The sequence below is a fragment of the Somniosus microcephalus genome, unplaced genomic scaffold (assembly GCF_052327205.1).
Source record: "Somniosus microcephalus isolate GS21.2 unplaced genomic scaffold, FLI_Smic_1.0 unresolved_chr9, whole genome shotgun sequence".
Lineage (NCBI taxonomy): Eukaryota > Metazoa > Chordata > Chondrichthyes > Squaliformes > Somniosidae > Somniosus > Somniosus microcephalus.
Genome location: NW_028225187.1, coordinates 20,731,567 through 20,800,239, shown reverse-complemented (window position 1 = coordinate 20,800,239; position 68,673 = coordinate 20,731,567). Strand labels below are relative to the sequence as shown.

Here is a 68,673-nt window from a genome sequence, read left to right as displayed (position 1 = left end):
CCAGGCCCACACTCCCCGGTGCCAGTACTGAGGGAGCGCTGCACTGTCGGAGGTAGAAGTATATGCTCTCGGACTCGAGCCCCATAATCCAGGCCCACACTCCCTTGTGCCAGTACTGGGAACGCTGCACTGTCGGAGGTAGTTGTATATACTCTAGGACTCGAGCCCCATATTCCAAGCCAACACTCCCCGGTGCCAGTACTGAGGGAGCGCTTCACTGTCGGAGGTAGATGTATATACTCTAGGACTTGAGCTCCATAATCCAGGCCCACACTCCCGGGAGCCTGTACTGAGGGAGTGCTGCACTGTCGGAGGTAGATGTATATACTCTAGGACTTGAGCTCCATAATCCAGGCCCACACTCCCTGGTGCCAGTAATGAGGGAGCACTGCACTGTCGGAGGTAGATGGATATACTCTAGGACTCGAGCCCCATAATCCAGGCCCACACTCCCTCGTGCCAGTACTCAGGGAGCGCTGCACTGTCTGAGGTAGATGTATATACTCTAGGGGTTGAGCCCCATAATCCAGGCCCACACTCCCCAGTGCCAGTACTGAGGGAGCGCTGCACTGTCGAAGGTAGGTGTATATACTCTAGGACTCGAGCCCAATAATCCAGGCCTACACTCCCCGGTGCCAGTACTGAGGGAGCGCTGCACTGTCGGAGGTAGATGTGTATACTCTAGGACTCGAGCCCCATAATCCAGGCAACACTCCCCGGTGCCAGTACTGAGGGAGTGCTGCACTGTCGGAGGTAGATGTGTATACTCTAGGACTCGAGCTCCATAATCCAGGCCCACACTCCCCGGTGCCAGTGCTGAGGGAGCCTCCGCTGCACTGTCGGAGGTAGATGTAAGTACTCTAGGACTGGAGCCCCATAATCCAGGCCCACACTCCCCGGTGCCAGTACTGAGAGAGCGCTGCACTGTCGGAGGTAGATGTATATACTCAAGGGCTCGAGCCCCATAATCCAGGCCCACACTCCCTGGTGCCAGTAATGAGGGAGCACTGCACTGTCGGAGGTAGATGTATATACTCTTGGACTCGAGCCCCATAATCCAGGCCCACACTCCCCGGTGCCAGTACTGAGGGAGCGCTGCACTGTCGGAGGTAGATGTGTATATTCTAGGACTCGAGCTCCATAATCCAGGCCCACACTCCCCGGTGCCAGTCCTGAGGGAACGCTGCACTGTCGGAGGTAGATGTATGTACTCTAGGACTCGAGCCCCATAATCCAGGCCCACACTCCCCGGTGCCAGTACTGAGGGAGCGCTGCACTGTCGGAGGTAGATGTATATACTCTAGGACTCGAGTCCCATATTCCAGGCCCACACTCCCCGATGCCAGTACTGAGGGAGCGCTGCACTGTCGGAGGCAGATGTATATACTCTAGGACTGCAGGCCCACACTCCCTGGTGCCAGTACTGAGGGGGCGCTGCACTGTTGGAGGTAGATGTATATGCTCTCGGACTCAAGCTCCATAATCCAGGCCCACACTCCCCGGTGCCAGTACTGAGGGAGCGCTGCACTGTCGGAGGCAGATGTATATACTCTAGGACTGCAGGCCCACACTCCCTGGTGCCAGTACTGAGGGAGCGCTGCACTGTTGGAGGTAGATGTATATGCTCTAGGACTTGAGCTCCATAATCCAGGCCCACACTCCCCGGAGCGAGTACTGAGGGAGTGCTGCACTGTCGGAGGTAGATGTATATACTCTAGGACTGGAGCCCCATAATCCAGGCCCAGACTCCCCGGTGCCAGTACTGAGGGAGCGCTGCACTGTCGGAGGTAGATGTATATACTCTAGGACTCGAGCCCCATAATCCAGGCCCACACTCCCCAGTGCCAGTACTGAGGGAGCGCTGCACTGTCACAGGTAGATATATATACTCTAGGACTCGAGCCCCATAATCCAGGCCCACACTCCCCGGTGCCAGTACTGAGGGAGCACTGCACTGTCGGAGGTAGATGTATATACTCTAGGACTCGAGCCCCAAAATCCAGGCCCACACTCCCCGGTGCCAGTACTGAGGGAGCGCTGCACTGTCGGAGGTAGATGTATATACTCCAGGACTCGAGCCCGATAATCCAGTCAACACTCCCCGGTGCCAGTACTGAGGGAGTGCTGCACTGTCGGAGGTAGATGTATATACTCTGGGACTCGAGCCCCATAATCCAGGCCCACACTCCCCGGTGCCAGTACTGAGGGAGCGCTGCACTATTGGAGGTAGATGTATATACTCTAGGACTCGAGCCCCATAATCCCGGCTACACTCCCCGGTGCCAGTACTGAGGGAGCGCTGCACTGTCGGAGGTAGATGTATATATTCTAGGACTCGAGCTCCATAATCCAGGCCCACACTCCCCGGTGCCAGTACTGAGGGAACGCTGCACTGTCGGAGGTAGATGTATATACTCTAGGACTCGAGCCCCATAAACCAGGCCCACACTCCCCGGTGCCAGTACTGAGGGAGCGCTGCACTGTCGGAGGTAGATGTATATATTCTAGGACTCGAGCTCCATAATCCAGGCCCACACTCCCCGGTGCCAGTACTGAGGGAGCGCTGCACTATTGGAGGTAGATGTATATACTCTAGGACTCGAGCCCCATAATCCCGGCTACACTCCCCGGTGCCAGTGCTGAGGGAGCGCTGCTCTGTCGGAGGTCGATGTATGTACTCTGGGACTGGAGCCCCATAATCCAGGCCCACACTCCCGGGTGCCAGTACTGAGGGAGCGCTGCACTGTCGGAGGTAGATGTATATACTCAAGGACTCGAGCCCCATCATCCAGGCCCACACTCCCTGGTGCCAATAATGAGGGAGCAATGCACTGTCGGAGGTAGATGTATATACGCTTGGACTCGAGCCCCATAATCCAGGCCCACACTCCCCGGTGCCAGTACTGAGGGAGCGCTGCACTGTCGGAGGTAGATGGATATACTCTAGGAATCGAGCCCCATAATCCAGGCCCACACTCCCCGGTGCCAGTACTGAGGGAGCGCCGCACTGTCGGAGGTAGATGTATATACTCTAGGACTCGAGCCCCATAATCCAGGCCCACACTCCCTGGTGCCAGTAATGAGGGAGCACTGCACTGTCGGAGGTAGATGGATATACTCTAGGACTCGAGCCCCATAATCCAGGCCCACACTCCCTCGTGCCAGTACTCAGGGAGCGCTGCACTGTCTGAGGTAGATGTATATACTCTAGGGGTTGAGCCCCATAATCCAGGCCCACACTCCCCAGTGCCAGTACTGAGGGAGCGCTGCACTGTCGAAGGTAGATGTATATACGCTAGGACTCGAGCTCCATAATCCAGGCCCACACTCCCCAGTGCCAGTACTGAGGGAGCGCTGCACTGTCGGAGGTAGATGTATATACTCTAGGACTCGAGCTCCATAATCCAGGCCCACACTCCCCAGTGCCAGTACTGTGGGAGCGCTGCACTGTCGGAGGTAGATGTATATACTCTAGGACTCGAGCTCCATAATCCAGGCCCACACTCCCCGGTGCCAGTACTGAGGGAGCGCTGCACTGTCGGAGATAGATGTACATACTCTAGGACTCGAGCTCCATAATCCAGGCCCGCACTCCCCGGTGCCAGTACTGAGGGAGTGCTGCACTGTCGGAGGTTGATGTATATACTCTAGGACTGGAGCCCCATAATCCAGGCCTACACTCCCCGGTGACAGTACTGAGGGAGCGCTGCACTGTCGGAGGTAGATGTATATACTCTAGGACTCGAGCCCCATAATTCAGGCCCACACTCCCCGGTGCCAGTACTGAGGGAGCGCTGCACTGTCGGAGGTAGATGTATATACTCTCGGACTCGAGCCCCGTAATCCAGGGCCACACTCCCCGGTGCCATACTGAGGGAGTGCTGCACTGTCGGAGGTAGATGTATATACTCTAGGACTCGAGCCCCATAATCCAGGCCCACACTCCCCGGTGCCAGTACTGAGGGAGCGCTGCACTGTCGGAGGTAGATGTATATACTCTAGGACTCGAGCCCCATAATCCAGGCCCACACTCCCCGGTGCCAGTACAGAGGGAGCGCTGCACTGTCGGAGGTCGGTGTATATACTCTAGGACTCGAGCTCCATAATCCAGGCCCACACTCATCCATCTGTTCAAATCCCTCCATGGCCCCTCGCCCCCCTCCCTATCTCTCTAATCTCCTCCAGCCCCTACAACCCTCCGAGGTCTCTGCGCTCCTCCAATTCTGCCCTCTCGAGTATCCCCGATTTCCTTCGCTCCACCATTGGCGGCCGTGCCTTCAGCTGCCTGGGGCCCTGAGCTCTGGAATTCCCTCCCTAAACCTCTCCGCCTCTCTCTCCTCCTTTAAGACGCTCCTTAAAACCGACCTCTTTGACCCAGCGTTTGGTCACCTGTCCTAATATCTCCACATGTGGCTCGGTGTCAGATAGTGTTTGATAATCGCTCCTGTGAAGCGCCTTGGGACATTAAAGGCGCGGGATAAATGTTGATCATTCGAAACATAGACACATAGAAGATAGGAGCAGGAGTAGGCCATTCGGCCCCTCGAGCCTGCTCCACCATTCAATGCGATCATGGCTGATCATCCAAACTCAGTACCCTGTCCCTGCCTTCTCCCCATATCCCTTGATCCCTTTAGCCTCAAGAAATATATCCAACTCCTTCTTGAATATATTTAATGAATTGGCCTCTACTGCCTTCTGTGGTAGAGAATTCCACAGGTTCACCACTCTCTGGGTGAAGAAATTCCTCCTCATCTCTGTCCTAAATGGCTTACCCCTTATCCTTAGACTGTGACCCCTGGTTCTGGACTCCCCGACCATCGGGAACATCCTTCCTGCATCTAGTCTGTCCAGTCCTGTTAGAATTTTATAAGCTTCATTGAGACCCCTCTCATTCTTCTAAACTCTAGCGAATATAAGCCCAATCGACCCAATCTCTCCTCATACGTCATTCCTGCCATCCCAGGTATCAGCCTGGTGAATCTTCGCTGCGCTCCCTCCATGGCAAGAACATCCTTCCTCAGATAAGGCGACCAAAACTGCACACAATACTCGAGGTGTGGCCTCACCAAGGCCCTGTACAACTGCAGCAAGACATCATTGTTCCTGTTTGAAAGTTCCTCACCTCTCGTCCTCACTCCACGGTGGACTGTCCATGTGCCGCTTGCTCCTTGTTGTCTAGCTCCTTCTGCTGGGCCCCGTCGACCCTTACCCGGAGCTGGCCCGTCCCCAGAGCGCCTGCCGGCTTGGAGCCGCCCCTCATGGAGAGGCTGCGGGAGATCTTGCGCACGATACGGTGGAGCTGGCTGTCCTTGGGCCGGTAGTCGCGGGCCAGCTCGGCGGCCGAGATCTCGATGTTGCCCGTGTACCAGAAGACCCAGCCGATCAGGCTGAGGAACACCACGATGGCCCCGGTGTAGATCAGCATGTCGCCGTAGTCCCGGCCTGCCCGCTGCAGGTCTGCGAAGATCCCCACCAGCAGTGCCACCAGTCCCACCACATCCAGGACCACCGCCAACCAGAGGGCGTAGGTGCAACGGCCCAACCCCGGCAAGGCCATCTCCGCCGACTCAACAGTCTGGCTCTCTCTCGCTCTCCTTCCCGATCTCGTTCACGCTCTAGCTCTCTCTCTCTCTATCACTGTCTCTCTCTCTTTATCTCTCCTTCACGCACTTGATCGCTCCGTCTCTCCCTTTATCTCTCCGTCTCTTTCTCAGCTCTCCAATTTCTCCCTTGGCACCTCATTTATCTTCCCTTTGCCGCTCGCTCTCTCTCTCTCTCTTCCTGTCTCTCGCCTCTTTCTCTCTGTCTCTCTCTCTCCACCTCTCTCTCTCTCTCTCACTCTCAATCTCTCTCCACCTCTCTCTTTCTCTCCTCTCTCTTTCTCTCTCTGTCTCTGTCTCTCTGTCTCTGTCTCTCTGTCTCTCTCTCTGTCTCAATCTTTCTCTCTCTGTATCTCTCTCGCTTCTCGCTCTGTCTCTCTCTGTCTCTCCTCCTCTCTCTGTCTCGCTCTCTCTGTCTCTCTCTCTGCCTCTCTCTCTCTCTCGAAGGGAGCTTACGACACGGAGGCACACCCTTCACCTGTGCACTCTGGCCCACTCGCAAACCTGTTCAACCGGTTTATCAATCTACAGGAAATGCAGCTAAGGCCAGGACAGAATAAAAGGCGGGAGGGGTGGGCGGAGATAGCCGCAGGTAACTCTTTCCCTGCCACAGGTGAGTGGCAACCAGTCCCATCGTCCCCAGCCTGTGTTCGACAGCCAGAAGCAGGAATGTACAAAACCCACCGTCTAAGAGGTTGCAAGTAAAAGACAGATTGACATGCATTTCTATAGCGCCTTTCACGACCACCGGACACTTTACAGCCAATCAAGTACTTTTTGAAGTGTGGTCACTGTTGTAATGTAGGAAAAGTGGCAGCCAGTTGACGCACAGCAAGCTCCCACGAACAGCAATGTGATAATGAGCAGATCATCTGTGTTTTAGTGATGTTGGTTGAGGGATAAATATTGGCCCCAGGACACCGGGGAGAACTCCCCCCTGCTCTTCTTCCAATAGTGACGGTGCAGCGCTCCCACAGTACTGGCACCGGGGAGTGTGGGCCTGGATTATGGGGCTCAAGTCCTAGAGTATATACATCTACCTCCGACAGTGCAGCGCTCCCTCAGTACTGGCACCGGGGAGTGTGGGCCTGGATTACGGGGCTCGAGTCCTAGAGTATATACATCTACCTCCGACAGTGCAGCACTCCCTCAGTACTGGCACCGGGGAGTGCGGGCCTGGATTATGGGGCTCGAGTCCGAGAGTATATACATCTACCTCCGACAGTGCAGCGCTCCCTCAGTACTGGCACCGGGGAGTGTGGGCCTGGATTACGGGGCTCGAGTCCTAGAGTATATACATCTACCTCCGACAGTGCAGCACTCCCTCAGTACTGGCACCGGGGAGTGTGGGCCTGGATTATGGGGCTCGAGTCCTAGAGTATATACATCTACCTCCGACAGTGCAGCACTCCCTCAGTACTGGCACCGGGGAGTGTGGGCCTGGATTATGGGGCTCGAGTCCTAGAGTATATACATCTACCTCCGACAGTGCAGCGCTCCCTCAGTACTGGCACCGGGGAGTGTGGGCCTGGATTATGGGGCTCGAGTCCTAGAGTATATACATCTACCTCCGACAGTGCAGCACTCCCTCAGTACTGGCACCGGGGAGTGTGGGCCTGGATTATGGGGCTCGAGTCCTAGAGTATATACATCTACCTCCGGCAGTGCAGCGCTCCCTCAGTACTGGCACCGGGGAGTGTGGGCCTGGATTATGGGGCTCGAGTCCTAGAGTATATACATCTACCTCCGGCAGTGCAGCGCTCCCTCAGTACTGGCACCGGGGAGTGTGGGCCTGGATTATGGGGCTCCAGTCCTAGAGTATATACATCTACCTCCGACAGTGCAACGCTCCCTCAGTACTGGCACCGGGGAGTGTGGGCCTGCATTATGGGGCTCGAGTCCTAGAGTATATACATCTACCTCCAAAAGTGCAGCGCTCCCTCAGTACTGGCACCGGGGAGTGTGGGCCTGGATTATGGGGCTCGAGTTCCAGAGTATATACATCTACCTCCGACAGTGCAGCGCTCCCTCAGTACTGGCCCCGGGGAGTGTGGGCCTGGATTATGGGGCTCAAGTCCTAGAGTATATACATCTACCTCTGACAGTGCATCGCTCCCTCACTACTGGCACCGGGGAGTGTGGGCCTGGATTATGGTGCTCGAGGGTCTGAATGGGCCTCCTCCTGTTACTGTGTAACAGGCTCGAGGGGCTGAATGGGCCTCCTCCTGTTCCTGTGTAACATGCTCGATGGGCTGAATGGGCCTCCTCCTGTTCCTGTGTAACAGCCTCGAGGGGGCTGAATGGGCCTCCTCCTGTTCCTGTGTAACAGGCTCGAGGGGGCTGAATGGGCCTCCTCCTGTTCCTGTGTAACAGGCTCAAGGGGGCTGAATGGGCCTCTTCCTGTTGCTGTGTAACAGGCTCGAGGGGGCTGAATTGGCCTCCTCCTGTTCCTATGTAACAGTCTCGAGGGGCTGAATGGGCCTCTTCCTGTTGCTGTGTAACAGGCTCGAGGGGCTGAATGGGCCTCCTCCTGTTCCTGTGTAACAGGCTCGAGGGGGCTGAATGGGCCTCCTCCTGTTCCTGTGTAACAGGTGATGTGCCTCAATTATTCCGAGACTCGAAGTTAGCAGAACAAAAGTAAGGCTTTTATTAACTCAGAACATAACACGTAAAATAGAGAGATGTCTACCTTCAGGAGGCTGAACCCGACTGAAGTTAGATTACAAAGGAGCCAGGTATGGGCGGAGCCCTGCACACAACCAGTTCCAGCACATTCCAATACATAATACATGAGGACTGGGGGAAGGGAAAAGACACAGGAAGCAGGCAGTTACAAGACACAGAAAACAGGCAGTGATGAATGGAATATATTTCATCACAACAGGCTCAAGGGGGCTGAATGGGCCTCCTCCTGTTCCTGTGTAACAGGCTTGAGGTGCTGAATGGGCCTCCTCCTGTTCCTATGTAACAGTCTCGAGGGGCTGAATGGGCCTCTTCCTGTTGCTGTGTAACAGGCTCGAGGGGCTGAATGGGCCTCCTCCTGCTCCTGTGTAACAGGCTCGAGGGGCTGAATGGGCCTCCTCCTGCTCCTGTGTAACAGGCTCGAGGGGGCTGAATGGGCCTCCTCCTGTTCCTGTGTAACAGGATCGAGGGGGTTGAATGGGCCTCCTCCTGTTCCTGTGTAACAGGCTCGAGGGGGCTGAATGGGCCTCCTCCTGTTCCTGTGTAACAGGCTCGAGGGGGCTGAATGGGCCTCCTCCTGTTCCTGTGTATCAGGCTCGAGGGGGCTGAATGGGCCTCCTCCTGTTCCCATGTGAGAATGTGACTGATTCTGATGGAGAATTGAAGGGGTTACTGGAGTTGATGCGGCATACTGGGACACGCACTCACTTTCCGGAGATTGGGAGCAGGTGACAGAGATAGGGAGGGGGCGAGAGCCATGGAGGGATAGGAACAGGAGGATGAGAATTGTAGGGCTGGAGGAGGTTACAGAGATAGGAAGGGAGCGAGGGCCATGGAGGGATTTGAAAAGGAGGATGAGAATTGTAGTGGCTGGAGGAGGTTACAGAGATAGGGAGGGGTCGAGAGGCCATGAAGGGATTTGAACAGGAGGATGAGAGTTGTAGGGCTGGAGGAGGTTACAGAGATAGGGAGGGGGCAAGGGGCCATGGAGGGATTTGAACAGGAGGATGAGAATTGTAGGGCTGGAGGAGGTTACAGAGACAGGGAGGGGGCAAGGGCCATGGAGGGATTTGAACAGGAGGATGAGAATTGTAGGGGCTGGAGGAGGTTACAGAGATAAGGAGGAGCGAGGGCCATGGAGGGATTTGAACAGGAGGATGAGAATTGTAGGGGCTGGAGGAGGTTACAGAGATAGGGAGGGGGCGAGGACCATGGAGGGATTTGAACAGGAGGATGAGAATTGTAGGGGCTGGAGGAGGTTACACAGATAGGGAGGGGGCGAGGGCCATGGCAGGATTTGAACAGGAGGATGAGAATTGTAGGGCTGGAGGAGGTTACAGAGATAGGGAGGGGGCAAGGACCATGGAGGGAATTGAACAGGAGGATGAGAATTGTAGGGGCTGGAGGTGGTTACAGAGATAGGGATGGGGTGAGGGCCATGGAGGGATTTGAACAGGAGGATGAGAATTGTAGGGCTGGAGGAGGTTACAGAGATAGGGAGGGGGTGAGGGCCATTGAGGGATTTGAACAGGAGGATGAGAATTGTAGGAGCTGGAGGAGGTTACAGAGATAGGGAGGGGGCGAGGGCCATGGAGGGATTTGAACAGGAGCATGAGAATTGTATGGGCTGGAGGAGGTTACAGAGATAGGGAGTGGGCGAGGGGCCATGGAGGGATTTGAACAGGAGGATGAGAATTGTAGGGGCTGGAGGAGGTTACAGAGATAGGGAGGGGGCGAGGGGCCATGGAGGGATTTGAACAGGAGGATGAGAATTGTAGGGCTGGAGGAGGTTACAGAGATAGGGAGGGGGCGAGGGCCATGGAGGGATTTGAACAGGAGGATGAGAATTGTAGGGCTGGAGGAGGTTACAGAGATAGGGAGGGGGCGATGGCCATGGAGGGATTTGAACAGGAGGATGAGAATTGTAGGGCTGGAGGAGGTTACAGAGATAGGGAGGGGGCGAGGGGCCATGGAGGGATTTGAACAGGAGGATGAGAATTGTAGGGACTGGAGGAGGTTACAGAGATAGGGAGGGGGCGAGGGACATGGAGGGATTTGAACAGGAGGATGAGAATTGTAGGGGCTGGAGGAGGTTACAGAGATAGGGAGGGGGCGAGGGGCCATGGAGGGATTTGAACAGGAGGATGAGAATTGTAGGGACTGGAGGAGGTTACAGAGATAGGGAGGGGGGCGAGGGCCATGGGGGGATTTGAACAGGAGGATGAGAATTGTAGGGGCTGGAGGAGGGTACAGAGATAGGGAGGGGGGCGAGGGGCCATGGAGGGATTTGAACAGGAGGATGAGAATTGTAGGGGCTGGAGGAGGTTACAGAGATAGGGAGGGAGCGAGGGCCATGGAGGGATTTGAACAGGAGGATGAGAATTGTAGGGGCTGGAGGAGGTTACAGAGAGAGGGAGGGGGTGAGGGGCCATGGAGGGGTTTGAACAGGAGGATGAGAATTGTAGGGGCTGGAGGAGGTTACAGAGATAGGGAGGGGGCGAGGGCCATGGAGGGATTTGAACAGGAGGATGAGAATTGTAGGGGCTGGAGGAGGTTACAGAGATAGGGAGGGGGCGAGGGGCCATGGAGGGATTTGAACAGGAGGATGAGAATTGTAGGGACTGGAGGAGGTTACAGAGATAGGGAGGGGGCGAGGGCCATGGAGGGATTTGAACAGGAGGATGAGAATTGTAGGGCTGGAGGAGGTTACAGAGATAGGGAGGGGGCGAGGGGCCATGGAGGGATTTGAACAGGAGGATGAGAATTGTAGGGGCTGGAGGAGGTTACAGAGATAGGGAGGGGGTCAGCACAGGGGGTGTTGGGTGAACTGGTCTCGGTGCGAGTTAGGACACGGGGTGAGCAGGAGTTCGGATGACCTCATGTTTACGTAGGGTGGAATGTGGGAGGCCAGCCAGGAGTGTATTGGAATAGTCAAGTCTAGAGGGGACAAAGGCAGGGATGAGGGTTTCAGCAGCGGATGAGCTGAGGCAAGGACGGAGACGGGCGATGTTACGGAGGTGGAAATAAGTGGTTTGGGTGATGGAGCTGATATTTGGCGGAAACATTTTAATGATCTTTATACCTGGAACACCCCAAGTGTCTTTGGACCTGCATGGTTTAAAAAAAAAAATTCAGCTCTAAATCCAAACCTTTAAAAAAGAAACCCAGATAATTCATAATAAAGTCAAATCTTATTTTTAAATTACAATAATATTGAAATGAACATTCCGGAACCACAGGCGTGTAGGAGGGTTTCCCCACCGGACTCTTATGGGCGACGCACCAGCGGCGTGGGACCGCCGTCCGCGTAAATCCTTCCCCCGCTCCCTTCCGGTGAGAGGCAGCGACCGGAAGTGCCTTTGTGCATCTTTTGGAGGCCGGGGTGAAAGGTCAGGGCTGTGACCGGAAGTTAGTGCCAGAAGCTTGCAAGAGGTGAGAAAGGCTTCAAAAAACAGGTAATAAAACCCCAGAGGGAGCAGAATGAGTGAATGCACCAGCATGAATGCAGCAAAAGATCAACTGGGGGCCACTGAGGGCAATAATCTGAGATTAGTATCACTCTCTATATTGATAGAGCTGAAAATATCTCAATAGGTATTAACTGGGGCAGTGAATGAGAGAGGGGAACAAGCAGTGATCAATATTCATCTGTGTATATTAATATATCTGCAGATATATCAACTGGGACAGTGAGGGGAATAATCAGGCCAATAAAGCAGCAGAATCAATCAATCAATATCAACATATCAACTGGGGCACTGAGGGAAATAATCAGGGATTAATATTACTGTAAAATTATTAATGTGTCTCTAAATATATTAACTGGGGCAGTGAGGGGAATAATCAGGGATTAATATTACTCATAATTACTGTATCTAAATATATTAACTGGGGCAGTGAGGGGAATAATCAGGGATTAATATTACTCATAATTACTGTATCTGTAAATATGTTAACTGGGGCAGTGAGGGGAATAATCAGGGATTAATATTCATTGATATATTAATATATGCAAATATATTAAATGACAGGGGAATAATCAGGGATTAATATTACTCAAGTTATTAATATATCTCAATATCTATTAACTGGGGACTGATGGCAATAATCAGGGATTAATATTCATTGATATATTAATATATCTGTAAATATATTAACGGGGAGTGAGGGGAATAATCAGGGATTAATATTCATTGATATATTAATATATCTGTAAATATATTAACTGACAGTGAGGGGAATAATTAGGGATTAATATTCATTGATATATTAATATATCTGTAAATATATTAACTGACTGAGGGGAATAATCAGGGATTAATATTCATTGATATATTAATATATCTGTAAATATATTAACTGACAGTGAGGGGAATAATCAGGGATTAATATTCATTGATATATTAATATATCTGTAAATATATTAACGGGGAGTGAGGGGAATAATCAGGGATTAATATTCATTGATATATTAATATATCTGCAAATATATTAACTGACAGTGAGGGGAATAATCAGGGACTAATATTCATCGATCGATATATTAATATATCTGTAAATATATTAACTGGGGGACTGAGGGGAATAGTCGGATTAATATTCATCGATATATTAATATATCTGTAAATATATTAACTGACAGTGAGGGGAATAATCAGGGACTAATATTCATCGATCGATATATTAATATATCTGTAAATATATTAACTGGGGGACTGAGGGGAATAGTCAGGGATTAATATTACTCTAACATTAATAATATATCTGTAAATATATTAACTGGCAGTGAGAGGAATAATCAGGGATTAATATTACTCTAATATTATTCATAGATCTTAATATCTGAATATTTATTAACTGGGGGACTGAGGGGAATAATCAGGGACTAATATTCATCGATATATTAATATCTAAATATATTAACTGACTGAGGAGAATAATCAGATTAATATTCATCGAGATATTAATATATCTGTAAATATATTAACTGACAGTGAGGGGAATAATCGGATTAATATTCATCGATATTAATATATCTGTAAATATATTAACTGAGGGGAATAATCAGGGATTAATATTCATCAATATATTAATATAACTAAATATATTAACTGGGGCAGTGAGGGGAATAATCAGGGATTAATATTCATCAATATATTAATATATCAATATATTAACTGGCAGTGAGAGGAATAATCGGATTAATATTCATCGATATATTAATATATCTGTAAATATATTAACTGGCAGTGAGAGGAATAATCAGGGATTAATATTACTCTATATATTAAATCTGTAAATATATTAACTAGGGGACTGAGGGGAATAATCAGGGAATAATATTCTATATATATTAATATATCTGTAAATATATCACTGGCAGTGAGGGGAATAATCAGGGATAAATATTACTCTAACATTATTAATATATCTCAATATCTGAATATCTATTAACTGGGGGACTGAGGGGAATAATCAGGGATTAAAATTCATCGATATATTAATATAATCTGTAAATATATTAACTTTGGCAGTGAGGGGAATAATCAGGGATTAATATTACTCTATATATTAAATCTGTAAATATATTAACTGGGGGACTGGGGAATAATCAGGGAATAATTATTCTATATGTATTAATATATCTGTAAATATATCACTGGGACAGTGAGGGGAATAATCAGGGATTAATATTCATCGATATATTAATATATCTGTAAATATATTAACTGACAGTGAGGGGAATAATCAGGGATTAATATTCATCGATATTAATATATCTGTAAATATATTAACTGGGGGAGTGAGGGGAATAATCGGATTAATATTCATCGATATATTAATATATCTGTAAATATATTAACTGGGGGAGTGAGGGGAATAATCAGGGATTAATATTCATCGATATTAATATATCTGTAAATATATTAACTGACTGAGGGGAATAATCAGGGATTAATATTCATCGATATATTAATATATCTGTAAATATATTAACTGGGGGAGTGAGGGGAATAATCAGGGATTAATATTCATCGATATTAATATATCTGTAAATATATTAACTGGGGGAGTGAGGGGAATAATCAGGGATTAATATTCATCGATATTAATATATCTGTAAATATATTAACTGGGGCAGTGAGGGGAATAATCGGATTAATATTCATCGATATATTAATATATCTGTAAATATATTAACTGGGGGAGTGAGGGGAATAATCAGGGATTAATATTCATCGATATTAATATATCTGTAAATATATTAACTGGGGGAGTGAGGGGAATAATCAGGGATTAATATTCATCGATATTAATATATCTGTAAATATATCACTGGGACAGTGAGGGGAATAATCAGGGATTAATATTCATCGATATATTAATATATTTGTAAATATATTAACTGGGGGAGTGAGGGGAATAATCAGGGATTAATATTCATCGATATTAATATATCTAAATATATTAACTGGGGGAGTGAGGGGAATAATCAGGGATTAATATTCATCGATATATTAATATATCTGTAAATATATTAACTGGGGGAGTGAGGGGAATAATCAGGGATTAATATTCATCGATATTAATATATCTAAATATATTAACTGGGGGAGTGAGGGGAATAATCAGGGATTAATATTCATCAATATATTAATATATCTGTAAATATATTAACTGGGGGAGTGAGGGGAATAATCAGGGATTAATATTCATCGATATATTAATATATCTGTAAATATATCACTGGGACAGTGAGGGGAATAATCAGGGATTAATATTCATCGATATATTAATATATTTGTAAATATATTAACTGGGGGAGTGAGGGGAATAATCAGGGATTAATATTCATCGATATTAATATATCTAAATATATTAACTGGGGGAGTGAGGGGAATAATCAGGGATTAATATTCATCGATATATTAATATATCTGTAAATATATTAACTGACAGTGAGTGGAATAATCAGGGATTAATATTCATCGATATTAATATATCTGTAAATATATTAACTGGGGGAGTGAGGGGAATAATCGGATTAATATTCATCGATATATTAATATAACTAAATATATTAACTGGCAGTGAGGGGAATAATCAGGGATTAATATTACTGTATAATATATCTATTAATATCTCTAAATATATTAACGGGGCAGTGAATGAGAGAGAGGAATAATAAGGGATTAATACTAATCTATATACATGAACATAACAACTACTTGCATTTATATAGCGCCTTTAACGTAGTAAAACGTCCCAAGGGGCTTCACAGGAGCGATTATCAAACACAATTTGACACCGAGCCACATGTGGAGATATTAGGACAGGTGACCAAACGCTGGGTCAAAGAGGTCGGTTTTAAGGAGCGTCTTAAAGGAGGAGAGAGAGGCGGAGAGGTTTAGGGTGGGAATTCCAGAGCTCAGGGCCCCAGGCAGCTGAAGGCACGGCCGCCAATGGTGGAGCGATGGAAATCGGGGATGTTCAAGAGGGCAGAATTGGAGGAGCGCAGAGATCTCGGAGGGTTGTAGGGCTGGAGGAGGTTACAGAGATAGGGAGGGGGCGAGGGGCCATGGAGGGATTTGAACAGGAGGATGAGAATTGTAGGGCTGGAGGAGGTTACAGAGATAGGGAGGGAGCGAGGGCCATGGAGGGATTTGAACAGGAGGATGAGAATTGTAGGGGCTGGAGGAGGTTAGAGAGATAGGGAGGGGGCGACGGGCCATGGGGGGATTTGAACCGGAGGATGAGAATTGTAGGGGCTGGAGGAGGTTACAGAGATAGGGAGAGGGCGAGGGCCATGGAGGGATTTGAACAGGAGGATGAGAATTGTAGGTCTGGAGGAGGTTAGAGATAGGGAGGGGGCGAGGGCCATGGAGGGATTTGAACAGGAGGATGAGAATTGTAGGGACTGGAGGAGGTTACAGAGATAGGGAGAGGGCGAGGGCCATGGAGGGATTTGAACAGGAGGATGAGAATTGTAGGGGCTGGAGGAGGTTACAGAGATAGGGAGGGGGCGAGGGGCCATGGAGGGATTTGAACAGGAGGATGAGAATTGTAGGGTGGAGGAGGTTACAGAGATAGGGAGACGGCGAGGGCCATGGAGGGATTTGAACAGGAGGATGAGAATTGTAGGGCTGGAGGAGGTTAGAGATAGGGAGGGGGCGAGGGCCATGGAGGGATTTGAACAGGAGGATGAGAATTGTAGGGCTGGAGGAGGTTAGAGATAGGGAGGGGGCGAGGGGCCATGGAGGGATTTGAACAGGAGGATGAGAATTGTAGGGCTGGAGGAGGTTACAGAGATAGGGAGGTGGCGAGGGGCCATGGAGGGATTTGAACAGGAGGATGAGAATTGTAGGGACTGGAGGAGGTTACAGAGATAGGGAGGGGGCGGGGGGCCATGGAATGATTTGAACAGGAGGATGAGAATTGTAGGGGCTGGAGGAGGTTACAGAGATAGGGAGGGGGCGAGGGCCATGGAGGGATTTGAACAGGAGGATGAGAATTGTAGGGGCTGGAGGAGGTTACAGAGACAGGGAGGGGGCGAGGGCCATGGAGGGATTTGAACAGGAGGATGAGAATTGTAGGGGCTGGAGGAGGTTACAGAGATAGGGAGGGGGCGAGGGCCATGGAGGAATTTGAACAGGAGGATGAGAATTGTGGGGCTGGAGGAGGTTACAGAGATAGGGAGGGGGCGAGGGCCATGGAGGGATTTGAACAGGAGGATGAGAATTGTAGGGACTGGAGGAGGTTACAGAGATAGGGAGGGGGCGAGGGGCCATGGAGGGATTTGAACAGGAGGATGAGAATTGTAGGGGCTGGAGGAGGTTACAGAGACAGGGAGGGGGCGAGGGCCATGGAGGGATTTGAACAGGAGGATGAGAATTGTAGGGGCTGGAGGAGGTTACAGAGATAGGGAGGGGGCAAGGGGCCACGGAGGGATTTGAACAGGAGGATGAGAATTGTAGGGCTGGAGGAGGTTACAGAGATAGGGAGGGGGCGAGGGGCCATGGAGGGATTTGAACAGGAGGATGAGAATTGTAGGGCTGGAGGAGGTTACAGAGATAGGGAGGGGGCGAGGGCCATGGAGGGATTTGAACAGGAGGATGAGAATTGTCGGGCTGGAGGAGATGCCAGTACTGAGGGAGCGCTGCACCGTCGGAGGTAGATGTATATACTCTAGGACTCGAGCCCCATAATCCAGGCCCACACTCCCCGGTGCCAGTACTGAGGGAGTGCTGCACTGTCGGAGGTGCCGCCTTTCAGATGAGATGTTAAACCGAGGCCCCGTCTGCTCTCTCAGGTGGACGTAAAAGATCCCACCGTCACTATTGGATGAAGAGCAGGGGGGAGTTCGCCCCAGTGTCCTGGGCCAATGTTTATCCCTGACCCAATATCACTAGAGTAGATTATCTGGTCATTATCACATTGCTGTTTGTGGGAGCTTGCTGTGCGCAAATTGGCTGCCGTGTTTCCCACATTACAACAGTGACCACACTTCAAAAAGTACTTCATTGGCTGTAAAGCACTTTGGGACGTCTAGAGATGTTGCTATCGAAATACAATTCTTTCTTTAAACTTGGGGCAGTGAGTGAGAGAGGGGAATAATGAGGGATTAATATCAGTACATGACTTGAGCTATATCTAAAGCGCTGTTCCTTATCAGAGCATGGGAGGTTCGGCGCTGCGCGTTCCCTGAACTCGGGAGTGTGAGCGCCGTGCGTTGCCTGAACTCTGGAGTGTGAGAGCTGTGTGTTACCTGAATTCGGGAGTGTGAGCGCTGTGCGTTCCCTGAACTCGGGAGTGTGAGCAACGTGCGTTCCCTGAACTCGGGAGTGTGAGCGCTGTGCGTTCTCTGAACTCGGGAGTGTGAGCGCTGTGCGTTCCCTGAACTCGGGAGTGTGAGCGCTGTGCGTTCTCTGAACTCGGGAGTGTGAGCGCTGTGCGTTCTCTGAACTCGGGAGTGTGAGCGCTGTGCGTTCCCTGAACTCGGGAGTGTGAGCGCTGTGCGTTCTCTGAACTCGGGAGTGTGAGCGCTGTGCGTTCTCTGAACTCGGGAGTGTGAGCGCTGTGCGTTCTCTGAACTCGGGAGTGTGAGCGCTGTGCGTTCTCTGAACTCGGGAGTGTGAGCGCCGTGCGTTCTCTGACCTCGGGAGTGTGAGCGCTGTGCGTTCTCTGAACTCGGGAGTGTGAGCGCTGTGCGTTCTCTGAACCTGGGCGTGTCTGCGCCGTGCGATGTCTGAATGCCGTCTTGCGCTCTCCCTTCCGCAGTACCCGCCTTGACGCCAATCCCTCGCTGGGTCACGAAGACCCACGACATCCCGGAGACGCCGCGCGAGACGGAGGGGCGGAGGACGAACGGTGGTGGGGGCAGCCCGGCGACGGACATCTTGATCCCAGCACGGGCGGGAGCGCGGCCCCCCAACCCCCCTCCTCTTCCGAAGACTCAGCTGACCGCGGCCATGAGGGGCCCGTCGCGCCGAACCGCCACGTGAAACGAGACGGGGAGTTCCCCCGAAGAGCCGCGCACGACCGCCGCGGAGCGACAGATGTTGACAGCAAGGACGGCGCATTCCCCGATGGAGGAGTGGGCGGAGGGGGAGTCTCTGCCCGCCACGGGCATGCGTCGAGGCGCGAAGGGCGGGCGCCCGACACTGCTGGCTCCGCGATCGCCCGCCAACCACCCGCACCGCTGCGGCGACTGCGGCAAGCGCTACTCCCGGGCCTGGTGTCTCTCCTGGCACCGCACCCAGCACCAGCCGCGCACCCCCTTCATCTGCTCTTCCTGCGGCCGCGGTTTCGGCCACTTCCAGGTGCTGGCCCGGCACCGCTGCCCGCAGGAGGCGGAGGATGTGGCGGACCTCCACCGCTGCCTCGCCTGCGGCCTCTGCTTCGCCCTGCCCGAGCTGCTGGCCCGCCACGCCTGCGAGCGGGAGCGACCCTACCAGTGCCCGCTGTGCCCCAAGCGCTTCGCCACCCCCTGGTACCTCCAGAAGCACCGCCGACGCCACGAGCGGGCCCCGGCCTTCCGCTGCGGCGAGTGCGGCAAGGCCTTTAAGGAGCGCTACGAACTGGCCCGCCACGGGCTGGTGCACGACCCCCGCCGGCCACACCGCTGCCCGGCCTGTCCCCGGCGCTTCGCCCGGCCCGAGGGGCTGGCCTGCCACCTGCGGGCCCAGCACGGGCCCCCCCGCCGCCGCCCCTTCCGCTGCCGGTTGTGCGGCAAGGGCTACAGCCGCTCGGCCCACCTCCTCCGCCACCAGTACTCCCATACTGGCGAGCGGCCTTACCCGTGCCCCGAGTGCCACCAGGCCTTCCGCGACCCCGGCACCCTGCGCCGTCACCGCCGCACGCACCAGCGGCCGGCGCCAGAGCCGGCGGCGGAGCCGGGGCCGGAGGAGGGGTGGGAGCCGCAGTCCGCGCGCCCCCCTGAGCAGCCGGTAGCCGAGGGTCCCCACGCGGTCGCCATCGCCCGCCAGAAGCCGGGCCCCAAGTGCGCGGTGTGCGGCAAGGCTTTCTCCGACCCGGGGGCCCTGGAGCGGCACCACCTCCAGGGCCACGCCGGCCGGGGCCCCTTCCCCTGCCCACTGTGCCAGCTGGCCTTCGCTGCCTCGGGCGAGCTGCAGGCCCACCAGGCCCGGCACCGCCACCCGCCGCCGGCCTTCGCCTGCGCCCAGTGCGGCCGCAGCTACAACCGGGCCTCGCACCTGCTGCGCCACCAGCGCAGCCACACGGACGAGCGGCCCTTCGCCTGCCCGGCCTGCGGCAAGGGCTTCGTCAACTCCTACGAGCTCCTGCGCCACCGGCTCACCCACACAGATGAGGCCCCCTACCCCTGCCCGCTCTGCGACAAGCGCTTCAAGCGGCCGCACTACCTGGCCCAGCACCTGCGCACCCACACCGACCAGACACCCTACCCCTGCCCCTCCTGCGACAAGAGCTTCAAGACGGCCTCCTACCTCCTGAAGCACCAAAGCCGCCACCGGTCCGACCCCCCCCGCCACCTGTGCCCGTCCTGCGGCAAGGGCTTCCGCTACCCCTACGAGCTGGCCCGCCACCTGCGCTCCCACTCCGACCAGGCCCCCTTCCCCTGCCCGGCCTGCCCCCGGGCCTTCAAGAGCGGCCGGGACCTGGACCAGCACGCCCGGCTGCACACGGGCGAACGGCCCTACGTCTGCCCCTCCTGTGGCAAAGGCTTCACCCGCTCTTCCATGCTGGGCCGCCACCGCCGCACCCACTCCCAGCTGCGGCCCCACGCCTGCCCGGCCTGTGGCAAGGCCTTCAAGGCCCCCTCGGGCCTGAGGGGCCACCAGGCCCGGCACTGCCGGGCCACCCGGGCCCTGGGCGGGCCAGGCCCGGAGGCGGTGGGGCGGAGCGTGGCCAGGGAGGCCGCAGGCTTCGAGCCGCCGCAGGCCCGAGGCCTGGAACTCCCACTAGCCCAGGGCCTCGAACTCGCACACGCCCAAGGCCCAGATCACTCGCAGGACCTCGAACTCCCACAGGCCCAAAGCCTCGAACGCCCGCAGGCCCAAAGCCTTGATCTCCCGCAGGCCCAAAACCTCGATTTCCCGCAGGATGTCGAACTCATAGAGGACGTCGATCTCCCGCAGGCCCAAAACCTCAAACTCCCACAGGATGTTGCTCTCCCGCAGGCCCAAAGCCTCAAACTCCCGCAGGCCCTCGACCTCACGCAGGATGTCGAACTCATACAGGACGTCGATCTCCCGCAGGCCCAAAGCCTCAAACTCCCGCAGGCCCAAAGGCTCGATCTCCCGCAGGCCCAAAGCCTCAAACTCCCGCAGGCCCAAAGGCTCGATCTCCCGCAGGCCCATAGCCTCGAACTCCCGCAGGCCCAAAGGCTCGATCTCCCGCAGGCCCAAAGCCTCAAACTCCCGCAGGCCCAAAGGCTCGATCTCCCGCAGGCCCAAAGCCTCGAACTCCCGCAGGATGTCGACCTCACGCAGGATGTCGAACTCATACAGGATGTCGATCTCCCGCAGGCCCAAAGCCTCGATTTCCCGCAGGCCCGAAGCCTGGAACTCCCGCAGGACCTCGACCTCCCGCAGGACCGGGCTCCGGACTCGGGCCCCCTGCCCTACGACTGCAGCCTGTGCCGGCGGAGCTTTGCGCAGCTGGTCCACCTGCTCAAGCACCGGTGCCGCCTGCCCGGCCTGCAGGAGCCGGCATTCCGCTGCCCCCACTGCCCCGAGGCCTTTGCCCGGGCCTTCGAGCTGGCCTGCCACCTGCCCTGCCACGCCAACGAGCGGCCCCTGCCCTGCCCCCGCTGAGGGCAGGCCTCCGACCCGGAGTGTGGGTCTGCTCGACGGTGCTGGGCCCCGCCATCGCTCGCCAGATTGAGGCGTCTTGTGGTCTGGTCCTTGTCCCAACTCCTCTCCTCCTCCACCTCGCCACGTCCCCCCTCTCCCCCTCCTCCACCTCGCCTCATCCCCCCTCTCCCCCTCCTCCTCCACCTCGCCTCGCCCCCCTCCCCTCCTCCTCCCTCACCTCCTCCTCCTCCCTCTCGCCTCCTCCACCTCGCCTCGTCCCCCCTCTCCCCCTCCTCCACCTCGCCTCATCCCCCCTCTCCCCCTCCTCCTCCACCTCGCCTCGTCCCCCTCCCCTCCTCCTCCCCTTATCCCCCTCACCTCCTCCTCCTCCCTCTCGCCTCCTCCACCTCGCCTCATCCCTCCTCTCCCCCTCCTCCTCCACCTCGCCTCATCCCCCCTCTCCCTCTCCTCTTCCCCCTGTCCTCCTCCCCGTCCCCCTCCCTCTCCGCCTCGTCCCCCTCGCCTCGTCCCCCTCGCCTCGTCCCCCTCTCCTCCTCCCCCTCCCCTTTCTCCTCCTCCTCCCCTTTCTCCTCCTCCTCCCCCTCTCTCCTCCTCCTCCCCCTCTCTCTCCTCTTCCTCATCCTCCCCCCCGCCTCCTCCCTCTCTCCTCCTCCCCCCCTCCTCCTCTTGCCCTCCTTCCCTCACCCTGCTCCATTGCACGTTGTGAATACTGAAAGCTCTCTATCATGGATTGAGTGGCACCGTCAGCACCCTGTTGTCGTACTGTGCCCCCCCCTCCCCTTCCTGAGAAGCCCCTCCGTCGCAGGATGGGCTATTCGGCCGCGGGGTGCATCGCAGTCTGCTTCCGATCCTCCCTTCACGGACTCGCGCTAATTGCAGCCGGAGTCAATGATCGCGAGTCCTGACTGGGGTATTTTTCTCCCCACTGCCCCCTCACCCTCTTCCCAAGTCCCGGGAGGGTCCTGAGGCCAATTCCAGCCCCTGCCCCACTCACCGATCTCCCCGAGACTGGCTGGGGACGGTGGCCACTCCCAGCCGACCATCCCGTGAACCTTAAGCCGGTGGCGGTTGACGAGCCGAGGAGGGCGTTACAGAGAGAGAGAGACCTGGCTAATTCAGGGGAGGTATTGGATGACTTCAAAGGCCCAAGGCGGGGTGGGCGGGGGCGGTTGAGAGAGGAGAGGGAGGTCCTGGCGTTGACCTGATGGTCACTGTCGAGCGTCTCTCCACGCCCCCGCAACTGACCCCCAGCCTCAATCGGGGCAGCGAACGTCGGCAGACTATTCGACTATGGGGGGCATCGCGGCCAGGTCCAATCCCCCCCCCCCTCCGTTTACCCCCCTTCGCTGGGAACTGAGATCGTGGGGGTACTAAGCAGGACGCAACCCTCGGGTGGGGGAAAACAGGATCGGGCGCGATGCCCCATCTGGTCGAATACCCCGCCCACGAGCCGGTTGTACTCGGGAACGAAGTGCCGGAACGGAATCTGAATGAAATCTTGACCATGGCAAGCAGGACACCTTGTGGAGAGAGCGGAGGAATGAAGCCAGTATTGGCTCTTGATCAAGCCTGTCTTCCTGAATAATGTCTGTTGTTATATTGGCAAGTCAGTCTGTTTATCCTCTCTCTCTCTCTCTCTCTCTCTCTCTGTCTCTCTCCCTGTCTGTCTCTCTCCCCCGCCGGTCCGATTGACTGCTTCGCTCTGTTACCGTACTTGCTCTGAAACCTGTCTTGACTGAATAAACAATGGTTTCTGTCTCCACTGTACTCCGATGGCGAGCTGTGTCTGTCTGTCTGTCTGTGACGGGTTTCCCACACCCCCTCCTTGCCCGATGCCCCGATGGATGGCACCTCACCCTCGCGCCAATGGCAGAGAAATTCCCGGGGCAAGCAACTTCAAATGAGCGGCCTTTCTGTGAGGTGTGAGACACCTCGGATTGTGGCGGGGAGAGGAGAATTCGGGCAAAAATAATCCCGTTACGTGATTCAACACTGACACCGGTTAGAAGGTCGAGGGTTTGAGTCCTCACTGCGGAGACTCGAGCCCCATAATCCAGGCCCACACTCCCCGGTGCCAGTACTGAGGGAGTGCTGCACTGTCGGAGGTAGATGTATATACTCTAGGACTCGAGCTCCATAATCCAGGCCCACACTGCCCGGTGCCAGTACTGAGGGAGCGCTGCACTGTCGGAGGTAGATGTATATACTCTAGGACTCGAGCTCCATAATCCAGGCCCACACTCCCCGGTGCCAGTACTGAGGGAGCGCTGCACTGTCGGAGGTAGATGTATATACTCTAGGACTCGAGCTCCATAATCCAGGCCCACACTCCCCGGTGCCAGTACTGAGGGGGCGCTGCACTGTCGGAGGTAGATGGATATACTCTAGGACTCGAGCCCCATAATCCAGGCCCACACTCCCCGGTGCCAGTACTGAGGGAGCGCTGCACTGTCGGAGGTAGTTGTATATACTCTAGGACTCGAGCCCCATAATCCAGGCCCACACTCCCCGGTGCCAGTACTGAGGGAGCGCTGCACTGTCGGAGGTAGATGTATATACTCTAGGACTCGAGCCCCATAATCCAGGCCCACACTCCCCGGTGCCAGTACTGAGGGAGCGCTGCACTGTCGGAGGTAGATGTATATACTCTAGGACTCGAGCTCCATAATCCAGGCCCACACTCCCCGGTGCCAGTACTGAGGGAGCGCTGCACTGTCGGAGGTAGATGTGTATACTCTAGGACTCGAGCCCCATAAACCAGGCCCACACTCCCCGGTGCCAGTACTGAGGGAGAGCTGCACTGTCGGAGGTAGATGTATATACTCTAGGACTCGAGCTCCATAATCCAGGCCCACACTCCCCGGTGCCAGTACTGAGGGAGTGCTGCACTGTCGGAGGTGCCGCCTTTCAGATGAGACGTTAAACCGAGGCCCCGTCTGCTCTCTCAGGTGGACGTAAAAGATCCCACGGTCACTATTGGAGGAAGAGCAGGGGGGAGTTCGCCCCAGTGTCCTGGGCCAATATTTATCCCTGAACCAATATCAGTAAAACAGATTATCTGGTCATTATCACATTGCTGTTTGTGGGAGCTTGCTGTGCGCAAATTGGCTGCCGTGTTTCCCACATTACAACAGTGACCGCACTTCAAAAAGTACTTCATTGGCTGTAAAGCGCTTTGGGACGTCTAGAGATGTTGCTATCGAAATACAATTCTTTCTTTAAACTTGGGACAGTGAGTGAGAGAGGGGAATAATGAGGGATTAATATCAGTACATGACTTGAGTTATATCTAAAGCGCTGTTCCTTATCAGAGCATGGGAGGTTCGGCGCTGTGCGTTCCCTGAACTCGGGAGTGTGAGCGCCGTGCGTTGCCTGAACTCTGGAGTGTGAGAGCTGTGTGTTACCTGAATTCGGAAGTGTGAGCGCTGTGCGTTCTCTGAACTCGGGAGTGTGAGCGCCGTGCGTTCTCTGAACTCGGGAGTGTGAGCGCTGTGTGTTCTCTGAACTCGGGAGTGTGAGCGCCGTGCGTTCTCTGACCTCGGGAGTGTGAGCGCCGTGCGTTCTCTGACCTCGGGAGTGTGAGCGCTGTGCGTTCTCTGAACTCGGGAGTGTGAGCGCTGTGCATTCTCTGAACCTGGGCGTGTCTGCGCCGTGCGATGTCTGAATGCCGTCTTGCGCTCTCCCTTCCGCAGTACCGCCTTGACGCCAATCCCTCGCTGGGTCACGAAGACCCACGACATCCCGGAGACGCCGCGCCGCGCGAGACGGAGGGGCGGAGGACGAACGGTGGTGGGGGCAGCCCGGTGACGGACGTCTTGATCCCAGCACGGGCGGGAGCGCGGCCCCCCAACCCCCCTCCTCTTCCGAAGACTCAGCTGACCGCGGCCATGAGGGGGCGTCGCGCCGAACCGCCACGTGAAACGAGACGGGGAGTTCCCCCGAAGAGCCGCGCACGACCGCCGCGGAGCGACATGTTGACAGCGAGGACGGCGCATTCCCCGATGGAGGAGTGGGCGGAGGGGGAGTCTCTGCCCGCCACGGGCGTGCGTCGAGGCGCGAAGGGCGGGCGCCCGACACCGCTGGCTCCGCGATCGCCCGCCAACCGCCCGCACCGCTGCGGCGACTGCGGCAAGCGCTACTCCCGGGCCTGGTGTCTCTCCTGGCACCGCACCCAGCACCAGCCGCGCACCCCCCTTCATCTGCTCTTCCTGCGGCCGCGGTTTCGGCCACTTCCAGGTGCTGGCCCGGCACCGCTGCCCGCAGGAGGCGGAGGATGTGGCGGACCTCCACCGCTGCCTCGCCTGCGGCCTCTGCTTCGCCCTGCCCGAGCTGCTGGCCCGCCACGCCTGCGAGCGGGAGCGACCCTACCAGTGCCCGCTGTGCCCCAAGCGCTTCGCCACCCCCTGGTACCTCCAGAAGCACCGCCGACGCCACGAGCGGGCCCCGGCCTTCCGCTGCAGCGAGTGCGGCAAGGCCTTTAAGGAGCGCTACGAGCTGGCCCGCCACGGGCTGGTGCATGACCCCCGCCGGCCACACCGCTGCCCGGCCTGTCCCCGGCGCTTCGCCCGGCCTGAGGGGCTGGCCTGCCACCTGCGGGCCCAGCACGGGCCCCCCGCCGCCGCCCCTTCCGCTGCCGGCTGTGCGGCAAGGGCTACAGCCGCTCGGCCCACCTCCTCCGCCGCCAGTACTCCCATACTGGCGAGCGGCCTTACCCGTGCCCCGAGTGCCACCAGGCCTTCCGCGACCCCGGCACCCTGCGCCGTCACCGCCGCACGCACCAGCGGCCGGCGCCAGAGCCGGCGGCGGAGCCGGGGCCGGAGGAGGGGTGGGAGCCGCAGTCCGCGCGCCACCGTGAGCAGCCGGTAGCCGAGGGTCCCCACGCGGTCGCCATCGCCCGCCAGAAGCCGGGCCCCAAGTGCGCGGTGTGCGGCAAGGCTTTCTCCGACCCGGGGGCCCTGGAGCGGCACCACCTCCAGGGCCACGCCGGCCGGGGCCCCTTCCCCTGCCCACTGTGCCAGCTGGCCTTCGCCGCCTCGGGCGAGCTGCAGGCCCACCAGGCCCGGCACCGCCACCCGCCGCCGGCCTTCGCCTGCGCCCAGTGCGGCCGCAGCTACAACCGGGCCTCGCACCTGCTGCGCCACCAGCGCAGCCACACGGACGAGCGGCCCTTCGCCTGCCCGGCCTGCGGCAAGGGCTTCGTCAACTCCTACGAGCTCCTGCGCCACCGGCTCACCCACACAGATGAGGCCCCCTACCCCTGCCCGCTCTGCGACAAGCGCTTCAAGCGGCCGCACTACCTGGCCCAGCACCTGCGCACCCACACCGACCAGACACCCTACCCCTGCCCCTCCTGCGACAAGAGCTTCAAGACGGCCTCCTACCTCCTGAAGCACCAAAGCCGCCACCGGTCCGACCCCCCCCGCCACCTGTGCCCGTCCTGCGGCAAGGGCTTCCGCTACCCCTACGAGCTGTCCCGCCACCTGCGCTCCCACTCCGACCAGGCCCCCTTCCCCTGCCCGGCCTGCCCCTGGGCCTTCAAGAGCGGCCGGGACCTGGACCAGCACGCCCGGCTGCACACGGGCGAACGGCCCTACGTCTGCCCCTCCTGTGGCAAAGGCTTCACCCGCTCTTCCATGCTGGGCCGCCACCGCCGCACCCACTCCCAGCTGCGGCCCCACGCCTGCCCGGCCTGTGGCAAGGCCTTCAAGGCCCCCTCGGGCCTGAGGGGCCACCAGGCCCGGCACTGCCGGGCCACCCGGGCCCTGGGCGGGCCAGGCCGGGAGGCGGTGGGGCGGAGCGTGGCCGGGGAGGCCGCAGGCTTCGAGCTGCCGCAGGCCCGAGGCCTGGAACTCCCACTAGCCCAGGGCCTCGAACTCGCACACGCCCAAGGCCCAGATCACTCGCAGGACCTCGAACACCCGCAGGCCCAAAGCCTCGAACTCCCGCAGGCCCAAAGCCTCGATCTCCCACAGGCCCAAAACCTCGATTTCCCGCAGGATGTCGAACTCATAGAGGACGTCGATCTCCCGCAGGCCCAAAACCTCAAACTCCCACAGGATGTCGATCTCCCGCAGGCCCAAAGCCTCAAACTCCCGCAGGCCCTCGACCTCACGCAGGATGTCGAACTCATACAGGACGTCGATCTCCCGCAGGCCCAAAGCCTCAAACTCCCGCAGGCCCAAAGGCTCGATCTCCCGCAGGCCCAAAGCCTCAAACTCCCGCAGGCCCAAAGGCTCGATCTCCCGCAGGCCCAAAGCCTCGAACTCCCGCAAGATGTCGACCTCACGCAGGATGACGAACTCATACAGGATGTCGATCTCCCGCAGGCCCAAAGCCTCGATTTCCTGCAGGCCCGAAGCCTGGAACTCCCGCAGGACCTCGACCTCCCGCAGGACCGGGCTCCGGACTCGGGCCCCCTGCCCTACGACTGCAGCCTGTGCCGGCGGAGCTTTGCGCAGCTGGTCCACCTGCTCAAGCACCGGTGCCGCCTGCCCGGCCTGCAGGAGCCGGCCTTCCGCTGCCCCCACTGCCCCGAGGCTTTTGCCCGGGCCTTCGAGCTGGCCTGCCACCTGCCCTGCCACGCCAACGAGCGGCCCCTGCCCTGCCCCCGCTGAGGGCGGGCCTCCGACCCGGAGGGTGGGCCTGCTCGACGGTGCTGGGCCCCGCCATCGCTCGCCAGATTGAGGCGTCTTGTGGTCTGGTCCTTGTCCCAATTCCTCTCCTCCTCCACCTCGCCTCGTCCCCCTCCTCCACCTCGCCTCATCCCCCCTCTCCCCCTCCTCCTCCACCTCGCCTCATCCCACCTCGCCTCGTCCCCCTCCCCTCCTCCTCCCCTCATCCCCCCTCACCTCCTCCTCCTCCCTATCGCCTCCTCCACCTCACCTCGTCCCCCTCCTCCTCCTCCCCTCCCCTCCTCCTCCCTTTGCCTCCTCCTTCCTCCCTCGCCTCCTCCTCCCTCTCCTCTCCACCTCGCCTCGTCCCCCCTCTCCTCGTCCCCCTCTCCTCCTCCCCGTCCCACTCCCTCTCCGCCTCATCCCACCACGCCTCGTCCCCCTCCCCTCCTCCTACTCCCCTTATCCCCCCTGACCACCTCCTCCTCCCTTCGCCTCCTCCCGTCCTCCTTCCTCCCTCGCCTCCTCCTCCCTCTCCTCTCCACCTTGCCTCGTCCCCCCTCTCCTCGTCCCCCTCTCCTCCTCCCCGTCCCCCTCCCTCTCCGCCTCGTCCCCCGCGCCTCGTCCCCCTCTCCTCCTCCCCCTCTCCTCCTCCCCCTCCCCTTTCTCCTCCTCTCCTTTCTCCTCCTCCTCCCCCTCTCTCCTCCTCCTCCCCCTCTCTTTCCTCCTCCCCTCCTCCTCCTCCTCCCCCCCTCCTCCTTCTCCCTCTCTCCTCCTCCCCCCCTCTCTCCTCCTCCCCCCCTCTCTCCTCCTCTTGCCCTCCTTCCCTCACCCTGCTCCATTGCACGTTGTGAATACTGAAAGCTCTCTATCATGGATTGAGTGGCACCGTCAGCACCCTGTTGTCGTACTGTGCCCCCCCTCCCCTTCCTGAGAAGCCCCTCCGTCGCAGGATGGGCTATTCGGCCGCGGGGTGCATCGCAGTCTGCTTCCGATCCTCCCTTCACGGACTCGCGCTAATTGCAGCCGGAGTCAATGATCGCGAGCCCTGACTGGGGTATTTTTCTCCCCACTGCCCCCTCACCCTCTTCCCAAGTCCCGGGAGGGTCCTGAGGCCAATTCCAGCCCCTGCCCCACTCACCGATCTCCCCGAGACTGGCTGGGGACGGTCGCCACTCCCAGCCGACCATCCCGTGAACCTTAAGCCGGTGGCGGTTGACGAGCCGAGGAGGGCGTTACAGAGAGAGAGAGACCTGGCTAATTCAGGGGAGGTATTGGATGACTTCAAAGGCCCAAGGCGGGGCGGGCGGGGTCGGTTGAGAGAGGAGAGGGAGGTCCTGGCGTTGCCCTGATGGTCACTGTCGAGCGTCTCTCCACGCCCCCGCAGCTGACCCCCAGCCTCCATCGGGGCAGCGAACGTCGGCAGACTATTCGACTATGGGGGGCATCGCGGCCAGGTCCAAACCCCCCCCCACCGCCTCCGTTTACCCCCCTCCGCTGGGAACTGAGATCGTGGGGGTGTTAAGCAGGCCGCAACCCTCGGGTGGGGGAAAACAGGGTCGGGCGCGATGCCCCATCTGGTCGAATACCCCGCCCACGAGCCGGTTGTACTCGGGAACGAAGTGCCGGAACGGAATCGGAATGAAATCTTGACCATGGCAAGCAGGACACCTTGTGGAGAGAGCGGAGGAATGAAGCCAGTATTGGCTCTTGATCAAGCCTGTCTTCCTGAATAATGTCTGTTGTTATATTGGCAAGTCAGTCTGTTTATCCTCTCTCTCTCTCTCTCTCTGTCTGTCTCTCTCCCCCGCCGGTCCGATTGACTGCTTCGCTCTGTTACCGTACTTGCTCTGAAACCTGTCTTGACTGAATAAACAATGGTTTCTGTCTCCACTGTACTCCGATGGCGAGCTGTGTCTGTCTGTCTGTCTGTGACGGGTTTCCCCACACCCCCTCCTTGCCCGATGCCCCGATGGATGGCACCTCACCCTCGCGCCAATGGCAGAGAAATTCCCGGGGCAAGCACCTTCAAAGGAGCGGCCTTTCTGTGAGGTGTGAGACACCTCGGACTGTGGCGGGGAGAGGAGAATTCGGGCAAAAATAATCCCATTGCGTGATTCAACACTGACACCGGTTAGAAGGTCGAGGGTTTGAGTCCTCACTGCGGAGACTCGAGCCCCATAATCCAGGCCCACACTCCCCGGTGCCAGTACTGAGGGAGCACTGCACTGTCGGAGGTAGATGTATATACTCTAGGACTCGAGCCCCATAATCCAGGCCCACACTCCCCGGTGCCAGTACTGAGGGAGCGCTGCCCTGTCGGAGGTAGATGTATATACTCTAGGACTCAAGCCCCATAATCCAGGCCCACACTCCCCGGTGCCAGTACTGAGGGAGCGCTGCACTGTCGGAGGTAGATGTATATACTCTAGGACTCGAGCCCCATAATCCAGGCCCACACTTCCCGGTGCCAGTACTGAGGGCGCGCTGCACTGTCGGAGGTAGATATATATACTCCAGGACTCGAGCCCCGTAATCCAGGCCCACACTCCCCGGTGCCAGTACTGAGAGCACTGCACTGTCGGACGTAGATGTATATACTCTAGGACTCAAGCCCCATAATCCAGGACCACACTCCCCGGTGCCAGTACTGAGGGATCGCTGCACTGTCAGAGGTAGATGTATATACTCAGGGACTCGAGCCCCATAATCCAGGCCCACACTCCCCAGTGCTAGTACTGAGGGAGCGCTGCACTGTCGGAGGTAGATGTATACACTCTAGGACTCGAGCCCCATAATCCAGGCCCACACTCCCCGGTGCCAGTACTGAGGGAGTGCTGCACTGTCGGAGGTAGATGTATATACTCTAGGACTCGAGCCCCATAATCCAGACCCACACTCCCCGGTGCCAGTACTGAGGGAGTGCTGCACTGTCGGAGGTAGATGTATATACTCTAGGAATCGAGCCCCATAATCCAGGCCCACACTCCCCGGTGCCAGTACTGAGGGAGCGCTGCACTGTCAGAGGTAGATGTATATACTCTAGGACTCGAGCTCCATAATCCAGGCCCACACTCCCCGGTGCCAGTACTGAGGGAGTGCTGCACTGTCGGAGGTAGATGTATATACTCTAGGACTCGAGCCCCATAATCCAGGCCCACACTCCCAGTGCCAGTACTGAGGGAGTGCTGCACTGTCGGAGGTAGATGTATATACTCTAGGACTCGAGCCCCATAATCCAGGCCCACACTCCCCGGTGCCAGTACTGAGGGAGTGCTGCACTGTCGGAGGTAGATGTATATACTCTTGGACTCGAGCTCCATAATCCAGGCCCACACTCCCCGGTGCCAGTACTGAGGGAGTGCTGCACTGTCGGAGGTAGATGTATATACTCTAGGACTCGAGCTCCATAATCCAGGCCCACACTCCCTGGTGCCAGTACTGAGGGAGCGCTGCACTGTCGGAGGTGCCGCCTTTCAGATGAGATGTTAAACTGAGGCCCCGTCTGCTCTCTCAGGTGGACGTAAAAGATCCCACGGTCACTATTGGAGGAAGAGCAGGGGGAGGTTCGCCCCAGTGTCCTGGGCCAATATTTATCCCTGAACCAATATCACTAAAACAGATTATCTGGTCATTATCACATTGTTGTTTGTGGGAGCTTGCTGTGCGCAAATTGGCTGCCGTGTTTCCCACATTACAACAGTGACCACACTTCAAAAAGTACTTCTTTGGCTGTAAAGCACTTTGGGACGTCTAGAGGTGTTGCTATCGAAATACAATTCTTTCTTTAAACTTGGGGCAGTGAGTGAGAGAGGGGAATAATGAGGGATTAATATCAGTACATGACTTGAGCTATATCTAAAGCGCTGTTCCTTATCAGAGCATAGGAGGTTCGGCGCTGTGCGTTCCCTGAACTCGGGAGTGTGAGCGCCGTGCGTTGCCTGAACTCTGGAGTGTGAGAGCTGTATGTTACCTGAATTCGGGAATGTGAGCGCTGTGCGTTCCCTGAACTCGGGAGTGTGAGCGCCGTGCGTTCCCTGAACTCGGGAGTGTGAGCGCTGTGCGTTCTCTGAACTCGGGAGTGTGAGCGCTGTGCGTTCCCTGAACTCGGGAGTGTGAGCGCTGTGCGTTCTCTGAACTCGGGAGTGTGAGCGCTGTGCGTTCTCTGAACTCGGGAGTGTGAGCGCCGTGCGTTCTCTGAACTCGGGAGTGTGAGCGCCGTGCGTTCTCTGAACTCGGGAGTGTGAGCGCTGTGCGTTCTCTGAACTCGGGAGTGTGAGCGCTGTGCGTTCTCTGAACTCGGGAGTGTGAGCGCCGTGCGTTCTCTGACCTCGGGAGTGTGAGCGCTGTGCGTTCTCTGAACTCGGGAGTGTGAGCGCTGTGCGTTCTCTGAACCTGGGCGTGTCTGCGCCGTGCGATGTCTGAATGCCGTCTTGCGCTCTCCCTTCCGCAGTACCGCCTTGACGCCAATCCCTCGCTGGGTCACGAAGACCCACGACATCCCGGAGACGCCGCGCGAGACGGAGGGGCGGAGGACGAACGGTGGTGGGGGCAGCCCGGCGACGGACGTCTTGATCCCAGCACGGGCGGGAGCGCGGCCCCCCAACCCCCCTCCTCTTCCGAAGACTCAGCTGACCGCGGCCATGAGGGGCCCGTCGCGCCGAACCGCCACGTGAAACGAGACGGGGAGTTCCCCCGAAGAGCCGCGCACGACCGCCGCGGAGCGACAGATGTTGACAGCAAGGACGGCGCATTCCCCGATGGAGGAGTGGGCGGAGGGGGAGTCTCTGCCCGCCACGGGCATGCGTCGAGGCGCGAAGGGCGGGCGCCCGACACTGCTGGCTCCGCGATCGCCCGCCAACCACCCGCACCGCTGCGGCGACTGCGGCAAGCGCTACTCCCGGGCCTGGTGTCTCTCCTGGCACCGCACCCAGCACCAGCCGCGCACCCCCTTCATCTGCTCTTCCTGCGGCCGCGGTTTCGGCCACTTCCAGGTGCTGGCCCGGCACCGCTGCCCGCAGGAGGCGGAGGATGTGGCGGACCTCCACCGCTGCCTCGCCTGCGGCCTCTGCTTCGCCCTGCCCGAGCTGCTGGCCCGCCACGCCTGCGAGCGGGAGCGACCCTACCAGTGCCCGCTGTGCCCCAAGCGCTTCGCCACCCCCTGGTACCTCCAGAAGCACCGCCGACGCCACGAGCGGGCCCCGACCTTCCGCTGCGGCGAGTGCGGCAAGGCCTTTAAGGAGCGCTACGAACTGGCCCGCCACGGGCTGGTGCACGACCCCCGCCGGCCACACCGCTGCCCGGCCTGTCCCCGGCGCTTCGCCCGGCCCGAGGGGCTGGCCTGCCACCTGCGGGCCCAGCACGGGCCCCCCCGCCGCCGCCCCTTCCGCTGCCGGTTGTGCGGCAAGGGCTACAGCCGCTCGGCCCACCTCCTCCGCCACCAGTACTCCCATACTGGCGAGCGGCCTTACCCGTGCCCCGAGTGCCACCAGGCCTTCCGCGACCCCGGCACCCTGCGCCGTCACCGCCGCACGCACCAGCGGCCGGCGCCAGAGCCGGCGGCGGAGCCGGGGCCGGAGGAGGGGTGGGAGCCGCAGTCCGCGCGCCCCCCTGAGCAGCCGGTAGCCGAGGGTCCCCACGCGGTCGCCATCGCCCGCCAGAAGCCGGGCCCCAAGTGCGCGGTGTGCGGCAAGGCTTTCTCCGACCCGGGGGCCCTGGAGCGGCACCACCTCCAGGGCCACGCCGGCCGGGGCCCCTTCCCCTGCCCACTGTGCCAGCTGGCCTTCGCCGCCTCGGGCGAGCTGCAGGCCCACCAGGCCCGGCACCGCCACCCGCCGCCGGCCTTCGCCTGCGCCCAGTGCGGCCGCAGCTACAACCGGGCCTCGCACCTGCTGCGCCACCAGCGCAGCCACACGGACGAGCGGCCCTTCGCCTGCCCGGCCTGCGGCAAGGGCTTCGTCAACTCCTACGAGCTCCTGCGCCACCGGCTCACCCACACAGATGAGGCCCCCTACCCCTGCCCGCTCTGCGACAAGCGCTTCAAGCGGCCGCACTACCTGGCCCAGCACCTGCGCACCCACACCGACCAGACACCCTACCCCTGCCCCTCCTGCGACAAGAGCTTCAAGACGGCCTCCTACCTCCTGAAGCACCAAAGCCGCCACCGGTCCGACCCCCCCGCCACCTGTGCCCGTCCTGCGGCAAGGGCTTCCGCTACCCCTACGAGCTGGCCCGCCACCTGCGCTCCCACTCCGACCAGGCCCCCTTCCCCTGCCCGGCCTGCCCCCGGGCCTTCAAGAGCGGCCGGGACCTGGACCAGCACGCCCGGCTGCACACGGGCGAACGGCCCTACGTCTGCCCCTCCTGTGGCAAAGGCTTCACCCGCTCTTCCATGCTGGGCCGCCACCGCCGCACCCACTCCCAGCTGCGGCCCCACGCCTGCCCGGCCTGTGGCAAGGCCTTCAAGGCCCCCTCGGGCCTGAGGGGCCACCAGGCCCGGCACTGCCGGGCCACCCGGGCCCTGGGCGGGCCAGGCCGGGAGGCGGTGGGGCGGAGCGTGGCCAGGGAGGCCGCAGGCTTCGAGCCGCCGCAGGCCCGAGGCCTGGAACTCCCACTAGCCCAGGGCCTCGAACTCGCACACGCCCAAGGCCCAGATCACTCGCAGGACCTCGAACTCCCACAGGCCCAAAGCCTCGAACGCCCGCAGGCCCAAAGCCTTGATCTCCCGCAGGCCCAAAACCTCGATTTCCCGCAGGATGTCGAACTCATAGAGGACGTCGATCTCCCGCAGGCCCAAAACCTCAAACTCCCACAGGATGTTGCTCTCCCGCAGGCCCAAAGCCTCAAACTCCCGCAGGCCCTCGACCTCACGCAGGATGTCGAACTCATACAGGACGTCGATCTCCCGCAGGCCCAAAGCCTCAAACTCCCGCAGGCCCAAAGGCTCGATCTCCCGCAGGCCCAAAGCCTCAAACTCCCGCAGGCCCAAAGGCTCGATCTCCCGCAGGCCCATAGCCTCGAACTCCCGCAGGCCCAAAGGCTCGATCTCCCGCAGGCCCAAAGCCTCAAACTCCCGCAGGCCCAAAGGCTCGATCTCCCGCAGGCCCAAAGCCTCGAACTCCCGCAGGATGTCGACCTCACGCAGGATGTCGAACTCATACAGGATGTCGATCTCCCGCAGGCCCAAAGCCTCGATTTCCCGCAGGCCCGAAGCCTGGAACTCCCGCAGGACCTCGACCTCCCGCAGGACCGGGCTCCGGACTCGGGCCCCCTGCCCTACGACTGCAGCCTGTGCCGGCGGAGCTTTGCGCAGCTGGTCCACCTGCTCAAGCACCGGTGCCGCCTGCCCGGCCTGCAGGAGCCGGCATTCCGCTGCCCCCACTGCCCCGAGGCCTTTGCCCGGGCCTTCGAGCTGGCCTGCCACCTGCCCTGCCACGCCAACGAGCGTCCCCTGCCCTGCCCCCGCTGAGGGCAGGCCTCCGACCCGGAGTGTGGGTCTGCTCGACGGTGCTGGGCCCCGCCATCGCTCGCCAGATTGAGGCGTCTTGTGGTCTGGTCCTTGTCCCAACTCCTCTCCTCCTCCACCTCGCCACGTCCCCCCTCTCCCCCTCCTCCACCTCGCCTCATCCCCCCTCTCCCCCTCCTCCTCCACCTCGCCTCGCCCCCCTCCCCTCCTCCTCCCTCACCTCCTCCTCCTCTCGCCTCCTCCACCTCGCCTCGTCCCCCCTCTCCCCCTCCTCCACCTCGCCTCATCCCCCCTCTCCCCCTCCTCCTCCACCTCGCCTCGTCCCCCTCCCCTCCTCCTCCCCTTATCCCCCTCACCTCCTCCTCCTCCCTCTCGCCTCCTCCACCTCGCCTCATCCCTCCTCTCCCCCTCCTCCTCCACCTCGCCTCATCCCCCCTCTCCCTCTCCTCTTCCCCCTGTCCTCCTCCCCGTCCCCCTCCCTCTCCGCCTCGTCCCCCTCACCTCGTCCCCCTCTCCTCCTCCCCCCTCTCCTCCTCCCCCTCCCCTTTCTCCTCCTCCTCCCCTTTCTCCTCCTCCTCCCCCTCTCTCCTCCTCCTCCCCCTCTCTCTCCTCTTCCTCATCCTCCCCCCCTCCTCCTCCCTCTCTCCTCCTCCCCCCCTCCTCCTCTTGCCCTCCTTCCCTCACCCTGCTCCATTGCACGTTGTGAATACTGAAAGCTCTCTATCATGGATTGAGTGGCACCGTCAGCACCCTGTTGTCGTACTGTGCCCCCCCTCCCCTTCCTGAGAAGCCCCTCCGTCGCAGGATGGGCTATTCGGCCGCGGGGTGCATCGCAGTCTGCTTCCGATCCTCCCTTCACGGACTCGCGCTAATTGCAGCCGGAGTCAATGATCGCGAGCCCTGACTGGGGTATTTTTCTCCCCACTGCCCCCTCACCCTCTTCCCAAGTCCCGGGAGGGTCCTGAGGCCAATTCCAGCCCCTGCCCCACTCACCGATCTCCCCGAGACTGGCTGGGGACGGTGGCCACTCCCAGCCGACCATCCCGTGAACCTTAAGCCGGTGGCGGTTGACGAGCCGAGGAGGGCGTTACAGAGAGAGAGAGACCTGGCTAATTCAGGGGAGGTATTGGATGACTTCAAAGGCCCAAGGCGGGGTGGGCGGGGGCGGTTGAGAGAGGAGAGGGAGGTCCTGGCGTTGACCTGATGGTCACTGTCGAGCGTCTCTCCACGCCCCCGCAACTGACCCCCAGCCTCAATCGGGGCAGCGAACGTCGGCAGACTATTCGACTATGGGGGGCATCGCGGCCAGGTCCAATCCCCCCCCCCCCCTCCGTTTACCCCCCTTCGCTGGGAACTGAGATCGTGGGGGTACTAAGCAGGCCGCAACCCTCGGGTGGGGGAAAACAGGATCGGGCGCGATGCCCCATCTGGTCGAATACCCCGCCCACGAGCCGGTTGTACTCGGGAACGAAGTGCCGGAACGGAATCTGAATGAAATCTTGACCATGGCAAGCAGGACACCTTGTGGAGAGAGCGGAGGAATGAAGCCAGTATTGGCTCTTGATCAAGCCTGTCTTCCTGAATAATGTCTGTTGTTATATTGGCAAGTCAGTCTGTTTATCCTCTCTCTCTCTCTCTCTCTCTCTCTCTGTCTCTCTCCCTGTCTGTCTCTCTCCCCCGCCGGTCCGATTGACTGCTTCGCTCTGTTACCGTACTTGCTCTGAAACCTGTCTTGACTGAATAAACAATGGTTTCTGTCTCCACTGTACTCCGATGGCGAGCTGTGTCTGTCTGTCTGTCTGTGACGGGTTTCCCACACCCCCTCCTTGCCCGATGCCCCGATGGATGGCACCTCACCCTCGCGCCAATGGCAGAGAAATTCCCGGGGCAAGCAACTTCAAATGAGCGGCCTTTCTGTGAGGTGTGAGACACCTCGGATTGTGGCGGGGAGAGGAGAATTCGGGCAAAAATAATCCCGTTACGTGATTCAACACTGACACCGGTTAGAAGGTCGAGGGTTTGAGTCCTCACTGCGGAGACTCGAGCCCCATAATCCAGGCCCACACTCGCCGGTGCCAGTACTGAGGGAGTGCTGCACTGTCGGAGGTAGATGTATATACTCTAGGACTCGAGCTCCATAATCCAGGCCCACACTGCCCGGTGCCAGTACTGAGGGAGCGCTGCACTGTCGGAGGTAGATGTATATACTCTAGGACTCGAGCTCCATAATCCAGGCCCACACTCCCCGGTGCCAGTACTGAGGGAGCGCTGCACTGTCGGAGGTAGATGTATATACTCTAGGACTCGAGCTCCATAATCCAGGCCCACACTCCCCGGTGCCAGTACTGAGGGGGCGCTGCACTGTCGGAGGTAGATGGATATACTCTAGGACTCGAGCCCCATAATCCAGGCCCACACTCCCCGGTGCCAGTACTGAGGGAGCGCTGCACTGTCGGAGGTAGTTGTATATACTCTAGGACTCGAGCCCCATAATCCAGGCCCACACTCCCCGGTGCCAGTACTGAGGGAGCGCTGCACTGTCGGAGGTAGATGTATATACTCTAGGACTCGAGCCCCATAATCCAGGCCCACACTCCCCGGTGCCAGTACTGAGGGAGCGCTGCACTGTCGGAGGTAGATGTATATACTCTAGGACTCGAGCTCCATAATCCAGGCCCACACTCCCCGGTGCCAGTACTGAGGGAGCGCTGCACTGTCGGAGGTAGATGTGTATACTCTAGGACTCGAGCCCCATAAACCAGGCCCACACTCCCCGGTGCCAGTACTGAGGGAGAGCTGCACTGTCGGAGGTAGATGTATATACTCTAGGACTCGAGCTCCATAATCCAGGCCCACACTCCCCGGTGCCAGTACTGAGGGAGTGCTGCACTGTCGGAGGTGCCGCCTTTCAGATGAGACGTTAAACCGAGGCCCCGTCTGCTCTCTCAGGTGGACGTAAAAGATCCCACGGTCACTATTGGAGGAAGAGCAGGGGGGAGTTCGCCCCAGTGTCCTGGGCCAATATTTATCCCTGAACCAATATCAGTAAAACAGATTATCTGGTCATTATCACATTGCTGTTTGTGGGAGCTTGCTGTGCGCAAATTGGCTGCCGTGTTTCCCACATTACAACAGTGACCGCACTTCAAAAAGTACTTCATTGGCTGTAAAGCGCTTTGGGACGTCTAGAGATGTTGCTATCGAAATACAATTCTTTCTTTAAACTTGGGACAGTGAGTGAGAGAGGGGAATAATGAGGGATTAATATCAGTACATGACTTGAGCTATATCTAAAGCGCTGTTCCTTATCAGAGCATGGGAGGTTCGGCGCTGTGCGTTCCCTGAACTCGGGAGTGTGAGCGCCGTGCGTTGCCTGAACTCTGGAGTGTGAGAGCTGTGTGTTACCTGAATTCGGAAGTGTGAGCGCTGTGCGTTCTCTGAACTCGGGAGTGTGAGCGCCGTGCGTTCTCTGAACTCGGGAGTGTGAGCGCTGTGTGTTCTCTGACCTCGGGAGTGTGAGCGCCGTGCGTTCTCTGACCTCGGGAGTGTGAGCGCCGTGCGTTCTCTGAACTCGGGAGTGTGAGCGCTGTGCGTTCCCTGAACTCGGGAGTGTGAGCGCTGTGCGTTCTCTGAACCTGGGCGTGTCTGCGCCGTGCGATGTCTGAATGCCGTCTTGCGCTCTCCCTTCCGCAGTACCCGCCTTGACGCCAATCCCTCGCTGGGTCACGAAGACCCACGACATCCCGGAGACGCCGCGCCGCGCGAGACGGAGGGGCGGAGGACGAACAGTGGTGGGGGCAGCCCGGCGACGGACGTCTTGATCCCAGCACGGGCGGGAGCGCGGCCCCCCAACCCCCCTCCTCTTCCGAAGATTCAGCTGACCGCGGCCATGAGGGGCCCGTCGCGCCGAACCGCCACGTGAAACGAGACGGGGAGTTCCCCCGAAGAGGTGCGCACGACCGCCGCGAAGTGACATGTTGACAGCGAAGACGGCGCATTCCCCGATGGAGGAGTGGGCGGAGGGGGAGTCTCTGCCCGCCGCGGGCGTGCGTCGAGGCGCGAAGGGCGGGCGCCCGACACCGCTGGCTCCGCGATCGCCCGCCAACCGCCCGCACCGCTGCGGCGACTGCGGCAAGCGCTACTCCCGGGCCTGGTGTCTCTCCTGGCACCGCACCCAGCACCAGCCGCGCACCCCCTTCATCTGCTCTTCCTGCGGCCGCGGTTTCGGCCACTTCCAGGTGCTGGCCCGGCACCGCTGCCCGCAGGAGGCGGAGGATGTGGCGGACCTCCACCGCTGCCTCGCCTGCGGCCTCTGCTTCGCCCTGCCCGAGCTGCTGGCCCGCCACGCCTGCGAGCGGGAGCGACCCTACCAGTGCCCGCTGTGCCCCCAGCGCTTCGCCACCCCCTGGTACCTCCAGAAGCACCGCCGACGCCACGAGCGGGCCCCGGCCTTCCGCTGCGGCGAGTGCGGCAAGGCCTTTAAGGAGCGCTACGAGCTGGCCCGCCACGGGCTGGTGCACGACCCCCGCCGGCCACACCGCTGCCCGGCCTGTCCCCGGCGCTTCGCCCGGACCGAGGGGCTGGCCTGCCACCTGCGGGACCAGCACGGGCCCCCCGCCGCCGCCCCTTCCGCTGCCAGCTGTGCGGCAAGGGCTACAGCCGCTCGGCCCACCTCCTCCGCCACCAGTACTCCCATACTGGCGAGCGGCCTTACCCGTGCCCCGAGTGCCACCAGGCCGTCCGCGACCCCGGCACCCTGCGCCGTCACCGCCGCACGCACCAGCGGCCGGCGCCAGAGCCGGGGCCGGAGGAGGGGTGGGAGCCGCAGTCCGCGCGCCCCCTTGAGCAGCCGGTAGCCGAGGGTCCCCACGCGGTCGCCATCGCCCGCCAGAAGCCGGGCCCCAAGTGCGCGGTGTGCGGCAAGGCTTTCTCCGACCCGGGGGCCCTGGAGCGGCACCACCTCCAGGGCCACGCTGGCCGGTGCCCCTTCCACTGCCCACTGTGCCAGCTGGCCTTCGCCGCCTCGGGCGAGCTGCAGGCCCACCAGGCCCAGCACCGCCACCCGCCGCCGGCCTTCGCCTGCGCCCAGTGCGGCCGCAGCTACAACCGGGCCTCGCACCTGCTGCGCCACCAGCGCAGCCACACGGACGAGCGGCCCTTCGCCTGCCCGGCCTGCGGCAAGGGCTTCGTCAACTCCTACGAGCTCCTGCGCCACCGGCTCACCCACACAGATGAGGCCCCCTACCCCTGCCCGCTCTGCGACAAGCGCTTCAAGCGGCCGCACTACCTGGCCCAGCACCTGCGCACCCACACCGACCAGACACCCTACCCCTGCCCCTCCTGCGACAAGAGCTTCAAGACGGCCTCCTACCTCCTGAAGCACCAAAGCCGCCACCGGTCCGACCCCCCCCGCCACCTGTGCCCGTCCTGCGGCAAGGGCTTCCGCTACCCCTACGAGCTGGCCCGCCACCTGCGCTCCCACTCCGACCAGGCCCCCTTCCCCTGCCCGGCCTGCCCCCGGGCCTTCAAGAGGGGCTGGGACCTGGACCAGCACGCCCGGCTGCACACGGGCGAACGGCCCTACGTCTGCCCCTCCTGTGGCAAAGGCTTCACCCGCTCTTCCATGCTGGGCCGCCACCGCCGCACTCACTCCCAGCTGCGGCCCCACGCCTGCCCGGCCTGTGGCAAGGCCTTCAAGGCCCCCTCGGGCCTGAGGGGCCACCAGGCCCGGCACTGCCGGGCCACCCGGGCCCTGGGCGGGCCAGGCCGGGAGGCGGTGGGGCGGAGCGTGGCCGCGGGCGCCGGGGAGGCCGCAGGCTTCGAGCCGCCGCAGGCCCGAGGCCTGGAACTCCCACAGGCCCAGGGCCTCGAACTCGCACACTCCCAAGGCCCAGATCACTCGCAGGACCTCGAACTCCCACAGGCCCAAAGCCTCGAACGCCCGCAGGCCCAAAACCTTGATCTCCCGCAGGCCCAAAACCTCGATTTCCCGCAGGATGTCGAACTCATAGAGGACGTCGATCTCCCGCAGGCCCAAAACCTCAAACTCCCACAGGATGTTGCTCTCCCGCAGGCCCAAAGCCTCAAACTCCCGCAGGCCATCGACCTCACGCAGGATGTCGAACTCATACAGGACGTCGATCTCCCGCAGGCCCAAAGCCTCAAACTCCCGCAGGCCCAAAGGCTCGATCTCCCGCAGGCCCAAAGCCTCGAACTCCCGCAGGCCCAAAGGCTCGATCTCCCGCAGGCCCAAAGCCTCAAACTCCCGCAGGCCCAAAGGCTCGATCTCCCGCAGGCCCAAAGCCTCGAACTCCCGCAGGATGTCGACCTCACGCAGGATGTCGAACTCATACAGGATGTCGATCTCCCGCAGGCCCAAAGCCTCGATTTCCCGCAGGCCCGAAGCCTGGAACTCCCGCAGGACCTCGACCTCCCGCAGGACCGGGCTCCGCACTCGGGCCCCCTGCCCTATGACTGCAGCCTGTGCCGGCGGAGCTTTGCGCAGCTGGTCCACCTGCTCAAGCACCGGTGCCGCCTGCCCGGCCTGCAGGAGCCGGCATTCTGCTGCCCCCACTGCCCCGAGGCCTTTGCCCGGGCCTTCGAGCTGGCCTGCCACCTGCCCTGCCACGCCAACGAGCGGCCCCTGCCCTGCCCCCGCTGAGGGCGGGCCTCCGACCCGGAGGGTGGGCCTGCTCGACGGTGCTGGGCCCTGCCATCGCTCGCCAGATTGAGGCGTCTTGTGGTCTGGTCCTTGTCCCAACTCCTCTCCTCCTCCACCTCGCCTCGTCCCCCCTCTCCCCCTCCTCCACCTCGCCTCATCCCCCCTCTCCCCCTCCTCCTCCACCTCGCCTCATCCCACCTCGCCTCGTCCCCCTCACCTCCTCCTCCTCCCTCTCGCCTCCTCCACCTCGCCTCGTCCCCCTCCTCCTCCTCCCTTTGCCTCCTCCCCTCCTCCTTCCTCCCTCGCCTCCTCCTCCCTCTCCTCGCCACCTCGCCTCGTCCCCCTCTCCTCCTCCCCGTCCCCCTCCCTCTCCGCCTCATCCCACCTCGCCTCGTCCCCCTCCCCTCATCCCCCCTCACCACCTCCTCCTCCCTTCGCCTCCTCCCCTCCTCCTTCCTCCCTCGCCTCCTCCTTCCTCTCCTCTCCACCTTGCCTCGTCCCCCCTCTCCTCGTCCCCCTCTCCTCCTCCCCGTCCCCCTCCCTCTCCGCCTCGTCCCCCTCGCCTCGTCCCCCTCTCCTCCTCCCCCTCTCCTTCTCCCCCTCCCCTTTCTCCTCCTCCCCTTTCTCCTCCTCCTCCCCCTCCTCCTCCTCCCCCTCTCTTTCCTCCTCCCCTCCTCCTCCCCCCTCCTCCTCCTCCCTCTCTCCTCCTCCCCCCCTCTCTCCTCCTCCTCCCCTCTCTCCTCCCCTTGCCCTCCTTCCCTCACCCTGCTCCATTGCACGTTGTGAATACTGAAAGCTCTCTATCATGGATTGAGTGGCACCGTCAGCACCCTGTTGTCGTACTGTGCCCCCCCTCCCCTTCCTGAGAAGCCCCTCCGTCGCAGGATGGGCTATTCGCCCGCGGGGTGCATCGCAGTCTGCTTCCGATCCCCCCTTCACGGACTCGCGCTAATTGCAGCCGGAGTCAATGATCGCAAGCCGTGACTGGGGTATTTATTTCCCCACTGCCCCCTCACCCTCTTCCCAAGTCCCAGGAGGGTCCTGAGGCCAATTCCAGCCCCTGCCCCACTCACCAATCTCCCCGAGACTGGCTGGGGGCAGTGGCCACTCCCAGCCGACCATCCCGTGAACCTTAAGCCGGTGGCGGTTGAGGAGCCGAGGAGGGCGTTACAGAGAGAGAGACCTGGCTAATTCAGCGGAGGTATTGGATGACTTCAAAGGCCCAAGGGGGGGCGGGCGGGAGCGGTTGAGAGAGGAGAGGGAGGTCCTGGCGTTGCCCTGATGGTCACTGTCGAGCGTCTCTCCACGCCCCCGCAACTGACCCCCAGCCTCCATCGGGGCAGCGAACGTCGGCAGACTATTCGACTATGGGGGGCATCGCGGCCAGGTCCAAACCCCCCCCCCTCCGTTTACCCCCCTCCGCTGGGAACTGAGATCGTGGGGGTGTTAAGCAGGCCACAACCCTCGGGTGGGGGAAAACAGGGTCGGGCGCGATGCCCCATCTGGTCGAATACCCCGCCCACGAGCCGGTTGTACTCGGGAAGGAAGTGCCGGAACGGAATCGGAATGAAATCTTGACCATGGCAAGCAGGACACCTTGTGGAGAGAGCGGAGGAATGAAGCCAGTATTGGCTCTTGATCAAGCCTGTCTTCCTGAATAATGTCTGTTGTTATATTGGCAAGTCAGTCTGTTTATCCTCTCTCTCTCTCTCTCTCTCTCCTCTCTGTCTCTCTCCCCCGCCGGTCCGATTGACTGCTTCGCTCTGTTACCGTACTTGCTCTGAAACCTGTTTTGACTGAATAAACAATGGTTTCTGTCTCCACTGTACTCCGATGGCGAGCTGTGTCTGTCTGTCTGTCTGTGACGGGTTTCCCCACACCCCCTCCTTGCCCGATGCCCCGATGGATGGCACCTCACCCTCGCGCCAATGGCAGAGACATTCCCGGGGCAAGCAACTTCAAAGGAGCGGCCTTTCTGTGAGGTGTGAGACACCTCGGATTGTGGCGGGGAGAGGCGAATTCGGGCAAAAATAATCCCGTTGCGTGATTCAACACTGACACCGGTTAGAAGGTCGAGGGTTTGAGTCCTCACTGCGGAGACTCGAGCCCCATAATCCAGGCCCACACTCCCCGGTGCCAGTACTGAGGGAGTGCTGCACTGTCGGAGGTAGATGTATATACTCTAGGACTCGAGCCCCATAATCCAGGTCCACACTCCCCGGTGCCAGTACTGAGGGAGCGCTGCACTGTCGGGGGTAGATGTATATACTCTAGGACTCGAGCTCCATAATCCAGGCCCACACTCCCCAGTGCCAGTACTGAGGGAGCGCTGCACTGTCGGAGGTAGATGTATATACTCTAGGACTCGATCCCCATAATCCAGGCCCACACTGCCCGGTGCCAGTACTGAGGGAGCGCTGCACTGTCGGAGGTAGATGTATATACTCTAGGACTCGAGCCCCATAATCCAGGCCCACGCTCCCCGGTGCCAGTACTGAGGGAGCGTCGCACTGTCGGAGGTAGATGTATATACTCTGGGACTCGAGCTCCATAATCCAGGCCCACACTCCCCGGTGCCAGTACTGAGGGGGCGCTGCACTGTCGGAGGTAGATGGATATACTCTAGGACTCAAGCCCCATAATCCAGGCCCACACTCCCCGGTGCCAGTACTGAGCGAGCGCTGCACTGTCGGAGGTAGTTGTATATACTCTAGGACTCGAACCCCATAATCCAGGCCCACACTCCCCGGTGCCAGTACTGAGGGAGCGCTGCACTGTCGGAGGTAGATGTATATACTCTAGGACTCGAGCTCCATAATCCAGGCCCACACTCCCCGGTGCCAGTACTGAGGGAGCGCTGCACTGTCGGAGGTAGATGTATATACTCTAGGACTCGAGCCCCATAATCCAGGCCCACACTCCCCGGTGCCAGTACTGAGGGAGCGCTGCACTGTCGGAGGTAGATGTATATACTCTAGGACTCGAGCCCCATAATCCAGGCCCACACTCCCTGGTGCCAGTACTGAGGGAGCGCTGCACTGTCGGAGGTAGATGTATATACTCTAGGACTCGAGCCCCATAATCCAGGCCCACACTCCCCGGTGCCAGTACTGAGGGAGCGCTGCACTGTCGGAGGTAGATGTATATACTCTAGGACTCGAGCCCCATAATCCAGGCCCACACTCCCTGGTGCCAGTACTGAGGGAGTGCTGCACTGTCGGAGGTGCCGCCTTTCAGATGAGACGTTAAACCGAGGCCCCGTCTGCTCTCTCAGGTGGACGTAAAAGATCCCACGGCCACTATTGGATGAAGAGCAGGGGGGAGTTCGCCCCAGTGACCTGGGCCAATATTTATCCCTGAACCAACATCACTAAAACAGATTATCTGGTCATTATCACATTGCTGTTTGTGGGAGCTTGCTGTGCGCAAATTGGCTGCCGTGTTTCCCACATTACAACAGTGACCGCACTTCAAAAAGTACTTCATTGGCTGTAAAGCGCTTTGGGACGTCTAGAGATGTTGCTATCGAAATACAATTCTTTCTTTAAACTTGGGGCAGTGAGTGAGAGAGGGGAATAATGAGGGATTAATATCAGTACATGACTTGAGCTATATCTAAAGCGCTGTTCCTTATCAGAGCATGGGAGGTTCGGCGCTGTGCGGTCCCTGAACTCGGGAGTGTGAGCGCCGTGCGTTGCCTGAACTCTGGAGTGTGAGAGCTGTGTGTTACCTGAATTCGGGAGTGTGAGCGCTGTGCGTTCTCTGAACTCGGGAGTGTGAGCGCTGTGCGTTCTCTGAACTCGGGAGTGTGAGCGCCGTGCGTTCTCTGAACTCGGGAGTGTGAGCGCTGTGTGTTCTCTGAACTCGGGAGTGTGAGCGCCGTGCGTTCTCTGACCTCGGGAGTGTGAGCGCCGTGCGTTCTCTGAACTCGGGAGTGTGAGCGCTGTGCGTTCCCTGAACCCGGGAGTGTGAGCGCTGTGCGTTCTCTGAACCTGGGCGTGTCTGCGCCGTGCGATGTCTGAATGCCGTCTTGCGCTCTCCCTTCCGCAGTACCGCCTTGACGCCAATCCCTCGCTGGGTCACGAAGACCCACGACATCCCGGAGACGCCGCGCCGCGCGAGACGGAGGGGCGGAGGACGAACGGTGGTGGGGGCAGCCCGGTGACGGACGTCTTGATCCCAGCACGGGCGGGAGCGCGGACCCCCAACCCCCCTCCTCTTCCGAAGACTCAGCTGACCGCCACGTGAAACGAGACGAGGAGTTCCCCCGAAGAGCCGCGCACGACCGCCGCGGAGTAACATGTTGACAGCGAGGACGGCGCATTCCCCGATGGAGGAGTGGGCGGAGGGGGAGTCTCTGCCCGCCACGGGCGTGCGTCGAGGCGCGAAGGGCGGGCGCCCGACACCGCTGGCTCCGCGATCGCCCGCCAACCGCCTGCACCGCTGCGGCGACTGCGGCAAGCGCTGCTCCCGGGCCTGGTGTCTCTCCTGGCACCGCACCCAGCACCAGCCGCGCACCCCCTTCATCTGCTCTAGCTGCGGCCGCGGTTTCGGCCACTTCCAGGTGCTGGCCCGGCACCGCTGCCCGCAGGAGGCGGAGGATGTGGCGGACCTCCACCGCTGCCTCGCCTGCGGCCTCTGCTTCGCCCTGCCCGAGCTGCTGGCCCGCCACGCCTGCGAGCGGGAGCGACCCTACCAGTGCCCGCTGTGCCCCAAGCGCTTCGCCACCCCCTGGTACCTCCAGAAGCACCGCCGACGCCACGAGCGGGCCCCGGCCTTCCGCTGCGGCGAGTGCGGCAAGGCCTTTAAGGAGCGCTACGAGCTGGCCCGCCACGGGCTGGTGCATGACCCCCGCCGGCCACACCGCTGCCCGGCCTGTCCCCGGCGCTTCGCCCGGCCCGAGGGGCTGGCCTGCCACCTGCGGGCCCAGCACGGGCCCCCCGCCGCCTCCGCTGCCGGCTGTGCGGCAAGGGCTACAGCCGCTCGGCCCACCTCCTCCGCCGCCAGTACTCCCATACTGGCGAGCGGCCTTACCCGTGCCCCGAGTGCCACCAGGCCTTCCGCGACCCCGGCACCCTGCGCCGTCACCGCCGCACGCACCAGCGGCCGGCGCCAGAGCCGGCGGCGGAGCCGGGGCCGGAGGAGGGGTGGGAGCCGCAGTCCGCGCGCCCCCGTGAGCAGCCGGTAGCCGAGGGTCCCCACGCGGTCGCCATCGCCCGCCAGAAGCCGGGCCCCAAGTGCGCGGTGTGCGGCAAGGCTTTCTCCGACCCGGGGGCCCTGGAGCAACACCACCTCCAGGGCCACGCCGGCCGGGGCCCCTTCCCCTGCCCACTGTGCCAGCTGGCCTTCGCCGCCTCGGGGGAGCTGCAGGCCCACCAGGCCCGGCACCGCCACCCGCCGCCGGCCTTCGCCTGCGCCCAGTGCGGCCGCAGCTACAACCGGGCCTCGCACCTGCTGCGCCACCAGCGCAGCCACACGGACGAGCGGCCCTTCGCCTGCCCGGCCTGCGGCAAGGGCTTCGTCAACTCCTACGAGCTCCTGCGCCACCGGCTCACCCACACAGATGAGGCCCCCTACCCCTGCCCGCTCTGCGACAAGCGCTTCAAGCGGCCGCACTACCTGGCCCAGCACCTGCGCACCCACACCGACCAGACACCCTACCCCTGCCCCTATGCGACAAGAGCTTCAAGACGGCCTCCTACCTCCTGAAGCACCAAAGCCGCCACCGGTCCGACACCCCCCGCCACCTGTGCCCGTCCTGCGGCAAGGGCTTCCGCTACCCCTACGAGCTGTCCCGCCACCTGCGCTCCCACTCCGACCAGGCCCCCTTCCCCTGCCCGGCCTGCCCCTGGGCCTTCAAGAGCGGCTGGGACCTGGACCAGCACGCCCGGCTGCACACGGGCGAACGGCCCTACGTCTGCCCCTCCTGTGGCAAAGGCTTCACCCGCTCTTCCATGCTGGGCCGCCACCCGCCGCACCCACTCCCAGCTGCGGCCCCACGCCTGCCCGGCCTGTGGCAAGGCCTTCAAGGCCCCCTCGGGCCTGAGGGGCCACCAGGCCCGGCACTGCCGGGCCACCCGGGCCCTGGGCGGGCCAGGCCGGGAGGCGGTGGGGCGGAGCGTGGCCGGGGAGGCCGCAGGCTTCGAGCTGCCGCAGGCCCGAGGCCTGGAACTCCCACTAGCCCAGGGCCTCGAACTCGCACACGCCCAAGGCCCAGATCACTCGCAGGACCTCGAACACCCGCAGGCCCAAAGCCTCGAACTCCCGCAGGCCCAAAGCCTCGATCTCCCACAGGCCCAAAACCTCGATTTCCCGCAGGATGTCGAACTCATAGAGGACGTCGATCTCCCGCAGGCCCAAAACCTCAAACTCCCACAGGATGTCGATCTCCCGCAGGCCCAAAGCCTCAAACTCCCGCAGGCCCTCGACCTCACGCAGGATGTCGAACTCATACAGGACGTCGATCTCCCGCAGGCCCAAAGCCTCAAACTCCCGCAGGCCCAAAGGCTCGATCTCCCGCAGGCCCAAAGCCTCAAACTCCCGCAGGCCCAAAGACTCGATCTCCCGCAGGCCCAAAGCCTCGAACTCCCGCAAGATGTCGACCTCACGCAGGATGACGAACTCATACAGGATGTCGATCTCCCGCAGGCCCAAAGCCTCGATTTCCTGCAGGCCCGAAGCCTGGAACTCCCGCAGGACCTCGACCTCCCGCAGGACCGGGCTCCGGACTCGGGCCCCCTGCCCTACGACTGCAGCCTGTGCCGGCGGAGCTTTGCGCAGCTGGTCCACCTGCTCAAGCACCGGTGCCGCCTGCCCGGCCTGCAGGAGCCGGCCTTCCGCTGCCCCCACTGCCCCGAGGCTTTTGCCCGGGCCTTCGAGCTGGCCTGCCACCTGCCCTGCCATGCCAACGAGCGGCCCCTGCCCTGCCCCCGCTGAGGGCGGGCCTCCGACCCGGAGGGTGGGCCTGCTCGACGGTGCTGGGCCCCGCAATCGCTCGCCAGATTGAGGCGTCTTGTGGTCTGGTCCTTGTCCCAATTCCTCTCCTCCTCCACCTCGCCTCGTCCCCCTCCTCCACCTCGCCTCATCCCCCCTCTCCCCCTCCTCCTCCACCTCGCCTCATCCCACCTCGCCTCGTCCCCCTCCCCTCCTCCTCCCCTCATCCCCCCTCACCTCCTCCTCCTCCCTATCGCCTCCTCCACCTCACCTCGTCCCCCTCCTCCTCCTCCCCTCCCCTCCTCCTCCCTTTGCCTCCTCCTTCCTCCCTCGCCTCCTCCTCCCTCTCCTCTCCACCTCGCCTCGTCCCCCCTCTCCTCGTCCCCCTCTCCTCCTCCCCGTCCCACTCCCTCTCCGCCTCATCCCACCACGCCTCGTCCCCCTCCCCTCCTCCTACTCCCCTCATCCCCCCTGACCACCTCCTCCTCCCTTCGCCTCCTCCCGTCCTCCTTCCTCCCTCGCCTCCTCCTCCCTCTCCTCTCCACCTTGCCTCGTCCCCCCTCTCCTCGTCCCCCTCTCCTCCTCCCCGTCCCCCTCCCTCTCCGCCTCGTCCCCCGCGCCTCGTCCCCCTCTCCTCCTCCCCCTCTCCTCCTCCCCCTCCCCTTTCTCCTCCTCTCCTTTCTCCTCCTCCTCCCCCTCTCTCCTCCTCCTCCCCCTCTCTTTCCTCCTCCCCTCCTCCTCCTCCTCCCCCCCTCCTCCTTCTCCCTCTCTCCTCCTCCCCCCCTCTCTCCTCCTCCCCCCCCCTCTCTCCTCCTCTTGCCCTCCTTCCCTCACCCTGCTCCATTGCACGTTGTGAATACTGAAAGCTCTCTATCATGGATTGAGTGGCACCGTCAGCACCCTGTTGTCGTACTGTGCCCCCCCTCCCCTTCCTGAGAAGCCACTCCGTCGCAGGATGGGCTATTCGGCCGCGGGGTGCATCGCAGTCTGCTTCCGATCCTCCCTTCACGGACTCGCGCTAATTGCAGCCGGAGTCAATGATCGCGAGCCCTGACTGGGGTATTTTTCTCCCCACTGCCCCCTCACCCTCTTCCCAAGTCCCGGGAGGGTCCTGAGGCCAATTCCAGCCCCTGCCCCACTCACCGATCTCCCCGAGACTGGCTGGGGACGGTGGCCACTCCCAGCCGACCATCCCGTGAACCTTAAGCCGGTGGCGGTTGACGAGCCGAGGAGGGCGTTACAGAGAGAGAGAGACCTGGCTAATTCAGGGGAGGTATTGGATGACTTCAAAGGCCCAAGGCGGGGCGGGCGGGGTCGGTTGAGAGAGGAGAGGGAGGTCCTGGCGTTGACCTGATGGTCACTGTCGAGCGTCTCTCCACGCCCCCGCAACTGACCCCCAGCCTCCATCGGGGCAGCGAACGTCGGCAGACTATTCGACTATGGGGGGCATCGCGGCCAGGTCCAAACCCCCCCCCCACCGCCTCCGTTTACCCCCCTCCGCTGGGAACTGAGATCGTGGGGGTGTTAAGCAGGCCGCAACCCTCGGGTGGGGGAAAACAGGGTCGGGCGCGATGCCCCATCTGGTCGAATACCCCGCCCACGAGCCGGTTGTACTCGGGAACGAAGTGCCGGAACGGAATCGGAATGAAATCTTGACCATGGCAAGCAGGACACCTTGTGGAGAGAGCGGAGGAATGAAGCCAGTATTGGCTCTTGATCAAGCCTGTCTTCCTGAATAATGTCTGTTGTTATATTGGCAAGTCAGTCTGTTTATCCTCTCTCTCTCTCTCTCTCTCTGTCTCTCTCTCTGTCTGTCTCTCTCCCCCGCCGGTCCGATTGACTGCTTCGCTCTGTTACCGTACTTGCTCTGAAACCTGTCTTGACTGAATAAACAATGGTTTCTGTCTCCACTGTACTCCGATGGCGAGCTGTGTCTGTCTGTCTGTCTGTGACGGGTTTCCCCACACCCCCTCCTTGCCCGATGCCCCGATGGATGGCACCTCACCCTCGCGCCAATGGCAGAGAAATTCCCGGGGCAAGCACCTTCAAAGGAGCGGCCTTTCTGTGAGGTGTGAGACACCTCGGACAGTGGCGGGGAGAGGAGAATTCGGGCAAAAATAATCCCATTGCGTGATTCAACACTGACACCGGTTAGAAGGTCGAGGGTTTGAGTCCTCACTGCGGAGACTCGAGCCCCATAATCCAGGCCCACACTCCCCGGTGCCAGTCCTGAGGGAGCGCTGCACTGTCGGAGGTAGATGTATATACTCTAGGACTCGAGCCCCATAATCCAGGCCCACACTCCCCGGTGCCAGTACTGAGGGAGCGCTGCCCTGTCGGAGGTAGATGTATATACTCTAGGACTCAAGCCCCATAATCCAGGCCCACACTCCCCGGTGCCAGTACTGAGGGAGCGCTGCACTGTCGGAGGTAGATGTATATACTCTAGGACTCGAGCCCCATAATCCAGGCCCACACTTCCCGGTGCCAGTACTGAGAGCACTGCACTGTCGGACGTAGATGTATATACTCTAGGACTCAAGCCCCATAATCCAGGACCACACTCCCCGGTGCCAGTACTGAGGGATCGCTGCACTGTCAGAGGTAGATGTATATACTCAGGGACTCGAGCCCCATAATCCAGGCCCACACTCCCCAGTGCTAGTACTGAGGGAGCGCTGCACTGTCGGAGGTAGATGTATACACTCTAGGACTCGAGCCCCATAATCCAGGCCCACACTCCCCGGTGCCAGTACTGAGGGAGTGCTGCACTGTCGGAGGTAGATGTATATACTCTAGGACTCGAGCCCCATAATCCAGACCCACACTCCCCGGTGCCAGTATTGAGGGAGTGCTGCACTGTCGGAGGTAGATGTATATACTCTAGGACTCGAGCCCCATAATCCAGGCCCACACTCCCCGGTGCCAGTACTGAGGGAGCGCTGCACTGTCAGAGGTAGATGTATATACTCTAGGACTCGAGCTCCATAATCCAGGCCCACACTCCCCGGTGCCAGTACTGAGGGAGTGCTGCACTGTCGGAGGTAGATGTATATACTCTAGGACTCGAGCTCCATAATCCAGGCCCACACTCCCAGTGCCAGTACTGAGGGAGTGCTGCACTGTCGGAGGTAGATGTATATACTCTAGGACTCGAGCCCCATAATCCAGGCCCACACTCCCCGGTGCCAGTACTGAGGGAGTGCTGCACTGTCGGAGGTAGATGTATATACTCTAGGACTCGAGCCCCATAATCCAGGCCCTCATTCCCCGGTGCCAGTACTGAGGGAGTGCTGCACTGTCGGAGGTAGATGTATATACTCTAGGACTCGAGCTCCATAATCCAGGCCCACACTCCCTGGTGCCAGTACTGAGGGAGCGCTGCACTGTCGGAGGTGCCGCCTTTCAGATGAGACGTTAAACCGAGGCCCCGTCTGCTCTCTCAGGTGGACGTAAAAGATCCCACGGTCACTATTGGAGGAAGAGCAGGGGGAAGTTCGCCCCAGTGTCCTGGGCCAATATTTATCCCTGAACCAATATCACTAAAACAGATTATCTGGTCATTATCACATTGTTGTTTGTGGGAGCTTGCTGTGCGCAAATTGGCTGCCGTGTTTCCCACATTACAACAGTGGCCACACTTCAAAAAGTACTTCTTTGGCTGTAAAGCACTTTGGGACGTCTAGAGGTGTTGCTATCGAAATACAATTCTTTCTTTAAACTTGGGGCAGTGAGTGAGAGAGGGGAATAATGAGGGATTAATATCAGTACATGACTTGAGCTATATCTAAAGCGCTGTTCCTTATCAGAGCATAGGAGGTTCGGCGCTGTGCGTTCCCTGAACTCGGGAGTGTGAGTGCTGTGCGTTCTCTGAACTCGGGAGTGTGAGCGCTGTGCGTTCTCTGAACTCGGGAGTGTGAGCGCTGTGTGTTCCCTGAACTCAGGAGTGTGAGCGCTGTGTGTTCTCTGAACTCAGGAGTGTGAGCGCTGTGCGTTCCCTGAACTCGGGGGTGTGAACGCTGTGTGTTCTCTGAACTCGGGAGTGTGAGCGCTGTGTGTTCTCTGAACTCGGGAGTGTGAGCGCTGTGCGTTCTCTGAACTCAGGAGTGTGAACGCTGTGCGTTCTCTGAACTCGGGAGTGTGAGCGCTGTGCGTTCCCTGAACTCGGGAGTGTGAGCGCTGTGCGTTCTCTGAACTCGGACGTGTCTGCGCCTTGCGTTCTCTGAACTCGGGAGTGTGAGCGCTGTGCGTTCTCTGAACTCGGGCGTGTCTGCGCCTTGCGTTCTCTGAACTCGGGAGTGTGAGCGCCGTGCGTTCTCTGAACTCGGGAGTGTGAGCGCCGTGCGTTCTCTGAACTCGGGAGTGTGAGCGCTGTGCATTCACTGAACTCGGGAGTGTGAGCGCTGTGCGTTCTCTGAACTCGGGAGTGTGAGCGCTGTGCGTTCTCTGAACTCGGGAGTGTGAGCGCTGTGCGTTCTCTGAACTCGAGTGTGAGCGCTGTGCATTCCCTGAACTCGGGAGTGTGAGCGCTGTGCGTTCCCTGAACTCGGGAGTGTGAGCGCCGTGCGTTCTCTGAACTCGGGAGTGTGAGCGCCGTGCGTTCTCTGAACTCGGGAGTGTGAGCGCTGTGCGTTCTCTGAACTCAGGAGTGTGAACGCTGTGCGTTCTCTGAACTCGGGAGTGTGAGCGCTGTGCGTTCCCTGAACTCGGGAGTGTGAGCGCTGTGCGTTCTCTGAACTCGGGCGTGTCTGCGCCTTGCGTTCTCTGAACTCGGGAGTGTGAGCGCTGTGCGTTCTCTGAACTCGGGCGTGTCTGCGCCTTGCGTTCTCTGAACTCGGGAGTGTGAGCGCCGTGCGTTCTCTGAACTCGGGAGTGTGAGCGCTGTGCATTCACTGAACTCGGGAGTGTGAGCGCTGTGCGTTCTCTGAACTCGGGAGTGTGAGCGCTGTGCGTTCTCTGAACTCGGGACTGTGAGCGCTGTGCGTTCTCTGAACTCGAGTGTGAGCGCTGTGCGTTCCCTGAACTCGGGAGTGTGAGCGCTGTGCGTTCCCTGAACTCGGGAGTGTGAGCGCCGTGCGTTCTCTGAACTCGGGAGTGTGAACGCTGTGCGTTCTCTGAACTCGGGAGTGTGAGCGCTGTGCGTTCTCTGAACTCGGGAGTGTGAGCGCTGTGCGTTCCCTGAACTCGGGAGTGTGAGCGCTGTGCGTTCTCTGAACTCGGGAGTGTGAGCGCTGTGCGTTCTCTGAACTCGGGAGTGTGAGCGCCGTGCGTTCCCTGAACTCGGGAGTGTGATCGACGTGCGTTCCCTGAACTCGGGAGTGTGAGCGCCGTGCGTTCTCTGAACTCGGGAGTGTGAGCGCTGTGCGTTCTCTGAACTCGGGAGTGTGAGCTCTTTGCGTTCTCTGAACTCGGGAGTGTGAGCACTGTGCGTTCTCTGAACCCGGGAGTGTGAGCGCTGTGTGTTCCCTGAACTCGGGAGTGTGAGCGCTGTGCGTTCTCTGAACTCGGGAGTGTGAGCGATGTGCATTTCTCTGAACTCGGGAGTGTGAGCGCTGTGCGTTCTCTGAACTCGGGAGTGTGAGCGCCGTGCGTTCTCTGAACTCGGGAGTGTGAGCGCTGTGCGTTCTCTGAACTCGGGGGTGTGAACGCTGTGCGTTCTCTGAACTCGGGAGTGTGAGCGCTGTGCGTTCCCTGAACTCGGGAGTGTGAGCGCCGTGCGTTCCCTGAACTCGGGATTGTGAGCGGCGTGCGTTCCCTGAACTCGGGAGTGTGAGCGCTGTGCGTTCCCTGAACTCAGGAGTGTGAGCGCTGTGCGTTCTCTGAACTCGAGTGTGAGTGCTGTGCGTTCCCTGAACTCGGGAGTGTGAGCGCTGTGCGTTCTCTGAACTCAGGAGTGTGAGCGCTGTGCGTTCCCTGAACTCGGGAGTGTGAGCGCTGTGCGTTCTCTGAACTCGGGAGTGTGAGCGCTGTGCGTTCTCTGAACTCGGGAGTGTGAGCGCTGTGTGTTCTCTGAACTCAGGAGTGTGAGCGCTGTGAGTTCTCTGAACTCGGGAGTGTGAGCGCTGTGCGTTCTCTGAACTCGGGAGTGTGAGCGCCGTGCGTTCCCTGAACTCGGGAGTGTGAGCGCTGTGCGTTCTCTGAACTCGGGAGTGTGAGCGCTGTGCGTTCCCTGAACTCGGGAGTGTGAGCGCTGTGCGTTCTCTGAACTCGGGAGTGTGAGCGCTGTGCGTTCTCTGAACTCGGGAGTGTGAGCGCCGTGCGTTCTCTGAACTCGGGAGTGTGAGCGCCGTGCGTTCTCTGAACTCGGGAGTGTGAGCGCTGTGCGTTCTCTGAACTCGGGAGTGTGAGCGCTGTGCGTTCTCTGAACTCGGGAGTGTGAGCGCCGTGCGTTCTCTGACCTCGGGAGTGTGAGCGCTGTGCGTTCTCTGAACTCGGGAGTGTGAGCGCTGTGCGTTCTCTGAACCTGGGCGTGTCTGCGCCGTGCGATGTCTGAATGCCGTCTTGCGCTCTCCCTTCCGCAGTACCGCCTTGACGCCAATCCCTCGCTGGGTCACGAAGACCCACGACATCCCGGAGACGCCGCGCGAGACGGAGGGGCGGAGGACGAACGGTGGTGGGGGCAGCCCGGCGACGGACGTCTTGATCCCAGCACGGGCGGGAGCGCGGCCCCCCAACCCCCCTCCTCTTCCGAAGACTCAGCTGACCGCGGCCATGAGGGGCCCGTCGCGCCGAACCGCCACGTGAAACGAGACGGGGAGTTCCCCCGAAGAGCCGCGCACGACCGCCGCGGAGCGACAGATGTTGACAGCAAGGACGGCGCATTCCCCGATGGAGGAGTGGGCGGAGGGGGAGTCTCTGCCCGCCACGGGCATGCGTCGAGGCGCGAAGGGCGGGCGCCCGACACTGCTGGCTCCGCGATCGCCCGCCAACCACCCGCACCGCTGCGGCGACTGCGGCAAGCGCTACTCCCGGGCCTGGTGTCTCTCCTGGCACCGCACCCAGCACCAGCCGCGCACCCCCTTCATCTGCTCTTCCTGCGGCCGCGGTTTCGGCCACTTCCAGGTGCTGGCCCGGCACCGCTGCCCGCAGGAGGCGGAGGATGTGGCGGACCTCCACCGCTGCCTCGCCTGCGGCCTCTGCTTCGCCCTGCCCGAGCTGCTGGCCCGCCACGCCTGCGAGCGGGAGCGACCCTACCAGTGCCCGCTGTGCCCCAAGCGCTTCGCCACCCCCTGGTACCTCCAGAAGCACCGCCGACGCCACGAGCGGGCCCCGGCCTTCCGCTGCGGCGAGTGCGGCAAGGCCTTTAAGGAGCGCTACGAACTGGCCCGCCACGGGCTGGTGCACGACCCCCGCCGGCCACACCGCTGCCCGGCCTGTCCCCGGCGCTTCGCCCGGCCCGAGGGGCTGGCCTGCCACCTGCGGGCCCAGCACGGGCCCCCCCCGCCGCCGCCCCTTCCGCTGCCGGTTGTGCGGCAAGGGCTACAGCCGCTCGGCCCACCTCCTCCGCCACCAGTACTCCCATACTGGCGAGCGGCCTTACCCGTGCCCCGAGTGCCACCAGGCCTTCCGCGACCCCGGCACCCTGCGCCGTCACCGCCGCACGCACCAGCGGCCGGCGCCAGAGCCGGCGGCGGAGCCGGGGCCGGAGGAGGGGTGGGAGCCGCAGTCCGCGCGCCCCCCTGAGCAGCCGGTAGCCGAGGGTCCCCACGCGGTCGCCATCGCCCGCCAGAAGCCGGGCCCCAAGTGCGCGGTGTGCGGCAAGGCTTTCTCCGACCCGGGGGCCCTGGAGCGGCACCACCTCCAGGGCCACGCCGGCCGGGGCCCCTTCCCCTGCCCACTGTGCCAGCTGGCCTTCGCCGCCTCGGGCGAGCTGCAGGCCCACCAGGCCCGGCACCGCCACCCGCCGCCGGCCTTCGCCTGCGCCCAGTGCGGCCGCAGCTACAACCGGGCCTCGCACCTGCTGCGCCACCAGCGCAGCCACACGGACGAGCGGCCCTTCGCCTGCCCGGCCTGCGGCAAGGGCTTCGTCAACTCCTACGAGCTCCTGCGCCACCGGCTCACCCACACAGATGAGGCCCCCTACCCCTGCCCGCTCTGCGACAAGCGCTTCAAGCGGCCGCACTACCTGGCCCAGCACCTGCGCACCCACACCGACCAGACACCCTACCCCTGCCCCTCCTGCGACAAGAGCTTCAAGACGGCCTCCTACCTCCTGAAGCACCAAAGCCGCCACCGGTCCGACCCCCCCCCGCCACCTGTGCCCGTCCTGCGGCAAGGGCTTCCGCTACCCCTACGAGCTGGCCCGCCACCTGCGCTCCCACTCCGACCAGGCCCCCTTCCCCTGCCCGGCCTGCCCCCGGGCCTTCAAGAGCGGCCGGGACCTGGACCAGCACGCCCGGCTGCACACGGGCGAACGGCCCTACGTCTGCCCCTCCTGTGGCAAAGGCTTCACCCGCTCTTCCATGCTGGGCCGCCACCGCCGCACCCACTCCCAGCTGCGGCCCCACGCCTGCCCGGCCTGTGGCAAGGCCTTCAAGGCCCCCTCGGGCCTGAGGGGCCACCAGGCCCGGCACTGCCGGGCCACCCGGGCCCTGGGCGGGCCAGGCCGGGAGGCGGTGGGGGCGGAGCGTGGCCAGGGAGGCCGCAGGCTTCGAGCCGCCGCAGGCCCGAGGCCTGGAACTCCCACTAGCCCAGGGCCTCGAACTCGCACACGCCCAAGGCCCAGATCACTCGCAGGACCTCGAACTCCCACAGGCCCAAAGCCTCGAACGCCCCGCAGGCCCAAAGCCTTGATCTCCCGCAGGCCCAAAACCTCGATTTCCCGCAGGATGTCGAACTCATAGAGGACGTCGATCTCCCGCAGGCCCAAAACCTCAAACTCCCACAGGATGTTGCTCTCCCGCAGGCCCAAAGCCTCAAACTCCCGCAGGCCCTCGACCTCACGCAGGATGTCGAACTCATACAGGACGTCGATCTCCCGCAGGCCCAAAGCCTCAAACTCCCGCAGGCCCAAAGGCTCGATCTCCCGCAGGCCCAAAGCCTCAAACTCCCGCAGGCCCAAAGGCTCGATCTCCCGCAGGCCCATAGCCTCGAACTCCCGCAGGCCCAAAGGCTCGATCTCCCGCAGGCCCAAAGCCTCAAACTCCCCGCAGGCCCAAAGGCTCGATCTCCCGCAGGCCCAAAGCCTCGAACTCCCGCAGGATGTCGACTCTCACGCAGGATGTCGAACTCATACAGGATGTCGATCTCCCGCAGGCCCAAAGCCTCGATTTCCCGCAGGCCCGAAGCCTGGAACTCCCGCAGGACCTCGACCTCCCGCAGGACCGGGCCTCCGGACTCGGGCCCCCTGCCCTACGACTGCAGCCTGTGCCGGCGGAGCTTTGCGCAGCTGGTCCACCTGCTCAAGCACCGGTGCCGCCCTGCCCGGCCTGCAGGAGCCGGCATTCCGCTGCCCCCACTGCCCCGAGGCCTTTGCCCGGGCCTTCGAGCTGGCCTGCCACCTGCCCTGCCACGCCAACGAGCGGCCCCTGCCCTGCCCCCGCTGAGGGCAGGCCTCCGACCCGGAGTGTGGGTCTGCTCGACGGTGCTGGGCCCCGCCATCGCTCGCCAGATTGAGGCGTCTTGTGGTCTGGTCCTTGTCCCAACTCCTCTCCTCCTCCACCTCGCCACGTCCCCCCTCTCCCCCTCCTCCACCTCGCCTCATCCCCCCTCTCCCCCTCCTCCTCCACCTCGCCTCGCCCCCCCTCCCCTCCTCCTCCCTCACCTCCTCCTCCTCCCTCTCGCCTCCTCCACCTCGCCTCGTCCCCCCTCTCCCCCTCCTCCACCTCGCCTCATCCCCCCTCTCCCCCTCCTCCTCCACCTCGCCTCGTCCCCCTCCCCTCCTCCTCCCCTTATCCCCCTCACCTCCTCCTCCTCCCTCTCGCCTCCTCCACCTCGCCTCATCCCTCCTCTCCCCCTCCTCCTCCACCTCGCCTCATCCCCCCTCTCCCTCTCCTCTTCCCCCTGTCCTCCTCCCCGTCCCCCTCCCTCTCCGCCTCGTCCCCCTCGCCTCGTCCCCCTCGCCTCGTCCCCCTCTCCTCCTCCCCCTCTCCTCCTCCCCCTCCCCTTTCTCCTCCTCCTCCCCTTTCTCCTCCTCCTCCCCCTCTCTCCTCCTCCTCCCCCTCTCTCTCCTCTTCCTCATCCTCCCCCCCTCCTCCTCCTTCTCTCCTCCTCCCCCCCTCCTCCTCTTGCCCTCCTTCCCTCACCCTGCTCCATTGCACGTTGTGAATACTGAAAGCTCTCTATCATGGATTGAGTGGCACCGTCAGCACCCTGTTGTCGTACTGTGCCCCCCCTCCCCTTCCTGAGAAGCCCCTCCGTCGCAGGATGGGCTATTCGGCCGCGGGGTGCATCGCAGTCTGCTTCCGATCCTCCCTTCACGGACTCGCGCTAATTGCAGCCGGAGTCAATGATCGCGAGCCCTGACTGGGGTATTTTTCTCCCCACTGCCCCCTCACCCTCTTCCCAAGTCCCGGGAGGGTCCTGAGGCCAATTCCAGCCCCTGCCCCACTCACCGATCTCCCCGAGACTGGCTGGGGACGGTGGCCACTCCCAGCCGACCATCCCGTGAACCTTAAGCCGGTGGCGGTTGACGAGCCGAGGAGGGCGTTACAGAGAGAGAGAGACCTGGCTAATTCAGGGGAGGTATTGGATGACTTCAAAGGCCCAAGGCGGGGTGGGCGGGGGCGGTTGAGAGAGGAGAGGGAGGTCCTGGCGTTGACCTGATGGTCACTGTCGAGCGTCTCTCCACGCCCCCGCAACTGACCCCCAGCCTCAATCGGGGCAGCGAACGTCGGCAGACTATTCGACTATGGGGGGCATCGCGGCCAGGTCCAATCCCCCCCCCCCCTCCGTTTACCCCCCTTCGCTGGGAACTGAGATCGTGGGGGTACTAAGCAGGCCGCAACCCTCGGGTGGGGGAAAACAGGATCGGGCGCGATGCCCCATCTGGTCGAATACCCCGCCCACGAGCCGGTTGTACTCGGGAACGAAGTGCCGGAACGGAATCTGAATGAAATCTTGACCATGGCAAGCAGGACACCTTGTGGAGAGAGCGGAGGAATGAAGCCAGTATTGGCTCTTGATCAAGCCTGTCTTCCTGAATAATGTCTGTTGTTATATTGGCAAGTCAGTCTGTTTATCCTCTCTCTCTCTCTCTCTCTCTCTCTCTCTGTCTCTCTCCCTGTCTGTCTCTCTCCCCCGCCGGTCCGATTGACTGCTTCGCTCTGTTACCGTACTTGCTCTGAAACCTGTCTTGACTGAATAAACAATGGTTTCTGTCTCCACTGTACTCCGATGGCGAGCTGTGTCTGTCTGTCTGTCTGTGACGGGTTTCCCCACACCCCCTCCTTGCCCGATGCCCCGATGGATGGCACCTCACCCTCGCGCCAATGGCAGAGAAATTCCCGGGGCAAGCAACTTCAAATGAGCGGCCTTTCTGTGAGGTGTGAGACACCTCGGATTGTGGCGGGGAGAGGAGAATTCGGGCAAAAATAATCCCGTTACGTGATTCAACACTGACACCGGTTAGAAGGTCGAGGGTTTGAGTCCTCACTGCGGAGACTCGAGCCCCATAATCCAGGCCCACACTCCCCGGTGCCAGTACTGAGGGAGTGCTGCACTGTCGGAGGTAGATGTATATACTCTAGGACTCGAGCTCCATAATCCAGGCCCACACTGCCCGGTGCCAGTACTGAGGGAGCGCTGCACTGTCGGAGGTAGATGTATATACTCTAGGACTCGAGCTCCATAATCCAGGCCCACACTCCCCGGTGCCAGTACTGAGGGAGCGCTGCACTGTCGGAGGTAGATGTATATACTCTAGGACTCGAGCTCCATAATCCAGGCCCACACTCCCCGGTGCCAGTACTGAGGGGGCGCTGCACTGTCGGAGGTAGATGGATATACTCTAGGACTCGAGCCCCATAATCCAGGCCCACACTCCCCGGTGCCAGTACTGAGGGAGCGCTGCACTGTCGGAGGTAGTTGTATATACTCTAGGACTCGAGCCCCATAATCCAGGCCCACACTCCCCGGTGCCAGTACTGAGGGAGCGCTGCACTGTCGGAGGTAGATGTATATACTCTAGGACTCGAGCCCCATAATCCAGGCCCACACTCCCCGGTGCCAGTACTGAGGGAGCGCTGCACTGTCGGAGGTAGATGTATATACTCTAGGACTCGAGCTCCATAATCCAGGCCCACACTCCCCGGTGCCAGTACTGAGGGAGCGCTGCACTGTCGGAGGTAGATGTGTATACTCTAGGACTCGAGCTCCATAAACCAGGCCCACACTCCCCGGTGCCAGTACTGAGGGAGAGCTGCACTGTCGGAGGTAGATGTATATACTCTAGGACTCGAGCTCCATAATCCAGGCCCACACTCCCCGGTGCCAGTACTGAGGGAGTGCTGCACTGTCGGAGGTGCCGCCTTTCAGATGAGACGTTAAACCGAGGCCCCGTCTGCTCTCTCAGGTGGACGTAAAAGATCCCACGGTCACTATTGGAGGAAGAGCAGGGGGGAGTTCGCCCCAGTGTCCTGGGCCAATATTTATCCCTGAACCAATATCACTAAAACAGATTATCTGGTCATTATCACATTGCTGTTTGTGGGAGCTTGCTGTGCGCAAATTGGCTGCCGTGTTTCCCACATTACAACAGTGACCGCACTTCAAAAAGTACTTCATTGGCTGTAAAGCGCTTTGGGACGTCTAGAGATGTTGCTATCGAAATACAATTCTTTCTTTAAACTTGGGACAGTGAGTGAGAGAGGGGAATAATGAGGGATTAATATCAGTACATGACTTGAGCTATATCTAAAGCGCTGTTCCTTATCAGAGCATGGGAGGTTCGGCGCTGTGCGTTCCCTGAACTCGGGAGTGTGAGCGCCGTGCGTTGCCTGAACTCTGGAGTGTGAGAGCTGTGTGTTACCTGAATTCGGAAGTGTGAGCGCTGTGCGTTCTCTGAACTCGGGAGTGTGAGCGCCGTGCGTTCTCTGAACTCGGGAGTGTGAGCGCTGTGTGTTCTCTGAACTCGGGAGTGTGAGCGCCGTGCGTTCTCTGACCTCGGGAGTGTGAGCGCCGTGCGTTCTCTGAACTCGGGAGTGTGAGCGCTGTGCGTTCCCTGAACTCGGGAGTGTGAGCGCTGTGCGTTCTCTGAACCTGGGCGTGTCTGCGCCGTGCGATGTCTGAATGCCGTCTTGCGCTCTCCCTTCCGCAGTACCGCCTTGACGCCAATCCCTCGCTGGGTCACGAAGACCCACGACATCCCGGAGACGCCGCGCCGCGCGAGACGGAGGGGCGGAGGACGAACGGTGGTGGGGGCAGCCCGGCGACGGACGTCTTGATCCCAGCACGGGCGGGAGCGCGGCCCCCCAACCCCCCTCCTCTTCCGAAGATTCAGCTGACCGCGGCCATGAGGGGCCCGTCGCGCCGAACCGCCACGTGAAACGAGACGGGGAGTTCCCCCGAAGAGGTGCGCACGACCGCCGCGAAGCGACATGTTGACAGCGAAGACGGCGCATTCCCCGATGGAGGAGTGGGCGGAGGGGGAGTCTCTGCCCGCCGCGGGCGTGCGTCGAGGCGCGAAGGGCGGGCGCCCGACACCGCTGGCTCCGCGATCGCCCGCCAACCGCCCGCACCGCTGCGGCGACTGCGGCAAGCGCTACTCCCGGGCCTGGTGTCTCTCCTGGCACCGCACCCAGCACCAGCCGCGCACCCCCTTCATCTGCTCTTCCTGCGGCCGCGGTTTCGGCCACTTCCAGGTGCTGGCCCGGCACCGCTGCCCGCAGGAGGCGGAGGATGTGGCGGACCTCCACCGCTGCCTCGCCTGCGGCCTCTGCTTCGCCCTGCCCGAGCTGCTGGCCCGCCACGCCTGCGAGCGGGAGCGACCCTACCAGTGCCCGCTGTGCCCCCAGCGCTTCGCCACCCCCTGGTACCTCCAGAAGCACCGCCGACGCCACGAGCGGGCCCCGGCCTTCCGCTGCGGCGAGTGCGGCAAGACCTTTAAGGAGCGCTACGAGCTGGCCCGCCACGGGCTGGTGCACGACCCCCGCCGGCCACACCGCTGCCCGGCCTGTCCCCGGCGCTTCGCCCGGCCCGAGGGGCTGGCCTGCCACCTGCGGGACCAGCACGGGCCCCCCGCCGCCGCCCCTTCCGCTGCCAGCTGTGCGGCAAGGGCTACAGCCGCTCGGCCCACCTCCTCCGCCACCAGTACTCCCATACTGGCGAGCGGCCTTACCCGTGCCCCGAGTGCCACCAGGCCGTCCGCGACCCCGGCACCCTGCGCCGTCACCGCCGCACGCACCAGCGGCCGGCGCCAGAGCCGGCGGCAGAGCCGGGGCCGGAGGAGGGGTGGGAGCCGCAGTCCGCGCGCCCCCTTGAGCAGCCGGTAGCCGAGGGTCCCCACGCGGTCGCCATCGCCCGCCAGAAGCCGGGCCCCAAGTGCGCGGTGTGCGGCAAGGCTTTCTCCGACCCGGGGGCCCTGGAGCGGCACCACCTCCAGGGCCACGCTGGCCGGTGCCCCTTCCACTGCCCACTGTGCCAGCTGGCCTTCGCCGCCTCGGGCGAGCTGCAGGCCCACCAGGCCCAGCACCGCCACCCGCCGCCGGCCTTCGCCTGCGCCCAGTGCGGCCGCAGCTACAACCGGGCCTCGCACCTGCTGCGCCACCAGCGCAGCCACACGGACGAGCGGCCCTTCGCCTGCCCGGCCTGCGGCAAGGGCTTCGTCAACTCCTACGAGCTCCTGCGCCACCGGCTCACCCACACAGATGAGGCCCCCTACCCCTGCCCGCTCTGCGACAAGCGCTTCAAGCGGCCGCACTACCTGGCCCAGCACCTGCGCACCCACACCGACCAGACACCCTACCCCTGCCCCTCCTGCGACAAGAGCTTCAAGACGGCCTCCTACCTCCTGAAGCACCAAAGCCGCCACCGGTCCGACCCCCCCCGCCACCTGTGCCCGTCCTGCGGCAAGGGCTTCCGCTACCCCTACGAGCTGGCCCGCCACCTGCGCTCCCACTCCGACCAGGCCCCCTTCCCCTGCCCGGCCTGCCCCCGGGCCTTCAAGAGCGGCTGGGACCTGGACCAGCACGCCCGGCTGCACACGGGCGAACGGCCCTACGTCTGCCCCTCCTGTGGCAAAGGCTTCACCCGCTCTTCCATGCTGGGCCGCCACCCGCCGCACCCACTCCCAGCTGCGGCCCCACGCCTGCCCGGCCTGTGGCAAGGCCTTCAAGGCCCCCTCGGGCCTGAGGGGCCACCAGGCCCGGCACTGCCGGGCCACCCGGGCCCTGGGCGGGCCAGGCCGGGAGGCGGTGGGGCGGAGCGTGGCCGCGGGCGCCGGGGAGGCCGCAGGCTTCGAGCCGCCGCAGGCCCGAGGCCTGGAACTCCCACAGGCCCAGGGCCTCGAACTCGCACACTCCCAAGGCCCAGATCACTCGCAGGACCTCGAACTCCCACAGGCCCAAAGCCTCGAACGCCCGCAGGCCCAAAACCTTGATCTCCCGCAGGCCCAAAACCTCGATTTCCCGCAGGATGTCGAACTCATAGAGGACGTCGATCTCCCGCAGGCCCAAAACCTCAAACTCCCACAGGATGTTGCTCTCCCGCAGGCCCAAAGCCTCAAACTCCCGCAGGCCCTCGACCTCACGCAGGATGTCGAACTCATACAGGACGTCGATCTCCCGCAGGCCCAAAGCCTCAAACTCCCGCAGGCCCAAAGGCTCGATCTCCCGCAGGCCCAAAGCCTCGAACTCCCGCAGGCCCAAAGGCTCGATCTCCCGCAGGCCCAAAGCCTCAAACTCCCGCAGGCCCAAAGGCTCGATCTCCCGCAGGCCCAAAGCCTCGAACTCCCGCAGGATGTCGACCTCACGCAGGATGTCGAACTCATACAGGATGTCGATCTCCCGCAGGCCCAAAGCCTCGATTTCCCGCAGGCCCGAAGCCTGGAACTCCCGCAGGACCTCGACCTCCCGCAGGACCGGGCTCCGCACTCGGGCCCCCTGCCCTATGACTGCAGCCTGTGCCGGCGGAGCTTTGCGCAGCTGGTCCACCTGCTCAAGCACCGGTGCCGCCTGCCCGGCCTGCAGGAGCCGGCATTCTGCTGCCCCCACTGCCCCGAGGCCTTTGCCCGGGCCTTCGAGCTGGCCTGCCACCTGCCCTGCCACGCCAACGAGCGGCCCCTGCCCTGCCCCCGCTGAGGGCGGGCCTCCGACCCGGAGGGTGGGCCTGCTCGACGGTGCTGGGCCCTGCCATCGCTCGCCAGATTGAGGCGTCTTGTGGTCTGGTCCTTGTCCCAACTCCTCTCCTCCTCCACCTCGCCTCGTCCCCCCTCTCCCCCTCCTCCACCTCGCCTCATCCCCCCTCTCCCCCTCCTCCTCCACCTCGCCTCATCCCACCTCGCCTCGTCCCCCTCACCTCCTCCTCCTCCCTCTCGCCTCCTCCACCTCGCCTCGTCCCCCTCCTCCTCCTCCCTTTGCCTCCTCCCCTCCTCCTTCCTCCCTCGCCTCCTCCTCCCTCTCCTCGCCACCTCGCCTCGTCCCCCTCTCCTCCTCCCCGTCCCCCTCCCTCTCCGCCTCATCCCACCTCGCCTCGTCCCCCTCCCCTCCTCCCCTCATCCCCCCCTCACCACCTCCTCCTCCCTTCGCCTCCTCCCCTCCTCCTTCCTCCCTCGCCTCCTCCTTCCTCTCCTCTCCACCTTGCCTCGTCCCCCCTCTCCTCGTCCCCCTCTCCTCCTCCCCGTCCCCCTCCCTCTCCGCCTCGTCCCCCTCGCCTCGTCCCCCTCTCCTCCTCCCCCTCTCCTTCTCCCCCTCCCCTTTCTCCTCCTCCCCTTTCTCCTCCTCCTCCTCCTCCCCCTCTCTTTCCTCCTCCCCTCCTCCTCCTCCTCCCCCCTCCTCCTCCTCCCTCTCTCCTCCTCCCCCCCTCTCTCCTCCCCTTGCCCTCCTTCCCTCACCCTGCTCCATTGCACGTTGTGAATACTGAAAGCTCTCTATCATGGATTGAGTGGCACCGTCAGCACCCTGTTGTCGTACTGTGCCCCCCCTCCCCTTCCTGAGAAGCCCCTCCGTCGCAGGATGGGCTATTCGCCCGCGGGGTGCATCGCAGTCTGCTTCCGATCCCCCCTTCACGGACTCGCGCTAATTGCAGCCGGAGTCAATGATCGCAAGCCCTGACTGGGGTATTTATTTCCCCACTGCCCCCTCACCCTCTTCCCAAGTCCCAGGAGGGTCCTGAGGCCAATTCCAGCCCCTGCCCCACTCACCAATCTCCCCGAGACTGGCTGGGGGCAGTGGCCACTCCCAGCCGACCATCCCGTGAACCTTAAGCCGGTGGCGGTTGAGGAGCCGAGGAGGGCGTTACAGAGAGAGAGACCTGGCTAATTCAGGGGAGGTATTGGATGACTTCAAAGGCCCAAGGGGGGGCGGGCGGGAGCGGTTGAGAGAGGAGAGGGAGGTCCTGGCGTTGCCCTGATGGTCACTGTCGAGCGTCTCTCCACGCCCCCGCAACTGACCCCCAGCCTCCATCGGGGCAGCGAACGTCGGCAGACTATTCGACTATGGGGGGCATCGCGGCCAGGTCCAAACCCCCCCACCTCCGTTTACCCCCCTCCGCTGGGAACTGAGATCGTGGGGGTGTTAAGCAGGCCACAACCCTCGGGTGGGGGAAAACAGGGTCGGGCGCGATGCCCCATCTGGTCGAATACCCCGCCCACGAGCCGGTTGTACTCGGGAAGGAAGTGCCGGAACGGAATCGGAATGAAATCTTGACCATGGCAAGCAGGACACCTTGTGGAGAGAGCGGAGGAATGAAGCCAGTATTGGCTCTTGATCAAGCCTGTCTTCCTGAATAATGTCTGTTGTTATATTGGCAAGTCAGTCTGTTTATCCTCTCTCTCTCTCTCTCTCTCTCTCTCTCCTCTCTGTCTCTCTCCCCCGCCGGTCCGATTGACTGCTTCGCTCTGTTACCGTACTTGCTCTGAAACCTGTTTTGACTGAATAAACAATGGTTTCTGTCTCCACTGTACTCCGATGGCGAGCTGTGTCTGTCTGTCTGTCTGTGACGGGTTTCCCCACACCCCCTCCTTGCCCGATGCCCCGATGGATGGCACCTCACCCTCGCGCCAATGGCAGAGACATTCCCGGGGCAAGCAACTTCAAAGGAGCGGCCTTTCTGTGAGGTGTGAGACACCTCGGATTGTGGCGGGGAGAGGCGAATTCGGGCAAAAATAATCCCGTTGCGTGATTCAACACTGACACCGGTTAGAAGGTCGAGGGTTTGAGTCCCCACTGCGGAGACTCGAGCCCCATAATCCAGGCCCACACTCCCCAGTGCCAGTACTGAGGGAGCACTGCACTGTCGGAGGTAGATGTATATACTCTGGGGCTCGAGCCCTGTAATCCAGGCCCACACTCCCCGGTGCCAGTACTGAGGGAGCGCTGCACTGTCGGAGCTAGATGTATATACTCTAGGACTCGAGCTCCATAATCCAGGCCCACACTCCCCGGTGCCAGTACTGAGGAAGCGCTGCACTGTCGAAGGTAGATGTATATACTCTAGGACCCGAGCCCCATAATCCAGGCCCACACTCCCCGGTGCCAGTACTGAGGGAGTGCTGCACTGTCGGAGGTAGATGTATATACTCTAGGACTCGAGCCCCATAATCCAGGCCCACACTCCCCGGTGCCAGTACTGAGGGAGCACTGCACTGTCGGAGGTAGATGTATATACTCTAGGACTCGAGCCCCATAATCCAGGCCCACACTCCCTGGAGCCCGTACTGAGGGAGCGCTGCACTGTCGGAGGTAGATGTATATACTCTAGGACTCGAGCCCCATAATCCAGGCACACACTCCCCGGTGCCAGTACTGAGGGAGCGCTGCACTGTCGGAGGTAGATGTATATACTCTAGGACTCGAGCCCCATAATCCAGGCCCACACTCCCCGGTGCCAGTACTGAGAGAGCGCTGCACTGTCGGAGGTAGATGTATATACTCTAGGACTCGAGCCCCATAATCCAGGCCCACACTCCCCGGTGCCAGTACTGAGGGAGCGCTGCACTGTCGGAGGTAGATGTATATACTCTCGGACTCGAGCCCCATAATCCAGGCCCACACTCCCCGGTGCCAGTACTGAGGGAGCGCTGCACTGTCGGAGGTAGATGTATATACTCTAGGACTCGAGCCCCATAATCCAGGCCCACACTCCCCGGTGCCAGTACTGAGGGTGCGCTGCACTATTGCAGGCAGTGGCTTGTAGGTGGCTCCACGCTCCACACCATCCAGGGGCGATCTACTCACTAAAAAAAATATATCGCCAGTGAAACATTAAGGCACAGTCCTCTCTCTCCGGGCGAACTTTATTGTGGAAAGTAATAACGTGGGCAGGAGAA

At 60.9% G+C, this 68,673-nt stretch overlaps 9 protein-coding genes across 12 annotated transcripts in view; 7 read left to right on the top strand and 2 right to left on the bottom strand.

The window, feature by feature from the left end:
- The window catches only part of LOC147084892 (transmembrane protein 238-like), a 22,219-nt gene extending 15,965 nt beyond the window's left edge, over window positions 1–6,254 (bottom strand). The window contains exon 1 of the mRNA XM_085979605.1: window positions 5,126–6,254. Coding sequence (XP_085835731.1) covers window positions 5,135–5,560 — 426 coding nt within the window. The 5' untranslated portion in view covers window positions 5,561–6,254 and the 3' untranslated portion in view covers window positions 5,126–5,134. The remainder of the gene's footprint in view (window positions 1–5,125) is intronic.
- A 5,408-nt stretch (window positions 6,255–11,662) lies between these two features.
- On the top strand, window positions 11,663–30,089 carry LOC147084890 (uncharacterized). Its single transcript, XM_085979580.1, is given in 4 exon segments — window positions 11,663–11,740; window positions 25,273–25,770; window positions 25,772–26,179; window positions 26,182–30,089. Coding segments are annotated over 3 exon segments (2,724 nt in total). The 5' UTR covers window positions 11,663–11,740; window positions 25,273–25,467; the 3' UTR covers window positions 28,195–30,089.
- Window positions 18,573–23,347, top strand: LOC147084891 (uncharacterized). Its single transcript, XM_085979579.1, has one exon. It carries the CDS (start codon window positions 18,842–18,844, stop codon window positions 21,578–21,580), a length of 2,739 nt encoding a protein of 912 aa, XP_085835705.1. The 5' UTR covers window positions 18,573–18,841; the 3' UTR covers window positions 21,581–23,347.
- Window positions 30,090–32,479: 2,390 nt separating the features above from the next.
- LOC147084889 (uncharacterized) lies at window positions 32,480–36,176 on the top strand. The gene is given in 2 exon segments (XM_085979578.1): window positions 32,480–34,356; window positions 34,359–36,176. Coding segments are annotated over 2 exon segments (2,736 nt in total). The 5' UTR covers window positions 32,480–32,921; the 3' UTR covers window positions 35,660–36,176.
- Window positions 36,177–39,362: 3,186 nt separating this feature from the next.
- Window positions 39,363–42,411, top strand: LOC147084888 (uncharacterized). Its single transcript, XM_085979576.1, is given in 2 exon segments — window positions 39,363–40,270; window positions 40,273–42,411. Coding segments are annotated over 2 exon segments (2,685 nt in total). The 5' UTR covers window positions 39,363–39,630; the 3' UTR covers window positions 42,318–42,411.
- Window positions 42,412–45,739: 3,328 nt separating this feature from the next.
- Window positions 45,740–51,165, top strand: LOC147084887 (uncharacterized). Its single transcript, XM_085979575.1, is given in 4 exon segments — window positions 45,740–47,260; window positions 47,263–47,985; window positions 47,988–48,286; window positions 48,288–51,165. Coding segments are annotated over 4 exon segments (2,631 nt in total). The 5' UTR covers window positions 45,740–46,617; the 3' UTR covers window positions 49,254–51,165.
- A 4,429-nt stretch (window positions 51,166–55,594) lies between these two features.
- Window positions 55,595–58,929, top strand: LOC147084886 (uncharacterized). Its single transcript, XM_085979365.1, is given in 4 exon segments — window positions 55,595–56,681; window positions 56,683–57,486; window positions 57,488–57,921; window positions 58,156–58,929. Coding segments are annotated over 4 exon segments (2,511 nt in total). The 5' UTR covers window positions 55,595–56,048; the 3' UTR covers window positions 58,796–58,929.
- A 2,613-nt stretch (window positions 58,930–61,542) lies between these two features.
- Window positions 61,543–66,117, top strand: LOC147084885 (uncharacterized). The gene is given in 3 exon segments (XM_085979581.1): window positions 61,543–63,425; window positions 63,428–64,461; window positions 64,463–66,117. Coding segments are annotated over 3 exon segments (2,697 nt in total). The 5' UTR covers window positions 61,543–62,785; the 3' UTR covers window positions 65,486–66,117.
- A 2,487-nt stretch (window positions 66,118–68,604) lies between these two features.
- LOC147084884 (DNA excision repair protein ERCC-1-like) overlaps window positions 68,605–68,673 on the bottom strand; it is a 40,915-nt gene continuing 40,846 nt past the window's right edge. For all 4 annotated transcript variants that reach the window (XM_085979596.1, XM_085979595.1, XM_085979598.1 and 1 more), the window contains one exon: window positions 68,605–68,673. This exon is cut by the window's right edge and continues 262 nt beyond it. The gene's annotated coding sequence lies outside the window, so the exon portion shown is untranslated.

Coding starts and splice junctions, on each gene's coding strand:
- LOC147084891 (XM_085979579.1), top strand. CDS start 18,842: ATGTTGACAGCAAGGACGGCGCATTCCCCGATGGAGGAGTGGGCGGAG.